The sequence below is a fragment of the Epinephelus moara genome, chromosome 10, assembly GCF_006386435.1.
Source record: "Epinephelus moara isolate mb chromosome 10, YSFRI_EMoa_1.0, whole genome shotgun sequence".
NCBI classification, from domain to species: Eukaryota; Metazoa; Chordata; class Actinopteri; order Perciformes; family Serranidae; genus Epinephelus; species Epinephelus moara.
Genome location: NC_065515.1, coordinates 6,043,071 through 6,110,069, shown reverse-complemented (window position 1 = coordinate 6,110,069; position 66,999 = coordinate 6,043,071). Strand labels below are relative to the sequence as shown.

Here is a 66,999-nt window from a genome sequence, read left to right as displayed (position 1 = left end):
AACATATTTGGATTTCATGTCACAACTCAAACAGGAACAAAAGATAATATTTCTCTCCTCATTCACTGCCATTCATATTTTTTCCGATCTAAGGTCCCATGAGCTTCACCGGAAGGGGCGTGACTTCGGCACTCTATCCCATGTACACAAGTCCAAAAGTAAAGGAGCAAATTGGAGAGTGGAAATAAAAAGGACTAAAAATGAGGGATAAGAGTTTAAGAGTGCTCAAAAGCTTTGGAGTAAAAGTGGGTCTTAAGTCTAGCCTTAAAAGTGTCCACAGATGGGGAATCCTTAATGGAGAGAGGTAGGCTGTTCCAAAGTTTGGGTGCAGCCACAGCGAATGCACGATCCCCTTTGCCCTTTAGCCTCGATCGAGGCACAGCCAGAAGCTGCTGGTTTGAAGATGTGAGTGCTCTGGAATTTAACTTTATTCTGAGCTGAAAGGAATACTCTATCAATATTTTATTATAAACTGAGTATCTGTGGGTTGAAGCGATAAGCCCGGTTTCCATCCATATGTAGCACAAATTTAAACAGAATTTTTAGAAAATAGACAAAGAAAATGTGAATTTATGCACTTTGGGAGTCGGCTCACTGCAATACACAGTAGGGGGCACTAATCTTCCAGTACAGAAAAAGGGGGTGCAACGAGATGGGAAGGAAACAATGGATGTATAATAATGGAGAGCACACTGGACCACAGAAACAGAGAGTTTTTAACATCTAATATGACAGCTATATGCTCGTGGAGGAGTCCTGCTAACAGTCCTGTGTGCGGACATGAGCTGTTAAAAGCCACCCAGAGATGAGGAAGCGAGCTTGCAGTGGCCTATGCAACGACAGTAAGTCATTACTGTAAGTCATCATTTATTCACTGAATCTGTTTCCATTGCACTTGGACACATTTATCTTTAATCGGTACATTTACATTCTACTACCACAAGTGCAAAAATGCCTATACACCTATAGATTTCTAATGGTTTCGGGATAGCGATGCCAGACTGATCCAGACTAACACGCCTCGCAATACTGGAGGGATTGCCATGAAATTTTATTCCGACGTTCAGAAGATGAAGCCTGTTGACTTTGGTGATCCTCTTACTTTTCATCTAGCGCCACCATCTGGTCAAAAATTTAATCTGCCCAATACTTTTAAAACCAACGACATCAGCCTCTGCTGTTCTTTGCGTTTTGTGCTAATTAGCAAATGTTAGCATGCTGGCACATTAAACTAAGATACTGAACACAGTTAACATTATAAATGCTAAACATAAAAATGTTAGCATTATCACTGTGAGCAAGTTAGCATGCTGACACTAACACTTTTTTTTATTTAACCTCAATGTAACCAGGAAGTCCCATTGAGATTGAAAATCTCTTTTACAAGAGAGACCCTGGCCGAGGTAACAGCCAATCAAAACACATTTAAAATGCAGCAAATACAACATATAATACAAAAATCCACAATAAAACAAAAACAACTATTCAAACACAGTTGCCTCTCAAGAAAACAAGCACATGTCTCTGTCACCACATTCTTTATGATGCCCTTAAATTCATTCATTCATTAAATGCAGCTCAGCTGTGCTTACCCTTAGCACAGTCTGGCTGAGCTGCACCAAACTAGGCGCTGAAGACATTTCTCCCTTTTGTGCTGAAACAATTAGTTGATCAGTTGACTAGACGACTGACAGAAAATTAATCCATAAGTATTTGATATCTGGTTAATTGTTAACTCCTCCAATGTGAAGATTGGCTACTTCTTTGTGTTTTATCTCATTGTAAATAGAATATCTTTGGTTTTTGAGCTGCTGCTTTCGAAGACTAGATAAATGTTAGCTGTAGCCCTGCCTCATTTGAGTAATCATGGGATAAAAATAGGTGTCACCTCTATTAATACCATAACTGTGACAGACATACAGTGCATAGAAGTGTAACGCTTTAAATTAAATGATATCTGTCCTCTTCTGTTTATAATGAATCATGAGTTGTATTTATTAAACTGGAAATTTCAGCTTAGCTGAGTGAATCCGTTAGCGTCATAGTTTAGATTGCATTACAGTCTGTCCACTCAACAAGCATGAAAAGGCAGCCAGTGATCTGTGGCAGTTCATGCCTATACATCACTTGTGATGCTGCACAGTGGCAGAGAAAAGCTTTCCTTTTAATCAGAGCGGCGCTACCTTGCTGATTGTTAATCATTCAAATCCACCACACTATGAAGAGTGTTTAAAAAGTCACACCCCTCGCATTCAAAGAGCATACTAAATGAGCCGTTTGCTTTAATTATTAATTGGCATTATTGTCAAACAGAAAATAATAGAGTGGAGGTGGTGGGGGAGGAAGGGAGGATAAAGTCAGATATCAGTAAATAAATAACACTGCTGGCATTTGGAAAATATTAAATTGCTTCTATAAAGCGCTGTATTGCAGAACAATATATCAACACGAGGAGAGGGGACTTTAAACATTAAGATGAACGGCAGTAAGCGGAGACTGTCAGGAAGAAGAAGTAGGGGAGAGGTAGAATGTAGAGAAAAGCAGTATATGTCTCAAAGCGTTAGACGCATTCTGCAGTGATTTTACTGTCTATTGAAGCAGAAAGCACTGAACTTTAAGATGAAATATTAATAGCATGGAACAGGGAAAAGCTTGGATAAGAAAAAGCGGACATGATCTTTCACTCTTCTACGTCAAGGCACAGTCCATTTTGAACCTCAGGGACCCAACGGGAGTGTTTATATGAATGTTAATGTCAGTCATCTCTGGCAAGGGTTATGTTACTCAGGCTGATGGTAAAAACAGTCATTATGAAAAGTGCATAGAATAAAAGACGGATACCGGACTGACAAGCTGTTTAACTACTTTAGAGCTTATCTTGAACCTGTCAAGACAACGAGGACCCAAAGGAGGCAAAAAATATCAGACTCCTGTCACAAATGCCATTACAAGATGTTTCATCATTTTAATCTTTACTCGCACACACACATATTCCACAGCTGCAGAGATTGAACGCAGCCGACAGTTGTGATCTGATAACAGCAGCGCTTACTCCTTCTGAAGTGAGGGGGGTTGTCGTTGACATCGCTCAGCTTCACAGTGATGGTGGTAGTCCCTGATAATCCGCCCAGATGCCCGCCCATGTCTTTGGCCTGGAGGACGACCAGATATTCATCCCGTGTCTCTCTGTCCATGTCAGGTACAGCTGTCCGCAGGACGCCTGGTGGACAGCAGAGCCAGGACATGCAGCAAAAAATCACAGTGGCAACAGATTTCACAGCGACACAACGTCTCTGGAAATCACCATCAAAGCGAGTCAGATGCATACATGTTTGAATTAGGACATTGAAAAACATATGACTCCGGGCCACTTCTGCTTCTGAGCACATTGTGTAAAATGTGAGTTCAAATGTTCTTATTCAAATTGGACATATGGTCGCAAAGATACAACATATGATATCTGAGCGGGCCGCCGGGATTTACTGTATAAAGCGTAATCATCAGCTGGAGAGGCATTTAATGGTAAACAGCTTTGAGAGGATGTGTGGTACATATGATCAGACCTGTCTGAGGATCCACAGAGAAATAGTCCTGGCCCTGAGTGATGGCATACACCAGCCGGGCGCTGTTTCCATATGTTGGATCATCAGCATCTCTGGCTGTGACTGTGATTATGGACGTGCCTGTGAAAGAGACGAGGCGACAAAGGCGACAGGTCAAAGTGCTGTTTAAAGTAGTTAAAGCTGGTGGCTGGATCGTAAGCTTAAAAATGATACTCCACCCAAAATCTATCTTGTGAATATCAAGTACTTACATCTGCAGGATTAAAAGGATAATCCACTTCCTCTGCTGTCTATCCGTGCGGCGCAGTATGTTAAAACATTCATCTTTTAGATAAAATACGATTAAAGGCCGTGTTTTCATGTTGAACAATTGCCCTCCTTGAATCTCTGGAGCCGTGCCAGACGCTGTGTGTTTAGCTCCATGTTGGCAGAAGTAGGATTGTTTGTAAGATACTGAAAATGTTTGGACAGCGGGGGAGTCAATAATGCTGCAAGAGTAGGCTGAGAGATGCAACAATTAGGAGATCAATTGATCTGCTGATTGACAGAAGATTAATCTGCACCTGTTTTGAACCAATTAAGTGTTTAAGCCCTTTTTCAAACAAAGCTGTGACGCTTTTCTTTGTCATATAGAATAGTTTTTAAAAAAAAAAAAAAAAAAAAAAAGCAATCTGTATACATCTTCCTGGACTCCTCGACATTGTGATGGGCATTTGTCATAATTTTCTAACACTGTACAAACAAAACAATCATTTTTACCATTACAGATTATTCAATAGACATAATCATTTGTTGCAGTCTTTTGTAGGTTGAGACATTTCTATGGATTTTTGTCAAATTACTTTAGTCATTATTTAGTTGGTCCATTACTTCAGTCTCGACTGAAATATCTCAACGACTACTAGATAGATTGCCTCTAAATTTTGTACAGATATTCATGGTGCACAGATAAAGAGTCCAAATGACTTTGGTGATCCCTGACCTTTCCTCTTGTGCCACCATTAGGGTTTCAATAAAATATTTTGACAACTATGAGCTGGATTATCATGAAATATGGTACGAATCATTACAACCTAAGAGATCCTCTGATTTTTCATCTAGCACCATCATCAGGTCAAAGTTCGTTCAATACTTTGGTTCATGACCATGTGTTTAGTGCTAATTAGCAAATGTTAGCATGCTGACACGTTAAAGTAAGATAGTGAACATGGAAAATATTACACCTGCGAAACAACAGTATTTTAGTATTGTTACTGTGAGCGTGTTATGTTGACATTAACATTGAGCTCAATGCACAACAGCCTCAAAGAGTTGCTAGCATGGCTGTCGACTCTGTCCATGTCTGAAATCGCTCCCTATTTTCTATGTTGCTGTTGCACTATATTCACCATCCGCCATTTTGTCTAAGGCAAACACCCTCAAAAATTCGACACTGACCAAGAAATGTTGTGTCTGTTTGGTGACTTTCTGCTAGCCAAATGATGAGTGCGATATCACAGTCATAAAAATTAAAAATATTCAACTGTATAAAAATAATGTACGCAGTCATAACCCATGACATAACCCATCGGTCTGCAGACTCCATTTTAAAGCCTCAAGTTAACCCCTGGGAACAGTGCAAGGCTCTACAGCCAATCTGACAGTGGCCAAACTGGGGAATTACAACTTTCAAGTTCGTAATGTGATGCTACTGTGCCCTGAAAGACTTATTAGCATCACAGCATCTGCAAAATAACTCATTTCATCCATCTGGTCTGATAACTTTTTTAAAGTCTGGAAGAAACGCGCTATTAAATAATTTCATCCGAATTCAAGTTAGCTGCGGGCTAAACTGGAAGTTAGCCACTTGGTCGACAGAAGACTCTGGTGCACCTATGGGTCTAACAATATAGAAGTTCTGGGTAATTTTATACCCCAACATTTGAACTTTTTGGGCTTTATGCACCACTGAACAACTTTCATAGCCTCCTGTATCCAGTTCTGTTTATACATCCATCATGCTCGAGTTGGGCCGTCACCATTTTGGACTTTTGGAGCCAGAAGTGACCACATTTGAGGATGTAGCTGTGGTGGAGGAAGGGTGGATCTGACTCTCAGACGATGGTGATACCATGCAGAAAGTTTGCCACATTCTTAAATATGTGCAGCTTTTAGCCTTAAAATTTCAAGGGTGAGGTTTACAAAAATTCACTCCCTACAGTTATGGTGAACGGGGAAATTAGCAATAGAGACCAAAACTGTTTTTGTACCAGGCTGCAAACATGTTCTTTTCAGAAGTTAAGTTGGTCATTTTAACATGGTAGTCTTTAAGAATTGACTCACTTTTGGAGCCAGCCTCAAATGGCCCTTCAAGGTACTGCAGTTTTTGGCACTCTGACGTTGGCTTCATTTTTCAGCCCTGAAAGTTGTTGCTTGATCTCAGTCTACTTCTCAGTGTAAACTTCTGAGTGTTGCACACAGCCTTTGACTTGTTTTGCTGAGAAAACTCATCACCATTGGAATCCATTGCAAGCTGAATAAATTCAAGCTGAGAGCAGCTGCTGCTCCACATGAAGACTTTTACAGCCACACTTCAAGAGATTTTGGGTGGAGCGTCACTTTAGTGTTGTTTTAGCACTGTACCTATGTTGGCCATCTCTGGCACCATGGCAACATAGGGTTCATCAAGGAAAACAGGCGGGTTGTCATTGATGTCCTGAACTCTGATGATGAACTCAGATGAGGGCTCCAGGGCTCGGCCGGTCTGACGATCTGTAGCTGTTGCGATGAGGCGGTACTGGTCTTTCTCCTCGCGGTCTAAAGACTTGGTGACATGTATGTTGCCTGTGTTGCCGTCAATAACGAACACAGAGCCCACCCCCTCCCCCTCCAACATATACTTAGTGCGTCCGTCTCCTTTGTCCATATCTGTGTGCAGCTGGAAAATAAAACCATACAGAGTAAATTACTGTTCCACCTGGAGGCAACACTGCTTTCACACATGGTGCACTGATGATGCAGGTATTGCCCATTAACGCTCATCTATCTGTCTGGCAAGTACTGCAAACAGGACTGTGTGAAATGGGTGATTTATGTTAAGACGGGATGTGCTCAGTGAATCTGAAATGAATGGCACCAGGTGTGGAAGATACATATGGGACCAGAATGAGTGCTGATGCGCTCAGCTAATTAACTCACTGGACCAAAGATGCCATTGGGGGTTTGTTGAGGGCAGAGCCGCATCGATGTGGACCGTGGCCCTGCGAATGTCCTACATGTATGTACACAGATGTATTCTGCAGTATCCATCTGTAAATCTTTCTGTCACTTCTATCCATCTGTCCCTTCCTTCCCCTTCTTGTAAATCCATCTGCCTGACTTCCCTGTACCTTTTAAGCTACCTCTTTTTCCAGTCCTTGTGTCTCTCTCTTTTCATCAAGTTACCTCGGCTACACAGAATGCCCATCTGCTCACATTTCTCATTCCCCCCTCCCTCTCTCTTCCCCTCTCTGTCGGACTGTTTTGCTCCCTGGTGCAGAGTACTCGTTCGGTATTTCATGGCAGAGAGGATATTAGTGTGAGCTAGATAGGTAAAAGGCCAAACACACAGAAATAGAAAGCTAAAGAGATTACTCAGCCTTCATCACACTGAGCTTTCTGACCAGGAACCTTCACATCTCTCTACCCTTAAGGCGCATCTGCACATGTTCATAATCCACAAGGCTTACTCACAACCTCTGCTGCGGACCTCAGATACTCATGAGAACTAAAAGCCTCAAATTTTAAAATTCAGCCACAGCCATGACTGTTTACAAATTTCCCCAGCAATTTATAATCATTTTTGCAGGGCATTAATTTTGTTACACGAAAATGTGTTTGTGAAAAAGAGGATTTTAATTGCCTGCCTAATGTAGTGCAGAATTAGTCAAATGATTTGTGTGTTTAAGACAGATGCCCACATCAAAGTATTTGTATATTCCAGCATAATGCATGTCAACATATGTTCACGCAAGTGCAGCTCACACAGACTGCACGGCTAGCAGGCAGGAGAAAATATAAGATTAGAGTACATTCTGTGTGTGTGGTGTGTGTCTTGGAGGATAAAGTTGGGGATTATAGAAACTCGTGATAGCATACCCTACAAATTGCTAGATAAGGGACTCAGGGTTTCTTATTCATCCCTACACCCACATCCCTCTCCCTCCTTTCTTCCTTAAAGCTAGCTTCGATTTTGATCCCACACTTCACCACGAGAGACATCTTTGTCAGAGTCTGTGCCTATCGTGCTCCCCTGTTCTTTGCCCCCCTCCCTCCCCTCCTCTCTCCATCCTCCCTTTCTATCCAGCCCTCCTCTCCTCACTGTCTAATTGCTGGCTCAGTCCTGCTGTGCTTCAGTCAGCATGAAAAAACACTCTCACTGTGGGGAAGAAATTTATCCGCCCCGTACAAACAAAGCTGGAAAAAGAGGAAATTGTCTCTTCCAATTCCTTTGTCACTTTTTCTCCTACTCTGTAATCTGAATTTTTCCCCCCTCCTCTCACTCATGCAGTACATCCACCTCCGGGTTTAAATCTGCCTCACGCTGCTTCCTTTGGCAGCCAAATTCTTCCTCCGTTGCACGGGTTGAGGCACCTGTGATCTCAACAGTTGATAAGTCACCTCAAACCACACACTGGTGATGGGTTTGAAATGATCGCCTCTCTATTTTTGGCAAACAAACTGAGCTGCCTGTGAGAGAAACGCTTCCAGCCCCCCTCGCAATGCGGTGATGCTTTATTACATGAATATCAACATCAACACTGCTTGCAGAGGAATGAGCAGTCTCGTATGTCTACTGATTGCTTTAACACCCTTCCCTGACTATATCAATAACAACCAGAGAGGAAGATTAAACATTTATGAGGTGTATACTGCACTGGTAAGAATCCAATCTAGACTGTCACTATAAAGTATACTGCTAGCTACAAAGTGGCTGGCAGCATTCCCTGTTAGCGTTACAGCTGATATAATCCTACCCTGAGTATACTGTAGCTGCCAGCAGCTGCATTAGTGTGAAGCGCCTGACTGTGAAATGCTACAAGTAAACCCCAGGGATCTGAATGGTTCAGGTGTGCTGTGGATTAAATCATCTCAGACACTTTACGTGTTGCGACACCGACAGCAGTTGAAGGTTGCTAGTGTGGCGACTGTAAAACTCAAGTTCTGACACGACGAGTGGAGGGGACGGCTGCACAGCAGTTATGTGGAGTTATATTTGTGCGACATGATGAGACATTTTATGAGCTTTTTCAAGTATGTACTTTATATTTTGTAAAGAAATTATGATCAGGAAATAAGAAACTAAAGAAAATAAATCCTGGTCGTCAATAAATGTCTTGGCACGCAACAGTTAAATTATCTTATTTGCCTTTTCTCACTGTCCCTGACCTGTAGACACTTATTTAAAGTGCTTGTCTTGCTCTGAACATCTCTGTTCAGAGCAAGACAAGCCTGCCAGCTCACTCAACTTGTTCAGACGGGAGACAAAGTGAGTTTGAGAGGCAGCACAATTGCACCCAAAGTCAATGAAGATTAAAGTAAACGCAAATTCGAGGAAGCGTCGGCGTGAGTTGAAAATGTTTCAACTAGTGTAAAAAAGATTGTGCTCCTGTCCTGGGGCTTTGTGAATCTACTTTATGAACATACAGAGACGACAGGAAAAAGGAGAGAAACTGGAGGCAAATCAGCAGAGTTTCTGCTGAGTTCAGTCGGAAGCTGACCTTAACACAAACACACAGACACACTCCCACACAGCAGCTAGCTTACGGCTAATGTCTGTGCAGTTGGTACATGGGCCGTTTGGGGTGAATTAACACAAATGATTGAGCGGTCAAATTCATGAGAAAAACACGAGCCGAAAATTTGCTCTCTTTCCTTACAGCGAGCCACAATCCAAGCTCATCAGAAAACTAAAGTCGGTCATTTCTTAATGTCTGTTAGTAGTATTAGCCGTTATTAGAGGAATAAGGAAGCAAGCATAGTTTTGATTACAAGCAAATTTCTGTCTCATTTTCCAAATAGTCTCTGATCAATAACCAAGGTCCATCATCTCCACGATCACACTCAAATAGGGCAGCGGTTGCCCGCTCCATTGCCAGCAGGTCCATAAAGTCTTCCAGCCAGGCATCGACATTAAAACAGTTTGACTTTCTATGTTTCCAGTTTATCAGTACTATTCGTTTGACTGACAGGAAGGCTAACGCAACAATTCGCTGTTTAAGAGTTGATTGTACATTATCTATTCTCTTCCCCAGCAGGCAACTTAGAGGACATTCAGGTATCTGTAGGTCAAGAATGGACCTCAGTTGAGCAATGACATTTTTCCAAAAATTCCTCACTGGGAGGCAATACCACAGCAGGTGGGTTAACGTCCCTGCCTCTCCACAACCATGCCAACACAAGTGGGAAAGGGAGGGGTCCATTTTGTTCAGTTTGTGTGGTGTAATATAAGCTCTATGCAAAACTTTAAATTGGATGGTTTTATATCTCACACATTTAGAAGATGCAGTTGTGTTTCTCAAAATGGATTCCCACTGAGCATTTGTCATAGCGACACCTAAGTCCTTCTCCCATTGATGTTTTATGTGGCATAGGCTGTCAGGAGAGGCCAGGGATAACAACTTATACAAAACAGAAACCACTCTCCTCCCCGTGGCAATTTTCCTGAACTTATTGTCTAAATCACTATTGCAACCAGTGTTGACATTTTTNTCTCTTCGGTCAACTTCCAGTTTCATTCTTGTTCATTGTTCATATAGGCCCATGAAATCTAGCATTGTAGGCCAAGTAGTATGTATAAACATCCGGGACACCCAATCCCCCACTTGTCCTAGGTCTCGACATTTTTTTGTGACTAATTCTTGGCGGCTTATCCTTCCACAAGAAACCTGTGAGCAAATTATTAATTTCTTTAAACCAATAACCAACCTTGGTTATTGATCAGAGACTATTTGGAAAATGAGCATGTATAAATCAACTGCAACCCCCCCATGAATTTTGCTTTGTTTTGTCTGGCAAGTGTTTTTTTTTTTTTGTATTGTACACAAAAGGATGTGGTTTTGTCGTGGTCTTTTTGTAATAATTATGTGAGTGTTGGCTGTTGTATGTATCTGTTTGGAAAAGAAAAAAGATTGTCAATTAAAAAAAAAAAAAAAAAAATTCTGTCTCATTGATTTTAGCGTGAAACCGCCACATCAAATTCCATTCTCAAATGTGACACTTTAAAGTTTCTTTAAATATTTATCAGTTAGGCTGCTTTTCCAAATATTCATCAGTTACTCTTTGAATCCACATAAACCCCTCTTCACATCAGCATAAATTAAATCGACTGCACAGCACTTGTTTAAAAAGAAAAAGTGCCACTTTTCAAGCTGGTTCACCCATTACTCCACTTCTTTACTTCTTCCAAAACAAATGCCAGGAGTTGAGTTTTCATTACAACTAAATTGTGACTGGTGTTTACCGCATGCCAAATTAATCAGAGCACAAGAGGCCAAATTGCCTCTTAAGTTACCATATGACAAGTAATGTAGCATTTGAGTCCGGCACAGTGCTCACTGAATAAAAATGCACCACCGGGGCGACATTATCATCATTTCCAGCAAACTTCATGCAGAATAATGAGAGCACAACAGCATCACCGATATGTTTAACTGAATATCCTCTGGTCCAGCTACAAACACGAAAACACAGAATCCATCAGCACATGAGCGTGTCGTTCACTCGTGAGCCTGTTTGTAACCAGTACCGACAACGTTATCTGTGATTCACCTTCAACTGACTTGTCTGTTTAAATAACAGACACTCAACTGTTATTACCGACAAAAACATGTGGTCAAATGCATCTCAGACCAACATAGCAAGTGATGTGAGTGATTGGATCACAATTTGTCTTGGTGGTTATTTAGACGTGTAACACCAGGTCTAAACAGGCTCAAAAGGACCCATTAAGTATGTTTATGTTTCAAGCTGTCTATTTAGTATAGGTATGATATCATAAATTCACAGCGATCCCGACAGCTCGTTTAAAGACACAGTGTCTGAATACAGACTGTGTGCATTAGTAGATGGAACACTGTGATACTTTCACAGTATTTCTTCACCTACACCTGCTTTATTTCTAAACAGATATGGAAACCTGACTTTTCCCAATACAGGACCTTTAAAGGAACTTCATTAATAACTGCACTGCCTTGGCGGTGACAGCTGTGGCTCAGGAGGTAAAAGAAGGTTGTCTATCAAGTGTAAGGTCGGTGGTTTGATTCCTGGTCCTTGCAGTCTACCTGCTGAAGTGTCCTTGGGCAAGATACTAAACCCCAAATTGATTGCGTGGGAATATTTATCACATGAGCAGGTGGCACCTTGTGTGGTAGCCTTGGCCAACAGTGCGTGAATGGGTGTTTGAGAAGTCAAACTGCGCTGTGTAGAGGAAGTTAATTTACCATCTGCATAGCTGTCAACTAGCTTAGTTTGCCACTGCATGTATGGTGGAGGTTAGCTAACAACCTACCAATACAGCTGGGCTGCAAGCTAACAGACTAACTCAAGAACAGACTAACACACCAACAAATGGAATTTAATAACAAGGTACGTATCTAAACTGTATCAACTATAAACTGCTAACTCCACTAGCAACACAGTCATTCTGAAATGACCTACTCCCATATTAAGATTGTCTGTAACTGTTGCACACTGTAACACGTTTTCCCCACAGACCACCATCACAAAACAGACATCTGTAAAGCTGTTGACTGGACTTGTGAAACTGCAAAGTCAAAACTTCTATAGACCAGATCAGCACATACGAAACATCAAGGCTGTGCCATAATATATCTTTTGGGGGATTTGGATTATAATTTTGACCAGTTTGTATTCATGTAGTTCTTGTTAAACATGTGTACTAATTACTGTGTGACCTGGCCTGAACATGAGCGTTTCAATACCTTAATAAATTAAGGTTGATCGCCATCACGTCCCTTCAGTCTGCCCCCGTCCATGTGGATGGATGACCCAACACTGTGGCTGGATATTGATTACGCAGACATCTGTACATATAATGTATCAGCAGGTATCATTAGACTAAGTGTTAGCCAACTGTTCGATAGGCTGAGATTACATGCTGCGATGTATGACTACTGCAGCAGCCTACCACTTTAGGTAATATTGGCGATCCATCAGGAGTAACTTTCACCAGCATCATTTTGCAACTGACCACACTGACAGTGAATATGCCTGCATCTTATGGGTCCTAAATCTCAGTGTGAAAGCCGTGGTTCACCTGCTACACAGCAGCTCTTTATTATTTTCCTGTTAGTCTGTAGCCCTTTTTAGATAGGAATTGTGCAAATTTGCAGGAAAGCCCAATCAGTCTTTTTTCAGCATTGGCAGTATAAAAACAAAATCGGAGTGCAGCAAAATGCCGCCTACCTACTTTTGTTTATACAGAATGTGCCTTTTTCGGGGCAATGGGGGGCGTGAGCAAGTAATAAAACGTGTAGCTCAGAAGGTGACGTAAACAGTGACGTGGGAGGGAAGCCGTGGCTGGTCAGTCCTTCGGTGATTCTCTGGTAAGTCGGCCCGTTCTTCACCGCCCCCGTCATCTGACAGTTAATGGCCTTTTCGTTTGCGAGGGCAAGGAGGGCGCACAATTCCTTGTCTCCTCAGTTGCACATCTTTACAGTGTCTGTCAGGTTTGCGTTTCCCTCTTGCTACTAGCTGCTCGCTAATTCCTGCTATCAGCTGTTTCCTTTTTATCCACCGCCAGTGGGTCGCACGTACGGCGTCATCAACAGCTCCTCCCACAAGTCTTCAACAGCCCCTCACGTTGTGGAAGGCCACCTCGGTCAGTTTAAACTAAAAGGGTTCCACCAATATGACTACCCTACGAGGTGGAAAATTGGGCACCTCGGATCATCTCGCCAATCCGGCTCTGTGTGTATAAACGCTTGCAGCTTGCCGGCAAAATGGCCCAACATTCGCGGAAAATCTGGTAGTATAAAAAGGGGCTTGTGTAACAGCTTGTTTTGGTGACGCCATGATGCCGGTCTGGTCTATGGGACAAGGGGCAACGTGTGGGTGGGGCCAGTAGGACACATTAAAGCAAAAAGCAGTCCACATTATAAAGACATGAAATCTTTTTAAAAAACAATCATGTGTAACACAAGGAAACTGCCAGCTGGAACTGAAATTTCAATTTCAGTTTTCAGCAGAGGTGTTACATCTCTGCACTGCTGAAAAGAGAGGAAACCAAATCACAGTGAAAAGCTGACTCATTAAGTCAAGTTAAGTTTAGTCATGCCAATATTGGCCAACTGATTTTTACAGGGTTTAAAGAGTAGAGTGAGGTAGGAATAAACTTCATTGTGGGGTGGGACATCATTCAAGGAGAGGAAAGGAGAGGGAGAGCATGCTGCGATCGACGCTGAGGGGTCAGAATGAACAAAACAAGAAAAGAAAAAGTTCAGCAATTTTATGATTCTGAGCAATTTAATTATAATGAATTTGGTTAAAATGTGAGACAGAGGAATGTGGATCATTTAAATTTCAAGGACTTTATCAGCACTTTCTTAAAAAAGGACCTATTTTCAAGGTATTTCAGTACCTGATTTTTTCCCTCAAAATGTAAGCACTTCAAGAACCTTGTCTGAACCCTGTCTGTGGGCCCATAGATGTGGTAGACCTGGGTCATTTTACACCTGGAAATCAAACTCTTTTGACTTCCTGCACCATTGAGCACCTTTCACATGAACGTGCCTCCAACACTGTATCCAGCTCTCAGATAGCAAATTGAGAAGCAGCCAGAGGCCAGAAAAAGTTTTTAGCTTATGCACTAGGCAAGCAATTTCCATTCAAGTGGTGCCATCTTTGATACCAGTATCCAGTCCTCATTATACATCCATGGAGTATGCAGAGAAAACCAGGTAGCGCACTGAGAGTAGAGATGTTGAGAGCGAGACAGACAGTGTGAGCGAGAGTCCAAGGGTTTGTGAGCACACAGAGCAGCAAAATGGAGAAGGGAAATGAGTCAAACTGAGTGAAAGAGGTTATCATTGTTCGCTTATGTGGATAATGGCGCACGACTAAGTGAAAAAATGTGGTGAGCACAGAATGGATTGTCTGCTCAAATCAAATTATTCTTTCTCTGCAAAATATTTCATTCGGCTCTTGTTCTGAAGCACAGTAACAACTTCACACAATGAGAAACAGGTTATTCACAGGATGATTTCACAGCTTACCCGCCCAATGAGCACAGGCTCAGGCCCTCTGTACTCCTCGATCACAAAGAACTGGTTCCACAGCCAGCTCCTCCGGCGGCGAGAGCGAGGCTCGGACCGCCCGTCTTCAGTCTCCGTGACCCATTTAGAGTGGCCCCGTGTTCTCTGGGGCAGAACGTCACCGACACCTGTCTCTAAATGGAGTTCAGGCTGGAGAGTGTGCTCCTCGTCTGAACTCGGCACTTGACTGAGAACATTAATTACACCTTCAGCTTCTCCATTAGTCAAATTGCTTCTTTTCTCGTGGTTCAGAGTGAGTTCAGGGATATGTTTGGCAGCAGAATTGGGATGTTTAAGTACGGCTGTTTGCCTTGCTATATTGTCCTTAAAGTCCAAATCATTAGGTTTTCTGTCATTTAGTCTAAGAGCCACATTTGGCAGCGTTCTTACATCATCCTCTTCAGTCTGACGCTGGCTTCCCAATTCTTTGAAACTCACAGTTAAGTTATCAGTGGACTCTGGCTGAGGTAAAACTTGTTGTCTTCTGCTTGATATCACCTGCAAATCCTGATCTTCCTCTGATAAACCAACAGCCGCTGAAATGCTTCCCCCGTTCCAGACTAAAAGAAAAAGAAGCACTGTGTGTGCTGCCATTGCTAAGTTTAACTGTGTGTTTCAAAGAATAACCGATGAATGGCTGATCAGAAGCACGTTTGCATGATGATCCATCTTGTGTTGTTACACCGTGCGTCTCCTCCTGTCTTCAGGTTTCTTCTCCCCAGAGTGAGTCTTCTTCGCCTTCTCTTCTCACATTTCCCCATGCAGTACACATGCTGCACAGGATCACCTGAGAAGAACACATAATTAGTGTGATCTTCATGGAATTCATTATAACGGGGGAAGCGTTTCAAGATATTGAAGTAGAAAGACAAAGAAAAGTTGACATTTTACTTGTTATCTAGCAAATATTTTGAGAGAAATTTGTAGATCATTTTTTTCCTAGTGTTTGCTGAACAGCTCTGTTTGCTAATCTGAGCTCCCTGCCAGCTGCTGTAAAAATAGCTGTGAGTTTTGCACAGTAACTATGAACATTACGGTCTGATAAGAAATTACCTAAAAAGGAGAATTCCCTTTATACCAGATGCTGTTATTCATATTATTCTCATTGCTGTTGGGACAGCTCTTGTGTGTGAATGCTGTTATTGATCACTCAGGCATTCTCCGAGAGTTAAACGCGGTCTTAAAATTTTTCAATTAATTTGGAGCCCGAGGGGCCTGGCGATGAGGTGGAGCTCAGGTACTTTACTGTCCCTTGTCACACACAATTGCCCGGACATCAGGTGATTGATGTCATCCCTAAAGATGGTGTCCCCATGCCTCAATGCCCAGTAGTGAAAGAAGTTCCCCTTAAGAGATTAATTAGACTCATAAATAATTTAATCAATGACTTGTCCTCATTTCCCAAAAGTTTAATGATCTGCGTTTCGTTAGTATTTGAGTCAGATCCCGGCCATTGATCTTTGAAACTTGATGTACTGAGAAGTGTCAGCAGCTTAACAAGACGGTGGAACGGCAGTTTTTCCATCCACGTTCTACCTGCATCCATCACTCTGCCTCACCATGCACTGCAATGAATGTAGATTTTCTGACATCTGTTTTCCACCTTTATGCACACATGGAGGCGAGCGTTATCACTGGGGTTGCAGAGGGTCAGAAAATTTACAGGGAGGGGGATACACATTAAAAAAAGCAGTAACAGGTCTTTTGGCATGTTCCGGTTTAAAGTATTCCCAATTAACTGAACTGTAGAAAGTTCATTCCCATGTTCCCCAGCTCTTTAGCCCCTTAATAAATCACATAAGACTCTTTACATCCATCTGTCTAATGGTTTAACAGATCTACAAAAATATTTATACTATCTTGTTATTAACTAACACTGTCGGGCTATCTTGGCAGTTAAAACTGCAAAAGCACGAAGGGAAATGGACGTTGTAAAAGCAGTTTGAATGGTATAAATCAGTTCAGCCACAATGGAGATGTCAAAGTCTAAAGTCAAGAAAACTGTCTTGCCTGCAAATCTGAGGGCGTAGATTTCAAGGAGTTTAACATCAGTCGGCTATAAGCTGTAGGTGGGCGAGTTCTGAACATTTGACCTAAGAAAAGAAACACTGCTAAGAACATAAAACCATTTCAAAGGTCTCCTTAATGCTTCATATTAAGGGTATATTGAACTGGGGAACACAGGCACACTCCCATTGTAACCATGCACTGCCTTCAGAAGCGCACTCTTCTGTCACATGCACAGATAAGCATCCCATTAAATAAGAATCCAGTAAAATTATAACCATGCACAGAGCATTCTCCCATCACATGTGCAGCCCACACAAGGTTACTGCACTATCTGAGCCAAAGTTTTGATTATATTACTGGAGTGAATATATATTAAATTTTTTATGATATTTCAGTCAACCAGTGGATGGTAGCCTAAAGCAAAGTACACTTACAAATGCAAAACTTTTGATTTTGCTCCATTTTCTACAGATTCAAGTTAAGGATTTAAGACTTTTTAGGCACACACAAGACTTACTTTGTTAAAATGCGTGATAGTAAGCATTTCTCCTACACCACTTGGTGTGGCACAGCAACATGCTGATTAAACATCATTGGTACACAGGCGTGCATTGGCATGGTTACAGTTAGAGGCCATTCTCAAATTTGCAGTTTGATCTTTAAAAAAAAAAGAAGACATTTATTAGGATTTCACATTACTAGCACTACAGAAATGCATTTTTTGCTCCAAAGAATCAGTCAGTATATGGTGACTGATCAGGTTGTTGATTGTGCTCTTTGGAGTGTTAGACCACTCTTCTTAATTGGCTATGTGAAGTTGCAGGACACTGGCAGGAAGTGGAACATGTTGTCGTACATTCTGATCCAGCACATCCTGAACATCCTCAACAGGTGACATGTCTGGTGAGTCTGCAGGTCATGCAGGAACTGGGATGTTTTCGGCTTCAAGGAACTGTGTGTAGGTCTTTACAACACGGGGTCATGAATTATCGTGCCGCAACATGAGATCACAGCGGCAGACGAATGGTGTCTAAGGATCTCTTCACATTATCTTTGTGCACTTAAATTCAATAAAATGCATCTGTGTTCACTGTTCGTGGCTGATGCCAGTCCATACTATAGGGCTCCATACTTGGGGCGGCAGTAGCTCAGTCCATAGGGACTTGGGTTGGGAACCGGAGGGTCGCCTGTTCAAGTCCCCGTCCGGACCAAAAATATGGAGCATGGACTGGTAGCTGGAGAGGTGCCAGTTCACAAGCAAGGCACCGAACCCCCCAACCGCTCGGAGCGCCCGTCATGGGCAGCCCACTCTGACATCTCTCCACTTAGTGCATGTATAGGTCCAGTTTGTGCATGTGTGTGTTCGGACCTGTGTGTTAATGACAACAGAGTGAAAAATTGAATTTCCCCTCGGGGATTAATAAAGTATATATATAAAAAAATAAATAAATAAATAACCGCACCACCACCATCATAGGGCACTGTTCATAATATTGCCACTGGCAAACTCGACCAGTTGCCTACTCAACACCACAGCAACAACACTCAAGTGCCACAGGTGCAAAGGTGAGCAGCTGCCCACTTCAGTTAGTCAGAACGATGAACTGCAGTCGGGTCAAGACCCTGCTGAGGACAATGAGCTTACAAACAAGCTTCTCCGAGACAGTTTCTGCAGAAACTGGAGCAACAGTTGGTTTGTGCACAAACCAATCATGGTCTCAGATGATGTTGCAGGTGAAAACGCTGGATGCTGATTTCCTGACCTGGTGTGGTTAACCATGGTGGTCTGAGGTACTGCCAAATTCACAGAAACAACTCTGGAGATGACTCATGGTAAAAATGAAATAAACATTCAGTTAACAGGCGACCACTCTGATGGATATCCCTGCAGTCAGCATGCAAATGGCACACTCCTTAAGAATTTATGACATCTGTGGCATTGTGTTGTGAAATGAAACTGTATATTTGAAAGTGGCCTTTTATTGCAATAGGCCACACCTGTCAGTTGGATGGATTATCATGGAAAAGGAGAGGTGCTCGCTTACATGATTTAAACAAACTTGCAACCGACATTTGAGAGAACTATTGAGAGAATAAAATAAGTCTCAGATCTTGAAATTAAATCTGTTAAAAAAGGGAGCAAAAATGAAAGTGTTGCACTTAAAGTTTTGTTCAGAATAACTTAACATCTCATTATTTTTTGCTTGCTAATCATGTGGGATGTAGCTTGACTCACTGAGCATGCTAACTGAGGATTTTAAAGGTCCAGTGTGAAGGATTTAGGAGGATGTATCGGCAGAAATGGAGTATAATATTATAAGTATGTTTTCTTCAGTGTAGAATTTCCTAAAAATAAGGATCATAATGTTTATATTACCTTAGAATGAACTGTAGACATAGAGAACAGTTCCTCGTCTACTGAAGTCGTCATGTTACACTGCTATTCTACAGTAGCCCAAAACAGACAAACAAACACTGGCTCTAGATAGGGACATTCGTGTTTTCGCTGTGGCCACCTTAGTTAGCAGCCCTTCCATTACGAGAACGAAGGAAAAGCACAGACTGCACACATTCACAGGTGCTGGGCTAGCGGCCCATCTCCGACATACCAACTACTTGGAACTACTTTATTCAGTGATTCTACCAGTTTTAATCACCTGGTCTGTTTGTTTTAGAGAGGAGGAGACCTCTGCGGATAATTTGGGTCACAGTAAAAACCTCCTGAACAATTAAAACACTAAAGGAATCCTAACAGAGAGAAGGTTCAGCTGTTTGCAATCAGCAATCGTCACTGCTAGATGGCACTAAATCTCCCCAAATCTTACACACTGCTCCTTAATTATCCTTTAGTCAACTTCCTAGCCAGCTAACATAACACACAACTCATTTCACACTGTATATATTTGGCAAATTATAGATTTACTTGGCAAATTAATGGATTATATCTGCTTGTGATTTAGCAAATTGTTTGTTTCTATCAGCTTATGACAGCCTGAGCAATCAACCCCTATATTCTCTTGTTATTCCCGTTATTTCTCATTAATTTCCCTAAATTCCCACAGCAAGTTTTCACCTTCCCAGAATTCTGCCTTCCCTGTTTGGACAAACTGTCCCCAATAAACCGGTCATAAGTCTGGTGTGTGTCCCCTTAGGTAACCTAAGTCATACCCCCCCACCCACACACAGAGTGCATGAGTCATAGGTACACAGGGATGTGGTCTTCAAACAAATTTAAATAAAGTTTTCATGAATACATCTCTCTTTTGAACAGATTGAAGAGTGAAATATTCAGGCTTTGAAAATCCTCAAAAGCTAAAGAGATTTTCCTGCACGGCCTGTGAAGCTATGCAAATGATCAATATTGTGGCTAAAGAACATAAATGACATAATGCATGCTCATAAACCTCTGGCCTTGTCTGTGATCTGACTAAACAATCGTACACTGAAACATGTGCTTTGATTAATTTAGATGCAAATAAGCACCAACTGGGCCTTAAGCACAAGCCTTTGATGGCACTGTATAATATGAACCATAACATTTTCTGATATACCCAAATTGATATGCTTCATATGAAAGGAAGGACACATGAAAATGAAACCAATGTTCCTTTACACTCCAGATACTGACCTATTTTCCAAAGTCATTAAGTAATTTCTTCTCTATTTACATCAGTTCTTCTTAAAAGGAAATTCATCCTTGAATTGTTTTCAAATTTTACACACCAATTATTAAACATACAGTATGTAATGCTTTATGTTCACCATCTGCATCTGTTTCCCGTCGTCTTAAATTGAGCAAAATACAAGAAGTGTCTCCTCCAAAACACTTTTGTCTTCCTCAGCTATTGTGCATTAGCATAGACTGAGCTCACAGCTTACATTTCTCTCTTCTAGCTTTGCTCCAAAACCACGTTGCCAGCAGAACATGTCATTCATTGTTGTTTGAAGTCTTTAGAGTATGAGCGCGCATGAGATATGTGTGAAATGTAAGGCAGGGATAGAGGATGAAAGTGTGAGGACGATTTGCTGTTGCCGGCTCAGAATGGAATGATGAGTGGTGACATAGCTCTAAATTGCAAATCGCTGTTTCAGTCTCACTTCACTCTGCATCGAGTCGCTTCACTGCAACAAGGCTATTTCATTTTTATTAAAAATAGCCTGTGCATGTCAGGCCTTTTACATAGGGAAAAATGGGCGATGGAGGTAGAGAGGGGGTGGTGGTGGCGGTGGTGGTAGAAGTGCACTGGGAGGGAGAGAGGGAGGGAGGGGGGACAGCCCGGCTGCCTTTAACGACCAAGACACGGACAGATTCTGTTCCATTTAAACATCACTGGCTTTCTCTCCTCCTGCCATTCGTCTTAATGCTTATAGACCTCTCATCCATTCTCGCTGCCTCGCTCCTGCTCAGTGCACACATGGAAATCTCTTAAGTCTTTCCAAATCAGACCGTTGAGGAGAGGCCCACTGTACTCAGCACATCAGTCACCTCATTATAGTCAAAGCTTGACACAGCTTAACCTTAAGTGATACCATGGCGTAAGAGCTGTGCTGAGCAAGTGTTTAGCCGTGTCCTTATTTGTGATATGAAAATGCTTCAGTGCATGGGCACACATTTTGGGGGGATGCAGGGGACACATCCCTATTAATATTTAGAACATGTGCATCTTCCACTCCAACCAATGAAAACTGAAGTGTAGCAGAGGACTTTCTCTTTTCTTTGACAAAATAAAAGACATTTAGGGACTGTTCGTTATTTACGAGAGGGAAGAGGGTGGTGCAAAACAGGGGAGGCATTTCAAAAAAAAAAAGTAAGCTTTTTATTTGGCTTAGGAGAGGGAATTCAACTTTAAATGATTGTATTTTGTAGGGCTGCCCCTTAGAAGTCAGAGATTTGAATCATCAGTGGGAGAGTCTTTAGTCGACTGAGACTGCTTCAAGTCGAGCAGTCGTTCATTTTTTGCTAGTCAGTGGGCTCTGCAGTGTACTTCTGTAGACATTTTGGTCCCTAGATTTTGCTGCGGCATGATTGCTTTTGACTTTCAAGCTGCTCTTTGGTACAGACAGCTGCGGACGTGATGCAGAAGCACAGAGGGGGAGAAACTTTCCATTGTAAGGCTCCGAGATAACGTTGGCTTCTCTCTTCTGCCTGAAGTGGTGAATTTACAGCTCACAGATACTTAGTACGACACAGTCTCTGGCTTTTGTTTGATATCTAGTGTTGGCAAAAAATCCCTCATTAGCACCGTTAGCTTGTTTACTATATTACATGACTATTGTGTCATGCTGAACATCCCACTAAAGGCCAAGACACACCGGCGGCGTCATTTGACGCGAGTCAAGTGCCGCCTCCAACACACACAAAAAGTGTCGCGCTACGGGGCGTCAACTGGATTTCTATTGCACACTCCAGTCCGCTAGGCTGGGAAGTACAAAATAGCGCTTTTTCAAGGGCGGCGACGCTGGAAAAACAGGACAATAACGTAAAGTGCCGCGGTGCGGCACGTCGACGTGCGTCGAGCCACTGCCGGTGTGGGTTTGTAAACAGACAAAAATGGGGGTGGCTGTTTTGACGTGCGTCATACGCCGCTGGTGTGTTTTGGCCTTTAGCCCCATTCAAACTTTACAACTTTACATCTGACTCAGCTGACATAATTCTAAGTTGTCTTAGTATTTTGTATTTTTTTTTAAATACCCTCAGAACCCCAAAACCCACAAGTGGGTTTGAAAGGCATGTTTTCTTTTAAAAATTGCAAAAATAAAACAATTCATCATCAACAGAAACTGTGAGAACAGAAATTATTGTTCATTTTCCATAACCGCTTATTCTGGTGGGGGTCGCGGGGGGCTGGAGCCTATCCCTGCTGACATTGGGCAAGAGGCAGGGTACACCCAGGACAACCATTCACACTCACATTCGCACCTACGGACAATTTAGTCACCAATTAACCTAACCTGTGTGGGAGGCTCTGGAGAACCCAGAGAAAACCCATACTAACACGGGAAGAACATGCAAACATTGTAAGCTCCCCCACCACGAGTTCGAAACAAGAACCCTGTTGCTGTGAGGTGACCATGCTAACCACTGCACCACAGTGCCACCCACAGTTTTTCAAGTTCATGAACACATCACGTGCGACAACCGCTTCCATCAAGAAAGATAATCAAATCTAAGCTTTAGACAGTGATATTTCATCACAATCACTTTAAAAAATGTGTTAGTTTGCACTAACCAGATCCTGTAAATACATAAATAAATAAATAAATAAATAAATAAATTTAAACAATTCAGATTTTGTTTTCAACTTTTAGCTTTCAATCAACACAGTGGAAGTTTTTAAAATCTGATCCCAACCACCATGCCAGGTTACTGACATCCTGGCTGCTTTTGGAAAACAGTCATTATATGCACGTTGCTAATTGGGGCTGTGATGTATGTGTGCTTATCAAATGTTGTTGGTTTGTGTGTGGCTGTAACACACCCATTTTCTGCTGAAGTGCATACAGCTCGTGTGATAATGCAATTTGCATTTTTGCTTAAGAAATCTCCCTCTGTGCTGCTCCATTGTTGCATTGGCTCCAATACCTACACTGGATGTGAATGAAAAAATATGAGTGTTAATGGTGGAGGGTGGGTCATGCATTTTCCCCCAGTCCCTCAGGGAGGCTTGAGGAAAAATATTTGTAGCTGCGAGGAGGGTCAAGATAAAAGAAAACACCTCAGCCACCCCCGATAAGTAAAGAACAGTCCCTTACATTGCAGATTGATGCAGAAAAGGCTCAAATCAGTGCATAATAATGAACCAAACTCAGTGTTTGATGCTTGAAAATTTCTAATAGAGTCCTCCCCCCAATACTGAAACATAATCTATGCCCTTGGTTTCTGTGGTTAATGTGTGTATCTCTGTGTGTGTGTGTGTGTGTGTGTGTGTGTGTGAGAGAGAGAGCAGTTGTAGATGATAATTTCCTCTTTGACATTACATTATGATGTAAACACAGAGGAACATTACATTTCTCAAAGCACATGATGCCTCGTTGCAGCCTCTCTTTGGTAACACAAACCCACGCACACGCACACATGCACACACACATCTGGACTGCTTATTAGCATATCTAGTACAGATACACTATAAACAGCCCGGAGCGTGACCTTGTCTTGTTAGAGGAAGCCAGAGGAATGACCTACTTGATGCATGTTAATGTGATTTACACACTTGGGCTAACTATTATAATGAATGCGGCGTCCCAAAAATACTGCTGTCGGCAAACTGAGATCCAGCGACCACATCATATTAGCGTCCCCGCGTGAAGGTGCGCGCGGCAGGTGAGCACGGCGCGCACTAAATTAAAGAAGAAAAAACGAGCGCGCGCGCACAATCGCAAACGATACCTCGCCAGAAAATGAGAGGGGAAGCACAGCGTTATCCGAAACCATCTGTTAAAGCTTGGCGCTCGTTTGCGTTTCCAAACCTTTCCTCCGAGCCAGCCAGTGTATTATTGCACATGGGCACATCTGCTCGCGGCACCCAAAGCTTTGTGCTTGTGTTTATTCAGGAACCAAACTGACAGTCAAACAGTTGGAAACCGCCTCACCTCACCGCTGCTCTCAGCTCCCCCCAAAATATGAGAAATTACAAGAGAGCCGAGGAGTGGAAACTTGTCACGTCTGTGTAGGCGTAAGTGGCTTCACTTCAATAAACTACTGAATCGTGAAGATAAAAAAGTGCTTTAGCAGAGTCGGAGCTTACCGTGTGTTTGCAGCGCTGCTCCGGTGCTTCTCTGGTTTAACGGAGCTGAAATGATCCAACGTGGGAAAGGATGCCGAGGTTCATCTGAGCTCAACGTGAGGTCTGTCCACTTAGCCCAGTCTCTCTCTTTCTCTGTGTCTCCCTCCCTCTCTCTCTCCGCTCTGAGTCTCTGCCTCTATCTCTCCTTCCCTCTCTCCATTAGTTTTGAACTATCTCACAGAGACCACAGTCACCCTAAAAGCCTACTATTTTTGAGGATACACAGTGACCACAGTACCACACAGACACAGCCTGTACCCACACTGACACATTACCATTTCAGCTTGGTTCAGTTTGCTCTGCTAAATGTCCAGCGTGTAGGATTTAGGGAAAAAATATATCTACAGAAATGAGAAATAAAATAATGAATGTGTTTTTAGTGTAAAATCACCTGAAAAAAACAAACAAACAAACAAAAAAACTATTGTGTTTTTGTTACCTTTGAATGAGCTGTTTTATCTACATAGGGAGAGGGTCCTCGTCCATGGAGTCTGCTATGTTGCACCACCATGTCTCTATAGTAGCATAGAATAGACAAATCAAACACATGCACGGAGAAGTTTAGCTACGGCTATAGCTTGAATATGCCATTTTATTTGAGTGCTTTCCTTACCCAGTATACAAGCACGAGAGGGGAATCGATTTATTGGTCGAAGTATCCAAATCTGACCACACTACGATAGGTGGCGATATGGACCTTTTGCCGCTTGACCTATTGCATCACAGACCAAACAACTGACAAACTAGTTAGCTAGCGGCAAACTGGTACCATGGTGGACAACTATAAAGCTCTGTACATTTCATACGTGCTGTACACTCTTTAAGCTGACACAGCATGAACTGGATCTCTTCGTCCGTCCCAAAAGTCGCGGTTCTGGATGTAGATTTCAAAATGTTGTTTTCTGATTCTTCTTCTGTTATGCATTTAATGCTGTTCGACTTTGAGGTCAAGGCTGAGGACAGAAACTTTGGTGCATGCGCAGATAATTTAACTCCTAATCACATTATCTGGGTGTGTTAGTTCGACTTTGAGGAATTCCATTTCGTATGATTACAGTCGGACTAACATGTCAACATGTATTTTAAAAGTCAAGTTTTAGTTGGACTAATGTCATGTGACTGACTGGCTCTAGATGGGGCCATTTGCATCTTCTTGTTGGCCACCACAGTTAGCACGTGCAGCCCCTTTGCCCCCGAGCAGGCCCTCAGGAAGTGCGCCTGGCTTTGAAGCCAATTTTTGTGGTGGCCAAACAGTACTACTGCAATTTCTCAGGTCTGTCACGTAAGAAGAGCCACAACATTGAATCATTTTACCATTCAAGTTAGCAGAGCTCTGAACCGGAAGCAGTTAGCTCGACCAACGGAAGTATTTAGTGCGCTTGCTGTATGGGCCCAAAGATGCGGAAGCAACTCTGATCATCTGGGTAACTTCATATTGTCAAAATAGAGCTTCTTTAGCTTCATGCACCACTGAGCAACTTTCATAGGAATAAATGGGGACCCGCCGCCAATGCTGTATCCAAGTCTCTTTATACATCCATGGCAATGATTTTTTTTAACGTGAAACCGCTTTATTCAGTGTTTTTACCAGTTTAAATCACCAGGTCTGTTTGTTTATCTGCGGATAATTCAACTCCTGGTACCCCCCCCTGGGAACATCTAGATAAGTTAAGTTAAGTTATCAGAGAAAAAAGGTGAACACACATTTGCAGGTGCTAGGATAGCGAAATAGCATTGCGGATACACTAATCTGTAATGTGAAACTGCTTTATTCAGTGTTGTTACTCTTTTAAATCCACTTTCTTTGGAGAGGAGGAGACGTCTGCAAATAATATGGCTCCTGGTAAACACCTCCTGAACAATAAACACTACCAATAATGACACCTCACTTCAGTCACGACGTGCATGAAACAGTAACAGTAACATCAACATTTGCGCTGGAACTGAAAATGTGGAAACAAAAAATAAATCCTCTAAAATATGTCAGTGATTGCATGGAATGGAGCCGAATGTTTTTGGGAAACAGGCCAATCTGTGAGTGCTAGTCAATCAAACATCATCAGCTATCATTGCTAAGTTACTTGCAGTTAATTAGCCACACATTCAACAAGCAACCAACAATGCGCACAAGAATTTTAATGGCCTTGTTCACTTGTATCTGAGCAAATGAGTTGAATCGTGGAAGATGGTGCTCATGACTGTTTATATCATGTTATATTTGTCAGATAGCTACATGAAATCTAAAGTTTCAATCTTTCATGTTGTGCTGCATGTGTCATCTTTAATATTAAAACTGTAGTGTACCAAAGTAGTTTAACTGCATTTTAACTACTGTCAAAAATGCTCATCAAAATAAAACTTCTTTCAAAAGCGCCCTGGGCACAGTTTGTCCACCCCGATGTTGGCTCCATGGCTACGACCTTACTTCAAAATCATAGCTTGAGTGTCTAATTACCACATTTATGATCATACTTTTCTGGACAACATGCAAATCGTTTAAACCCCTTTAATATTTTCTGGTTTAGCTGTAGCATTCCCTTGAAGCAATCCAGTGTTTTGTAATCTGCTTAAGTATAGCCAGTCTGCATAATCATCCTCAGTACGTTTGCATTTTCCCAGTTGTTCCACTCAGAAGCTGGACCAGAAAATTGGTACTCAAGGATGCATTAAAAGATTACATTTCACCAATAGTGTTCTCCCACTGGCTAGAAACATGTCTCAAATGTATGACTGTAATTACCCCCTCCCCCCTTCTTCTTCCCACTCTGATAGGATATTTTCTCCAGTGAGTTGAATGGATTGTTCATGATGCGTTTTTCTTGGAAATTAATGATCAATTTAATATACAGTGCATTTCTGTAATTCAGCCTCCCATTAAGTCTTGGCTTTAAGCTGATTTTTATGAGTCATTTCGATTCTTTGTCAGTCTCAGACAATACAATCTAAATTTGTACTTACTAATCCAAATTTCAAGGATGAATGTTCAAAACAACATCATTTCATACTTGTCTAGATTTGGATGCCCAAGATCTAAATATTACACCCAATTTATGTGTTTGGAAAGTACAGATGAGATTTTAGGTAATATATTTTTACATTTTGACGCATCTTATCCCATACCTCCTGGAATAGAATATGTTTGTTTCTCACCCACTTGTTTTGGATATTTTTAATTTGGGAAAAGCAGGGAGGCTTTGAGCCTCTCAATCCTGTGAAAAGTGATCATTCAGTGCAGTCTTGCCTTTCACATCGATGTTTCTTGATCACTTTTGATTTCTGTCTCCTGACTGAAAAAACAAGATTGACTTTAAACAAGTGGTGGTGAGACAAGTGTTGACTGATATGACTAGAAAGCAAACTTGCAACCTTAAGGTCACTCCTCAGATCCCTTGTACCCAGCTGGATACGGAGGTTTGTCAATGTCAAAACTACTGCGCAAGCACAAAACAAAGCCAAGCCATAATCAATCTGCTAGTCATGATTTGAGAGCACGCAGGGACAGATTTACAATTGCAAAACATGCTCTGAGCTCCGACTGTGCGAGGGGGCTGTCAAACAATTTTTTGGCAAATTTCTAGCTGTTAGGGTCATATGCTTCCAACATACTTTTAGGCGAATGAAAAAAACTAAGCAGATGTACTGATGTAGCTCAGAAGGCAGGGTCTGTGACATTTCTTGGTCAAATCCAGTGGAGTTTGTTCTGCTCTCGGCTGGAGTTTGCATGCGAGGAGAGGAAACTGCCAAATGGAACAAAAAGCTTTGAAGAGGGCAAGCAAAGAAAGCCTTAACGCTCACTGAGTCACAGCTCTTCCTGCAGCCCCAAAACTTTGATTACCATCACAGAACTTACTCTGCACTCCCAAGTCTGCTTAAATCCGGACTACTAAATCATTTCTTTTTTTGTTTTTCACTCGCTCAATAATTCTGTCATTAATGAACTTCCAAAGATGAAAATTATGGATGAGGTTGGGGAGGCAGGGAGGCTTTCCCCTCTTACTCCCGCAGCTGCAGTCAATCAGACAGTAGTACTAGTGTAGGTCTGAGAAGACACTCAACTCTCTGATGCTACACTGGAGATGTGCTGAGCATCATCACGCAACCCTGCCTGTAATTTATTTAGTACAGTGGATAATACATAGATGCACACATTAGCCTTTAAAAGCTCAGTCATATATGGAGTTTTGCAAAAACATAAGCTCATTTAGAACGACAACCTTCGGCTCCATATCCTCATAAAATGGTTCTTATTAGGGTAACATTAAGATTTTACTGATACTACGACTCTTATTGATACTATTTTTTTAACTACTGAATATTTTCTATAAAATATATTAATATAAAAAAATGAATTCAGACCAGGATTAGCACTGAATATTTTAAATAAAACTAAATGTTGTTTCTACAGCAGCAACAGTAATGTTTACAACAGCAAAGTCACTCTATAAATAAAACTCCTGACATCACAATACTGAGTGAAGTTTAATTTTCATCAGTCAGTATTTGTTATTCCTCCTGTCCTCTGTCCTTCTCTCATGCTGATGTGATTCACAATCTGCAGACACCACTGATAGAGGGAGGAGGGGCTGTTTGTCTCAGCCAGCTGCTATGTTTAAAAGAATTTGCCCATTTTTAAGATAAGTGGCAAACTAAGATAGTTAAACACAGGCAGCTTTTAATTTTGCTTGTTTGTAACAATGTGTTACGAGTTGAGTTGTGCTTGTGTAAAACAAAGTCAGCAGTGGTAGATGAGAGACTGCAGACAGAGTAGACTGATATATCACTTTCTACATGTTTATGCTTGTTGAACATGTGTATGGATAAAGTGCTGGCTTTTTACTTGTGAAGGTTTTATTGCACTTACATACAGTAACACGTGCAGTTGTCGTCAACAAGTAATCAAGGTATCATCACTTTCTGTCCACTCTTTGGCGGCCTCTTTGCTCTGCTGTTCACTGACTTTACCTCATGTTGCATTTGTTTGTGTGTGGGTGTATAAATGGCGGATCTCAGTCCCTACACTGAGAGCAGGTGAGAGAATGCAGCCAGATAATAAATTCAATCAGAACGTTAAAAAGTACACATTAAAGATATAATAAAGTCGGAGCTTATCAATACTACGGTCTTGATAATTTAGCCCTGGGGCCCCTTTAATACCAATACCCATATGTAGTTGTTATGATATCCTACAAAAATGCACACTCAACAGTTAATATATCATTATAGTACAAATTAGCGCCACAAAAATAACATTACGTACTTACCGTAAATCTACGCACTTAAAGTAAAGTAACAGAGGTTAGGTTTAGGCAAGTTAAGTTTCTGTGGTTAGGTTTAGGAAATGAAACATGGTGATAAAGTTCACTCAAAGTTTACAGTCACCTTGAGAAAGTCCTGGGGGAAAGTCCTGTGCTTTGTGACCTATCCACGACTCCAACCTGCCTCTTACAGGACTCTTCTTCACTCCCCTTGATGCGTTGCTCATGTGGTCACAGCCTTCCCAAATAAGTGAGTTATACTGGTTCTGATTATATGGGATATGTATGAATTTTGGTGCATTACTTTTTGCAGAAAAGCATACTAAAAGTGCATGAGAACAGCCTCAACTATTTGTAATGTCATAGCATAATTCATATGCTGTAAAGCTTCCTCCCATACGGTAAAATGCTTCACCTTTGGAAACTTTCAACTCCATACTTCAGCTGTCTTCACTGAAGTTTAAAAAGGCAGGGCTGGACAGTGAGAACGAGGATTAACAGCTCTATACCTTTTGCCCTAATATCCCCTGCAGATTCGTTGTCACTACTAGTATGCTTAATTTACTACCACAGTGCTCAAACAGAATGAACAGGCAAGTTCAGCAAAATTGCATTTATTCATTAATTTATTTAAGTGTCAGAGAAACTTCAGACGAGTTCTGACAGCAGACACAAATCAGTTTTCAACCACCCGTTATTGCTACAGCTAAATTAGCCTCCTTATACAGACTCCAGACATCTAGATTTTTTGGCCGCTCACTGCGGTCCTTTTCTCTGCCTCTCTCTGTGATTCAAACACATGCAGGAGTAGGTTGTAATTATCTCACATAGTTGGAATGATTCATAATGTTTTAACGTCCAAATCAAAATGCCAAGCAGCAGTGTGCTGTTAGAATACATATCATCAGCGCAAACAAAACATCAGCTGTTTATTAGAGGGAACGATATGCATGCCCAAATCACTTGAGAAATAGCCTGGAGGATGCAACTGCCTGTCCTGTTCATTAATTCAGTATCTGCTGCAAAGATGCCATCATGTCTCTCCAAAATACTCCCCGATGTTTGCCTTTCTTTTCTCATGCCATTTTTGTTTGTTTCATGTCTTTACTCAGACAAAGTCATATCCCGTCTCTCCCTTCTCTCTTGTCTTTCTTTTTCTCTGTAATATTCCTCTTTTAAATCCTCCCTGCTCCTGCGAGTCCATCCTTTGGAGGAGATGTGATAGATGTCTACACAGTTTCCTGAGTATGCGTCCCTGTGTGTGGCTCGGTACACAGCCTCTCTGGCTATTGATGTGGCCTCGTCCACTGTCAGTCCCCATTGAACCCCTTGGTCTAAAATCGAGTAGGCGTAGGGTGATCCCGAGCCCACAGAGAAGAGCGTTCCCTGCAGGCGAGTGCCATCACTGCACACATAGACCAGACTGGGTCCAGAGAGACTCACTTTCTTTGTTGCAGAAAGCTGTTGACCAAGAACAGCTGAAGAAGAGCTCTGATTCTTTGTCTCAGCCAGAGACACCTTTTCCAGGCTGGCATCTATAGACTCTGCAGGATCAGTCATTTGACTCTTTGTTGTTTCTCTACGACTGCTGAGATCACATCCCTGGTCATGGTACGCATCTACCTCTCCTCCGTCCCACCCACACAACGTGGCAGCCACACACAGCTCAGTTCCCTTAAACGGATGAAGCATGTGGGAGAGCAATTTGGCAGCTCCTCTTGTGGACAACCGTCGGCCGTGGCGGAGTTGATAGAGCCGCAGTTCGCGAGACAGAATCCGTTTCCAAAGGGCACAATCGGCTGACGTACCCGAAGTAGTACCCACCAAGTGACTGTGAATGGGCAGGATCTTCTGGGAGGCTGGGCACGCCACGAGCCCAGAGCAACTGGAACGAGTGTCTGCTGCAGCCAGCACACCACCCTGAAACATGAAAGCCAGGGTGGTGGTGCCGTGAGCCATGGGAAAAGGCAGCGGGACCGACTGAGAGGAGGCCAAAGGAAGGCTTGTGGGCCAGGAGAGCGATGGTGAGATTGAGTCTTGAGCTGAGAAGGTGCCGGAGCTTTGGACGGTGCTGATTTGCCCAAACTGTATCGGACTTTCATCCAGGTATTCTGCAACAGGTATGTAAAAATTAAACAGACTTGTACTGCTGCTAAAGGGCAAACCAGTCACATAGTTACAGCCAGTCTTCTTTCCAAAAGGCACTGAAGAACATTCGGTGGTTATACTGTCCAGAAAGAAGTCCTGGAAATTGCACAGGTCCTGTAAAGCCATTGAGCAGGATAATTTCTCTTTCAAATAGCACTCTCGAATCAGGTTCGATAAAAAATATTCGTATCAGCTGTCCACAAAGGTTTGCATGTCATCAGGAGTTGTAGACTGTCGGTTTTAGCAGCAGTCCGCCTTTATATAGAGCACAAGATCACGTTCATTTATGTGTGGTCAGCTAAAACAACCCATCAGCAACAGTTACCAAATCCTCATTCACTTGACTTTGAAGCATCCACAGTCACTAGCCCATGGGTAATTAATTTTGGCTGCTATGTCAGGTTGTTTTTTTCAGATCAGATTTCTTCAAAGTCCTGTGTGGGCGTAGGCCAAAGAGGACGCAGGGTGATGGCAAGGCCTTGGCTCGAGCATATCAAATTAAGTTAGACTCTGAGCTTTGATACAGCACTCCCATGAAAAGTTCCCAAATAAAATCAGGAAGGAAATGAATCAAACAACATTTGTGTTACACAGCAGAGTCAATCCTGTCAAGCCGCTTAGGTAGTGTAGCCCTTTAAAGGCAACATTCAAATTTCTGAACTGGAGACACCAGAATATCAGGTCATGCTGCATCAATAAGGGTGTATACTCACACCTGACACCTACTTGCTTTCAACCAAGTGACTTCACCCAACATGTCTTGACACATTACTATTTCTGTTTGTCGAATAGATCAACCATGAACTCAAGGACTACGTGTTTGTTTTTATGTTTTAATTAATCTTAGATTTTTAAAAAAAACAACAACCTCAAAATGAAGGTTTTAACCTCCATCTTTTGTGGATATTTCTTCACTGCTGCTATTATAATGGTAAGGAACTCTTAAACTTTACTGCTATCACAGTGATAATCCTGATATGAGCTGTTTGATGTGAAACAGTGGCATGCCCAGACATTTTTCATAGGGGTGGCCAGATGGGGTAACTGATAATCTTGCACCAAAACCAAAAGCCATAACTGAATTGCAGAAATGCTATAATGCTGCTGAGGTGCACAGGCCAGTTGGAAACTGTGTTGATATGAGAGTTAGGGAATCATATACTGATATTCTTTGGTTTGTTATTTTACAGTTAATATTACCAATTATCTGATGTGATGGTGCAGATAACATTTTGAGTTCCACAACAATCCTGTTTTAATGTGTTTTGTATCTATACATGATAGGTGATTTATTGTTTTTCCAATAGACTGTCTTTTTCTGCGAAAAGAAAAATACACAGCTTTAATTTGAAGGAGTACATTGATTATACAAAACATTTACTGGGAACAAGCCCTCTCAAGTTTTTGGAGGACTTGTGGGTACCAATAGAACCCATTTTCTTGCACATATCTTGAAGTGAGAGTTTAAGGTACCCCTTTGAAAATGGCCATGCCAGTTGTTCACTCACAGAAATGTTACCTTTACCTTTAGCTTTAACCACTCTCTTACACCCCTTTTCCACCAAAATTAGAGTGTGTATGTGTTTTTTTAAACACAGCAAAACCCAATAAAATAGGCTATAGACTTCTTTGCCATAGCTAGTAGACCACAGCAGTGTACATGGCTCTGCAGCAGACAAGCATAACTGTTTTTATTTCTTTTCTGCTGTGTCACATTCGACATCAGATTAGTACACAGTAGGACACAGCATGGAAGCCAGTGAAAATGTTACTGTGGTTATTCTTTATCTCTTACTTATTCATTCTCACTTCTACACTTGGTGAAGACTAACTTGGAACAATGTCTAAATGCTGCCTGGGTGCAGATGGATGGCATTTTGTTGTGGCATGTCATTGCATCTCACTGGTAAAGGGGCTAAAATGAGCGTGTCCACCCAGGTGTTGTATTTCCATCACTGCCAATTTAAGCCGGAGCTGATAAATACCTATGACCCAGGTGTGAATGCCTATTGTAACCTTTCCCATTACATTAAAAAGCCAGATGTTTGCAGGTGTTAATGTTTTTTCTGTGCTGTGGGAAAGGAGCTATAGTGTTGTTTTGCAGCTGTCAGCAGGTGGCAATTTTCAGGAAAAACAAGCTAAAAAAACACTTTATCCTGCCTGCTCAGCACCAAACAGCAGACAGACACAGTCAGCAATAGGGTTAGACCATATATTGATATTATATCCACATCATATGAGACTAGGTATTGTCTTAGATTTTGGGTATCGTAGTATTTTAAGTGTTGCCTTTTATGGTTTTAAAAGCTGCATTACAGTAAAGTGATGCCATTTTCTGAACTTTGCAAACTGCTCTAGCTGTTCTGTTATTTGCTTTTACCCACTTAGTCATTATTACCACATCACTGACAGTTATTTATCCTAAACCTTACTGTGTAAATATAATGTGAAAGAACCAACAGTCAACCCTACAATATTGTTGCAATACTGACATCAAAGTATTTAGTCAAAAATATTGTGACATGTGATTTTCCCCATAACACCCAGCCTTAGTTAAGACACTAACTGGTGAACATGGTTGAACATTGAGCTGCTTAAGAACCAGATATATCCCTTCACCTTAAACAGAGCTAACAGACTTGCATTTGCCAGATGGCCACAAACACAGCTCCAAATTAATGGTGATGTTGCCTCCGCTCTGCTGGAAGTGTAAATAAGAAACTCCTTGATAACAAGTTCACCAGATGAGTTTAAAAGGTGGTGATGAGCCCTGTTCAGGACTGTCTCATTCACTGTATGAGAGAACGCGGCAAAGTCATGACATGTCAGTGTTTTGTTCACAGCTTGTTTCCACTGCCTCGAGTGGCCAAAGGGAGCGTGTTCTAAAAAATATGTCCTCTGGCAACTTGTTACCTGCAATTTGTCTGAGTGGAAAAAGACTGCATGATAGCCTGTTTGTATGTACATCACTTAATTGTATTTACTCATCTCTCACTTCACCCAGGGACACTGTGTGTTACAAGCCATTTCAACCTCCTCATCCCAGACTGGTGAGAGCCCGCCTGACAATTTCATAGGGTTTGACTCAGCCCCTGACAAAGTGGCAGACGGCTCAGTGGTCCGTGTGCAGTATCGTTGCTCCAAGCCATGTCGGCTCGCACTGGAGGTGGTGGTGTCCACATTAAGGAAGACAGATTTAGTGGTCTTCAGAAGGAAATGGATCAGCAGCACAACCCGAGTCTACAAGATCCACCAGGTGCCGCTCAGATTGCCTCCATCCATTTTATATCAACATGACTTTTTCAACAGGCACATTTTGGACGCCCAGAATGTGACAGTTCGTGCTTGGGTAGACCATCTTAATGATGGCAGGGAACCCAGGACATACCAGGGCTCCATGTTGAGGATTTATAAAACACTGCAGACAGAGCCACTCTCAGAGCGTCCAACTAAACCTCCCACTGAGTGCCCTTCATGGTCAGCTCATCTGAGGTGGCAGATGACCAGAAACAGAACTCATAATTGTCCACATGAGTCAGGTCAGATCCTCTATCTTTATTAACTTTTAACAATAACATGAAAATACTGTTTCAGTATGTAATCTTTTGCTGTTTTACTTGTGCATAGACGTAATTGATATGCTGAAGTTCCCCCTGGCAAGTCCTGGTGAGCACTTTGGAGTGGTCCGCAGGTTCCAGCCTTTTAGGAACAGAGCCCTGGAGAGCGCCCGTCTTCATGCTGTGACACAGCCCAGGTTGTACTTAAAATTCACCCAATAACTTCTCATTTAGTACAGTTTAGTTGAAGTTTATTCTGTATGAAGTTCAACTGCACAGCAGGAATATAATCTCCAGCAGGGTCTCCAAATGTTGCATTAAATAGCTCACAAAGCTAAAACACATATCATGAGCAAAACTAGAAAGGTGCACTCAGTAGAGTTCAGGTCTCCGCCAAATGGCCACGTTCCAGCTGCCCGAGCTGATTGCGGACACTCTTGTAATTCAAGCTGACACATTTCAGAAGATAAAATAAAATGATGACAGTAAATGCATTTTTAATAAGTAAAACACAGCCACAAACGGACAGAACAAAAACAACAGAATTGTCCCTCCCAGTTCCCTAAAAGTCAAAATGGCTGTGAGGATAACGAAAATGGTGATTTATTTATCTCCTATTATGCTTAACTTTAGTGGATCATAACATCAGGTATGGAATTAATCTTCGGATGTTCCGATTCAAAATAAGACTAAACCTTTCTGTGGATGTCAGTTTTCGAGCCATGACGAAAACAAAATTGTGTCCTGCAACAGACCGTATGGCTTGTTGTTTTTAGCTGAGAAGATTTCAGTAAAACTTGCAGCCCCTACTGGCCGGTTAAGAGGAGTGAAGAGGCTGGAGCCAAGCTCAGCTGACATTGGGTGAAAAGGGGGGTACATAGAGGCAGACACACCCACAGGCAATCTAAAGTCAGTCCTTGTGGGAAGACCCCAGAGTACCTGGAGAAAACCCACGCTGACACAGGGGAACAGTCAGCGACGATGTAAAACAGTCAATCAAACAGGTTTTTCACCCATGGACCTTTTTAGACATTTTGTCTTGTCATAGGAAATGCACAGGTGAAATTGCTAACATCAACAATGGCTTGATTCCATTAAGTTTCCCAGTAATTTATGCTCAATGTCAGATACACATACAGAGACAGACGGAGCCTTCTGTCCATACTCTGCATTCATTTCGTCTGTATTTGTGCACATTTTCTGAGAGCTTACGGATACAGATGAAACTGAGCAGTGCCACAGGAAATTGTGGGGGCACTGTAGCATAGTTCAAGTGAGATATGACAATAGGAGACGATGAAGAACTTTAAATAATGATGGAACAAATCACTAATATGGTGAAAAGAATTCTCCGTCCGCATGTCATGATTTATTTAATGCCCCCACAGACCACTGCCTTCTACAATGCTGCCTCTGTGAAAATGTACTTTATTACAACCTCCTGCACCGTCGCCTCGTTTGTGTGAAACTTTTGACTCTGCCCTTAAGTGCCATCTATCTGCTGTATTCATGCCATCAGAGAGGGCACATGGAAGTATGAGGGCAGTGACATTCACAACATCTGAAACGGACGCATCTGTTTTTGTACGTTAAGGGAGTATAAATGAGCCTTAAGCTGTTCCAGTAAGCCAGCACGGACAATACCAGGGCCTCCTCTAAGTGGACTGCAGCTGTCATTAATGTTATTGAATACACCTGTGCTTTTCCTACTGTGACATGTCAAAATGTCTGTTGTGAGAAAGGTCTGTTGTGATTCAACGCAACCATGAGAGGTCCTTGAGCATACAATCATATATGTGCACACAAAATATTAGGGCTGGCGCCGAATTTTCCTAGTTGACCAATAGTCGTCATTTAGGGCCATTAGTCGACTAGTTGCCCGCATGTTTATGATATTAATTTAATTATTGAATTATATATTTTGGTGGTTTGAGTTGAAGGTGTGAGAAAGAATAGTATCAGTAACATTGTTAACACTGTGCTACATTACAGAGAAATACAAAACCGTACTAATGAACCAGTGAGGATGAGTTTTCATATCACCTTGGGTTCGTCCTTCACCTTCTCAAAATGATCGCACACTTTCGATTTCCTGCCCAAAATGTTATTAACTAGCCTGTGGAATAACCGCAGGTACCAGCCCTGGAAATTAACGTGACACCTGTGTGACTGCTGAGCATGGACACTTCCTGTGTCTGTCCTTTCAAATTAAATTTACCCAGGAACCGATCCTGTCAACCTCCAAAATAAGGGGTCCGAGGGAAGGAGAAGCCAGGTGTTGCTACATATTGGTATTAAGTTTTATTTTCACATCTATTTATCAGAGCTGGCGATCGGGGACAAGGTTTATCTAACATTAGCAACCCATTATTAGCTGTTTGATAATGTAGTCAGGCCAAAGGCTCATGTTATCTATTACTGTTACATTTTTAACGTTGTAGAGAGCGATGAGCAGAGTCGAAGGTGAGCAGTTGTGCTCGAGCTGCAGGCGAGCGGATGGTGGAAAATGGAGATAGAGGTGGGGACCAATCTGCATATTCATAGATCCACGCATACAAAATGCAGCGAAGGTGTAGAGTTACATCTAAACCATTTTAAGGCATAAAGGGTTTTTTTTCCATGGGAAAAAAACTTTTACATATGTTACTCTGAAGAACAGAGATGAATCTGTAGGGTTTTAATCAGTGACAGAGGAGCAGTTTTAAGAATATATATTTATCTATATCTTTAGATGTTAAATACTATACATGTGTACAATAAAACCAAATAAACCAGCACATATGGCCTCAGATGTACAGTATAATATCAGTAGTTTGTGTTGATATCAGCAGATTGACAGGCCACAGGTCACTGATTGTTTCCTTTTCAGTGCTGTCAGCTGTTATAACACACTCTACTTTTAGTTTTACTTCACTGTCATTACAAATGACTTAACAAGCTTCATGAAGCCTCTTCAGCAGAGCATATGAGCTTTTTATTTACGGTCGATGAAAGACAGCGAGGTCAGTCATTTCTAACAGATAGCAAGGCGTTTTAAACTCAACTTTGCGCTTCAGTAGCCGAAGAAATGATTTGTCAAATCATGTGTTGCTTGGTTTTCAGCGTCACCTTATCTGTGTGGATCTACCTGCTGAAATGGTGTCACGAGAAGCTCTGTGGGATCATCCATCATGTCGATAGGAAAAATACGTACGACTCGGTTCTGATGCAGCTTACAGACACAGGTGGGTCACAGCAGCTCGTGGGTACACCTGATACCAGTTTAGGGGATTAGACTGTGGTATCATGAGATGATTGTGAGTGATGGTGTGTGTTTTGTGAGACTGCAGAACAGACTGTGTTATGTATTAATAAAGAGCTCTGGATCTCCTGTGGTGAAATATATGACTGTCATATATGCCTGTCATATCTCCCGTGTAGGGGACGTCATAATTCAGGCACGTGCGACAACAGGAAAAGATGAAGCTTTCCGAGTCAGTGCGGCATTGCCCCAGTGGAAATGGATTAGATTAGACTGCTACATACAGGACTCAAAGGTATAAAACCTCAGTGTGTGTCTCCTCTGGGTGGTGGGATAAGAAATAGAAATTAAAGTACAGCTCGGGGCAACATCTTATAGCCTTCCTTTCTCTTCTGTTTGGTTTGGTGCCCTTGCTCTGCGATGTTTGATTTCCTTTTGGAACAGCTGTAAGATCCTGAGAGATGGTTCCTTTCCAGCTGGGAAACTCCAGGCGATTGCAGTGTGTACTGCAATTTGGAGTCGTTCACAGCTGAGTAGGTTATTTTTTCTGTTTCTGTGTGTTGTGAGCTCATGTATTATTGTGTCTGACTTTCAGGTGCTGCTGGATGTAACATGGGATGAACACACTCACAGACATCCATATAAGTAAGACCAGTTATTGATTTAAAGATGCTTAATGTCAGTTTGATTTAATCGTTGTGAAATAAACAACTCTTGCACTTATAAAGCACCTGTTTGTCCAGTTACTGCAGTAGAACAGGACTAGCTCAAACCTTAGTATTTCACTCGGATGGGTGTGGTTTTGCAGGATGTAGAAGTGCATGCTTCGGTGAGCTCTGTAATCATCTCAGCCCCGTGCTCTGAGTGCATGTTAATATTTATTTGCATAGATGTAGATTTTGGGGGGACGCAGGGGACTTGTCCAAGGCTTCATGTCTGACACGTCTAGGGAACCAATCCTGTCAACTTGAGCAATGAAGGGTATAGGAGGAGAAGCCAGGCATGGGCGTAGATTGTTTTGTGGGTGGGGAGAGAGGGGACACAGGGGACACGTCTCCCTCAATATTTAGAGTGTGTGCATTTGTCCCCCTCCAAAAGACTTTTATTTTGGAAACATTAAAGACATCTACTCCATAAATTAATGCAGAAAAGGCAAAAAAAAAATTGGTGCATTAAATTCACCACCATGCAGGAAATTCAGTATTAACTTAAAATTAAGTTGGACTGAGTGGCAAAGTTGGGCTAGTTTTATTTCTAAAGCTTGTAAAATCAGGCAAACTAGACTGAATAATACACACTTCAAGTATGAAGGCATATGGAGTAAACTATTCATGTTTTCCTGTAATTTGTATATTTGGTCTCACACCTGTATACATGAAAACTGAAAGCCTGTTTGGGCATCTATTGGTGTAAGATACTACATTGATATAAATATAAAGACCCCCATCTGAGTAGATTTTTGTTATTCAAATAAACATTTTAGCACTATTTCGTTGTATATATTTTCCAGTATAATGTTGTGACGGTTGACTGTGGAGATTTTTTTCAGTAGTCAGGTAAAAGTTAGTTTTGCTCGCTTATCCACAAAGTGACAATACGACACAATGTGTGCCGATGTGCATCCAACACCCAATGCTCTGTTACCTCTTCTCAACCACAGGCAGCTCTTATGCACTATTTGTATGTTTTCCTAAGACAAGTTACAAACCCAAATTTGAACATATCCCACGTAATCATGAGCCAGTAAATCGTGCATAACCCACATATTTTGGAAGGCTGTGATCACGGGACCAAGTGATTGAGTCATTTTAAGGTATGTCGTCCTAAACCTAACCTCTGTACGTTCATTTATAGGGTGCCAATTTGTGGGCTATCACACGAACCGCTGTATGAGGACACACTGTTGACCAACATGGAACGGGTTGCGATTCTGTTCTCGCTCCTAATTTTGCACCATTTGGAGCATTTCGACCAAAAATAAATCGGTCTGGAACCGGAAAAAGTTGGCTCCCAGCTGGAACCCAAATATAGCAGGTTTTTCTTAACTTGAAGTGCAAATGGTATTAACATAGGTGGGCATACTGTTTACCTTCATTGTGCATTGTGCAACGCCCTTCGTTGATGATGGATCCTTGATTACAATGGTTCCACTCAAAACTGGTGAAAACACGGGCTGGTTTGCTAAATAGCACTAAATTTCCAAGAACCCTGAACAGAACCGGTTCAAGAGCCACAGCTAATTTGGTGCAAAAGGGGTATAAGTGACGCAGGACCATAAACTGTATACGTAAAAAGTTGGACAACATGACAGAACATGAAGCCAAAACATCTTAATCAACCCCTGGTTGCTGGTTGCAGTATAGGTCATAAATCTCACTCCCTCTGTGTTAGCAGAAGGGACATGGGCAAAACTAAAAAACCAAAGTACACGTCACATAAATTTTCCCAAAGATTGTTTCAGTCATTTTAGATAGTTCTTATCACCCTGGCCTACGTTCAGGTGTTGAATGTTTCTGATAATATTTACAGCTGTGTGTAGCAATTGATATGCTTGCAATCAATGGTGCTGTTCGGTAGCAGACATGGCCACAGCAAAGATGTGTAAAGCTAACAGTGAGGGCCGGCACTTTCAGGAGCAGTGGAAAGTTGAACACTTTCAAAGAAGGATGTTGCATTTGTCTTATTTGCACAGGATTTTTTTTTGAAAGGCAGCTGGCCCTGGGTATTTTCACATTATCTGTCAGGCCCCCATTCAAAAAAGTTCGGACACCCCTGGATTATATTATTCTCGTAGGCCACCCATGGGGTTGCAGCGATATACTTATTTCAAGGTATACCGTGATATAAAAGTTGAAGGTTATCATACCGTGTACATTTGCTTATCTACGATATTGAAAAAAAAAAAAAAAAAAAAGCAACTGGACCGAGATTCTCAGTTCAGTTCAGTTAAATTAAAATTCCATTAAATTCTGTATACCGTGAAACTGCAAACTTTTCTGAGACCATGATCATTCTGTGAAATTCTTACACTGCTGCAACCCTAACTACCAAAAGCAATAATTTATATAATAAAAAAATTGATTTGTGGCTTCCATGTGACGACACAATATTGCCACAAAAAAAAAAAAAAAAAGTCCCCCACCCCTTGAACTGCAGACTCTGGCTGCAAATGACATCACCAGTACGAGATGGCAGCGGCCTTATCCAGGATATTTTGGCTTCATTTCTGTACAGTTGGAGTAAGTGGACACGCGTTGTCCATCTTTACATACAGTCTATGCCCAGGAAGACGTTGCGCTAGACTTTTTCGTCGCCGGTCATTTTGACTGACAGGGCCATAAAAATCCGGTCATAATCTATTTTTACCGGTCATTTTAATTTTCATTTTTAAATGATAATAAAGATAATCAAAGACATTTAGTTTTCATTCGTTCGTTTTTAATAAATCCAACAAGCAAGTTATAAAGTGTGCATTAATAAGGACATGAACGAAAAGATGAACAGACATCCACACACTCGTGCCATTAGGCTTCGCCCTGGACACGCCGGACGGCACTAACGCGTCACTAACGCGTCCAGTGTATCCAGGGCGTTATGTAGTTTTGCCTGTAGGCTCGGTGACACAAAATTAAAATTGTAATGAAGTGATTATGGTATTGAAAAATGTGTTCGGTTATGCACTGTTGTGTTATTTTAAATTATAATCACGGTATTTTCTCCTCACGTTCCTCAGTGCGTGCTGTTATTTTATTTTGAAAATTGGCGGATTCTCTCGTCTTTTCTGTGTCCGACTTCCTGTTTGGTATGATCCGCTCGATCCAGCTTGACAGAAGTGCTCGCGGCTCCCGTGAAAAATAGACCAGACGCCAAACTGAAGCGCTGCCTCCGTGGGCGCTCCACTCTGCTCAGCAGCCTGTGTGGACAGTCAGATAGGTTAACATGGGCGCTGACTGAAAACTGCCTCCGCTGCTGGGCGCCGTGTTTCGGTTCCGCGTCCGGTGTGTCCAGGGCGTTATGTCAACAACGCTACATGAAGCAGATGAATGACTTTTTCTCTGCAGTGTGAAAATGGCAGTCACTTAAACCACTGACTGTGCACTCCGCCGCCAAGTGGACAGGGGTAGTAATTGCAACCGGTCAAAATGACCGACGGCCTTCAGATTTTCCGGTCATTGTTGTAAAAAAACGGTCAATGACCGAGAATATCCTGTTAACGCGACCCCTGTGCCCAGGACTTAAGGGAAATAGCAGGTGTTTAGGGAGTCCCACAATAGAACAGGGATGACTGCTATGTGAATAACGATCATGACAACTGGTTTGAGCAGTGTTCAATATCTTACAGATTTCAAAACAGTATCCATTATAATGACACTGATGGATACTTTGTGATCGGTGGAAGCAAGTACATGCCAGGCATCCGTGGGTATTTTGGACCTGTCAAATACTACCGTTTTGGAACAACGAAGGTAAAGTGCCCATTTCCCAATCATTAAGTCAATGATGTGATGTTTAATAATTACTGTGCTAAAATATGCTGTTATCCATGTCACAGGTAAAAAATCAACTTCACCCCGCGTCAACACTGCAGGCGCTGGATAAGACTCATCAGGACTGTCAGGAAATGAAAGCACTCACAAGAGCCTTTCTCCAAGATGTAACTAAGAGTCACCTCCTTTCACCAGTCAACACAGGTGAAATATTATGTTGACAAATCCTTTAAAGCAGCCATTCTACAGGGATCATCCTTATATAGATCTCATATACAGGGTGTCAATACAACAACTGCACACCTATTAAGTGTGGGAAGACTTCTGTGGACAGGTTGCTGTATATTTTTTTTTCCAGGTGTCTGTACACCTCACTTCATAAGACTGTGGGGTCAGTCCGAAGAGGAAATCTGCACACAAACATGGATCTGGGAAAAACAACCTAGATACAGCACTCTTTTTCAGTTCTTGCGGACAAAAGAGGAGGAAATCAGAACAGGTGTCATAGATCGTTTGACCACAAAAGTCATATGTAACTCATTATTCACAATACTGACAATTTTCTGTATCATTTATTGTAGGATCTCTGGCCATGAAGGACCTCAGGAATGCTTTGTTTAAGCAGGCAGTTGATACCATGCTCTCTGTAGATCAGACACAACAGAAAATCACATTCAAATCAACAGCACTACTCCCTGTGGCCTCCTGCTTTGGAAATCACAAAGCGTCTCTCTTGTTGGCTGCTATCCACCTCTCTGGCTTGGGGCACTCAGTCGATCAACAACAGGTAGAGTCGCTGCCTTCCTTGTGCCTTAATTGCTACTTTATCACATGTAACATCACTTCGGTAATGATGACTGATAATATTGACTCCTGTGTTCTTCAGGGCCATGTCTATAGTTTGATTGGTGCAGTGGGCGATAACCGTTTTGCCCTGATGCATGCTGGGTACAAGCACACACAAGGAATTGATGGGTTTCCAAAGGACTTGGACATGGCTTACAGCTATTACTCCAATGCTGGGGTACAGACCAACACTGATAGTTACAGAATACATGAAAATGAGGTAAACATCTGACATTAATATTATATAATGCTAGCATTGCTGGCAATATGGGTCTGTCGGACAGTCCTCTACTTTGGTCTGGACTGAAATGTCTCAACAACTATCTTGGTGGCAAATGTAGCTGGACCGTTCATTAGGAGCACCAGTGGAATATATACACTGTTCAGTTATTTATAGCAGCACACTGTCAGAGCACAGGGCATTCTCTGGGCACAGATGGAGCAGCAGAACAGCAGGCATATTGAAAATGAAACTTTACTTTTCATTCTGCTTGGTCTAAAAGTTTGCATTCACTCACAGTAGCCACTCCTCTCATCCATTCATCTGATCTGATCAATCAGATCTGATCAATCAGATCAATTATCCACCTCGGAAGTCACTGCTGCTGAGGGGGAAAAAAAGAACTCATGGAGTGCTCCGCCTGCACTGCATTCACGACAGATAAAAACCTCCAAATTTAGAGATGGAGCACAGGATTACACAAAGGGACACACAGGCAGTTAAAGGGGTGCTGTATAAGTATAAGTATACATTAAGTCAAAGTAAGTACAAGAGAACAAAATGAGAAAAATAAGTAAACGAGAAACCGTCTTTTAAAGATTATACAATACGCAACTTACAACGAATGTGCCCCTTCCCCTCTTCCTACCCCTCAACTTCCAATGCCCTTACACAGACGACAACCATTTAAAATTAATTTTGATCCTAACAATACATTGAAAAAATTAAGGGATTGCATCTTACACGTTTGTGGCGCTATCGCGTTGACAATATCTGTCCACAGACAGACATATAAACACCTTGCAAAATACTCAGAACAGGTTCTGTGGTAGCTCCTGTTAATAAAGGTGTCACCAGGACCACATTTTACAATGATGACACACACAGACTCACAGGGTGAAAACATCACCAGCCATTGTGGTGACTGATAAACATAAAAATCAATACATAACAGGGGTCATCGATTATGAAAATATGTCGATTTGTAAAACATGCGTCGGTGCGTCACAATTAGGGCTGCAACGATTAATCGACTAATCGATGACTAATCAACTATTAAAATAATCGGTAACTATTTTAGTAATCGACTAATCGGTTTGAGTCATTTTTCATAGAAAAGTACTATAAAAGTACCCCAAAATACTCTTATTGCAGCTTCTTATGTTGAAATTTTGGCAGCTTTACACACTCTCCCATGACGGTGAACTAAAACCCTTTGGTGTGAGTACGAAACAAGAAACAAGACATTAGATGACATAATTTTGAGGTTTGGGAGAAACAGACCGACATTTTTCAACATTTTTCGATAAAATGATTAGTCGACTAATCGAAGAAATAATCGACAGATTAATCGACAATGAAAATAATCGTTAGTTGCAGCCCTAGTCACAATTAAGTAGGCTACACCTGATAAAAGCATGGATTCCTCCAGATAACAGGCTGCAGCTGAAAACTTCGCCTACAAAGTGAAAATGTCGTCTCACAGGTGTGCAACTGCAGCACACAGACACCCAAAGTAAAGGCATCCCAGAGCGCTATGTCAAGACAAAAGCAGAAAGCACTGTCCTGTTTACTTTTTGTCCCGACCCAAGCCTGACATATCAGGATTATCAACACACGGAACATGAATCTGTTAGTAGAAGTCATTAGACTTTATGCACTGCTGCTAATGATACCGCATGTATCATCTAACATTGTTATTAGGCTGTTTCATATTTTCTGCTTACTTTAACGAGCATGCACGAGTGAGATAACAGCTTAAACTAACATTACAGACTGTTGTTACAGTCTAGTGTTGCACGGTATACCGGCACTAAAATAGTACCGTGGTACTAGAGTATTCCAAACGGTACTATACTGCATTTGGAAAATACCGGTACTTTTTAAATTGATTCAATTCATTGATTTATTTAATTCATTTATGCACACAAACGCCTTCCTTGTTCCTATTGGAGCACATATTGCGCAAGTGGTGTGTATGACAGCACCTGTATCAACATTCGCAGCTGGCGCACGTGAAAAAAGACAAGAGAAAGTCTGCCTCGCAAAGGGAGACAACACAAGACAACACCAACTTGGTGGAACATTTGAGTTACCAAACCGTGACGTCAGTACCGAGGTACTTACCGAACCATGATTTTTTGGTACCATTACACCCCTACTATTTATTGTTCTAAAGGTTTGTAGCCAAAAGGACTTTTCCTTAGGAAAAGTACCGAAGAGTATCGAAAAGTATCGAAATTCATATTGGTATTGGTACCGAAACAAAGATTTTGGTATCGTGACAACACTATTACAGTCTGTGATTTCTGTTACGGTCTGTAAATAGTTTCATTTATTTCCCACGCCGATGCAAAGATACATTTGCCAGTGATGAAATAAATACATGTCATGAGCATTTTAAGTTTTAAGTCAAGTACTTAAGAAAAAATACTGATTCTCCACTTCAAAGAAAGGACTGCTGTGATCTACGGTGATTGAATTAATGTATGTGTTACAGCAATTTATGGTCCAGTACTTTCTGATCAGGTGTCTGACACATAGGTCCAATTATTATTATTACTACTACTATTATTAATAGTCATAATATCATCATTACGCAACAGTGTTAGACAGTGTGATACAAGTTTTTCTTGTTATTTAAGTGATATATTAATCAAGTAATAAAAAAAGAATCTTTAGAATAATCTTTAAGTTTGTCATTAGATTGGTTGACTAATCGAAAAATAACGTTAGATTCATCAATAAAATGGTTAGGTGCGCCCTAATTTCACGATAACATCAAAGTGGAATCCACATGTTGAAAATATATGAACAAATGTACAGTATGTGTAAGGATAATAAGTAAATCCATAAGTCTTTCAAACACATCCACTTGCACATAGACACTCAAATGCAAGTCATACACATACGCACAAACAGTGCACATGTGTAAAAAATACATGACAGCAATGTTAAACAGGGATTGTCTCCAAAATATGATTAATAGTGCATCTGCTGATGGAGCCCAGGAGAATAGATGGGTCTTAAATCTTAATTTAAAAATGTGAATGCGTTAGCTGTCCTGATGAATAGAAGGAGAGCAAACCAAAGATAAGGCACCTGCTATGAGAAACTTCAGACTGATTTCCTGTTTATTCCTGGGATATTTAAATAAGATGCATCAAACAAATAGAGGTTCATAGAAGACAACAGAGAGGCTTTACTGTCTGCTCCAGCTTGAACAGGCAGCCAATGCAGCGAGAAAACAATTGCAGTGAAGTCTAAATAGGAAAGTTCTATCTGCTGTTTTCTGACCAACTTAAAAACTGTCTGAGTGGAAGACAGCACAATAATCCATCCAGATTTAATCTTAATTAAAGGCCCTGAAACGTTTTTTGAATCAGCCTCGTATTATAAGAGATAGGGTCCTACATGAGCACAAAGTAGTCTCCCAAAGTTTAGAATGGTTTTATTTATTTCAATTGAAAGATATCAGTCTGTGCTGTTTTGTCTGAGCTCTCCTGACTGGTCTGAAGTGGGCAGAGCTCTGTTAAAAAAAGTGATGTCATGTACTTCTGAGCCCTGATCAGGATATAGCAGGCATTTGAATTGTGGGGTTGTTTGCTTATGTTGCCAGTACTGTCAATCAAATCTGATTGAATGACACCCTCACAGTCCTGATTAGTTCTCAGTGTTGAACTATATATCAATAATACCAAACTCGAGCTTTAATTGTTGTATATTGACCCAGTTTTCAAGGCAATTAATTAAATTATATTTTCAGAAATTAAAGGAACAGTGTGTAAGATTTAGTGGGATTTAGTGGCATCTGGTGGGAACTGCACATTGCAACCAGCTGATAACTTAAAGTACAGGCCCCAGTTGCACAAAACACCTTAAGTTTTCTACTCAAGTATGACACTTAAGGCTTAATTTTTAATTAGCTAAGGGACTTGCACAATTGCAAAGAATCACTTAAAAGGTTTCCTTAGTTAAGGCAAAACGGTAACTCATTTACTGCGTTGAAAGAGATTTCACAGTGGTAAAAGTTTCCATGGAGATTGTTTGTTTGCTTGGACTCAGGTTTGTGACGCCTGTTATCATCTCAGATATTGGCTTTTTGTTAGATAGTGAAAAAATGGCAGACGAAAAAAAAGACCAGAAAACTGGAATATTGGTCAGAGGACGAAAAGATTAAACTTCTGGAGGAATACAATCACAGAAAGCACAAACTACAAAGTAAATTTGATTCCAAATACCAGAAAACAAAAATGATTGTAGGAAGAAACTGCAACAAAAATTAATTCAGTCAAATCTAAAGTGCAACCATTTCTTCTGGTTGCAGAACACACACAGGATGTGTTAGTTTTTTCATTTATCACCATAAACTCGGCCATGTTGCAGTTAAGATAGAGTCAGAGGTACCTCAAGTTTTTTGTTTGTTTGTTTTTTACCTTGCCCTGGTTGCTAAGATCTTAGAGGAACGGTCTAGGGATTCCTTAAGTATAAGACCAAGACACGGAGAAAACCATAAATACTCAAGTGAAAATTTTAGGGAAACTTTAAGTTGAAGGCTTGAGGGTGTTTTGTGCAACCAATATTATTTTGAGGAAACCTTAACAAGGAATTAAAAAAAATCTTAACTGAACGTATTTTGTGCAAACAGTCCCAGATGCTAAGGTTTTTACCGGGAGCCGAATTACTGCAGAGGCCTTCTCTCCAAAACACACAGACCCGGTAATTTAAACAGGTAAAAACGTTGAATGAAGCAGGTTCACGTTTTAAAAAATAAGTGTTTTTCCGGCGCTCTTGTCGCAGAGGGGCAAAAACGCAAATGGCTCCATCTAGAGCCACTGTTTGGTTTGTCCATTCTGGCCTACTGTAGAAACATGGCGTCATGGTGAGCTCCGCGAACTAGGATCTGCTCCCCATGTAGATAAAAATGGCTCATTCGAAGGTAATGAAAACATTATATTTTATTTTCAGGTGATTACACACTAAAGAAAACATACTTATATTCCATTTCTGCCAATACATCCCCCTAAATCCTACACACTGGCCCTTTAATCCATGCAAATGCACCACTTGTATTAGAACTACTTACTACTGCTGCTTTTATAAATACTACTCTAACAGATTACTATATGGATTTCTCTCTTAAAGCAGGGCACACTTGAACAGATCTATCTAAACAATCCAGAGGACCTACAGAGCCTCACAAATGAGACAAGTGACTTCTTTCAGTATCTGAAATACCAAGCAGAGAAAGGAGACATACATTCTCAGGTATGTTTGGGTTACTTTAATACTTCCGTTATGATTGGCAGACACAGTCCATGCTCAGAGCAAGCCAATAAAAACTCTCTTATTATGTTTAGAAACGCCTGGGGACATTGCTTTACTGGGGACATCACGGAGTCTCAAAAGACATAGCGAGTGCGGTGAAGTGGTTTGAAAGAAGCGCTATGCAGATGAAGGATCCTTCAGCGATGTATGACTACTCCATCCTACTAATGAAGGTTCTGTAAGATTATAAAGACTCACCCTATTTTATGATTAAATTGGACAATGGATATTTTGTGTGTCTGTGTTGTGACAGTTATTGATTCACTGATTGATGCTGATTCCTCCAGGGCCACGGAGTGAAAAGAAACTACACCCGAGGTTTTAAGCTGCTGAAGAAAGCTGCAGAGATGGTACGTGTGTACTCGTGGTAATCAATCTGTGTTTACAGTATGTGCCTTCACTATACCTCTGTCTGTTTCCCTGCTTCAGGGCTCAATTAACGCCCTGAATGCTTTAGGCTGGTACCATGGGATGATACTGAACGACCACATCAATGCAGTGAAATACTTTGAGAAAGCAGCGCTAAATGGGAGCGAGGATGGCATGTATAACCTGGGGATTTATCATCTCATTGGGATGAACCCACACCACCCGTGGAGGAATGAGGTTCAAGTCACACACCTTGTCAAAAGTCATACTCAACAAAAATTTAAAACACATCACTTTTCTTTTTGCTCCCGTTTTTTAGAGTTTGGGTTAAAAATCTAACACCAAACCAAGTGTTGCATCAGCTGTTCGGGTGGCTGGTCTCAGATGATCTTGCAGGTGAAGTTGCTGGATGTCGAGGTCCTGAGCTGGTGTGGTTACCTATGTGTTTTTGTGAGGGCATTCGGATGTACTGCTAATTCAAGGAAGCAATTTTGGAGATGTCTTATGGTCGTGAAATGAACATTCAGTTCATGGGCATCAGCTCTGGTGGTCAGTCCTGAAGTCAGCATGCCAGTGGTGTGCTCCCTGAAAACCTGGGACATCTGTGACATAGTGTTGTGTGATAAAACTGCACATTTTAGAGTGGCCTTTAACTGTGACCATCCCTAAGCACGGCTGTGTAGCGATGATGCTGTTTAATCAGCATTTGATATGGCACACCTGTCAGGTGGATGGATTATTTACGCTCACTAACACGGATTTTAACATATTAAAGACCAAAGTTTGAGAGTAATGTATCCATTGATTGCATAAAAACAGTCTTTAACTTAGGCCTGTGAAAAATGGGAGCAAAAACAGAAGTGTTCAAATTTTTGTTCAGTGTAGTTTCATCATTGATCTGTTGCGATCAATAAGCTGATATACTGTATTTTCTGTATGATCCACAGACGGCTGCGTTCAAGCTGTTTTTGAATGCGTCTGTGCTTGGTCATATCTCTGCATCGGTGGAGGCTGCTTGGTACCTTTCGACAGGAAGCCTGGAAGGGGTGTCTCAGGATGTGGAAAAGGCTGTGATGTAAGAGGCTTTCATTAGCTTGGTGAAGAAAGCTTTGTTATGGGCTGTTGCACTGTAGCCTGCAGCTCAGTGGCATCTAATTTCAATGACAGTGGCTAATTCAAGGTCAGAACCTCGTATTTGCATATCTAAAAATAAGAGTCACTGTCACTGCATTATTGTCTGGCACAGAGAGACTCGTTGTTCCTCTGGTATCTTATGAATTTAAAGAAGCTCCTGCTGCAGCTGTAGAGACGGGTTTTATTTTTTTTTTTTAGAATGACCTCAACAAATCAGGAACTATTTTTAGATCATGTTAAAATATTTTCCGTTTATGTGGAGAAAATGATATTCCATAATTCATCACCCATGCTTTACCCTCTGTGCAGAATGCTAAAAAAGGTCTGTGAACAGAACGGACACCTTGGATTTATGGTCAGAGACGCTCTCCAGGCCTACCTCCAGGGCTCTTGGTAGGGACATTAATTTCAATTACTTTGCAATTGTCCTCATTTAATCATTTTCTCTGGTCCTTACCATTTGTCTCTGCTTCTTCACATTTGTTTTATTGTGTTGCAAACAGGCGGGGAGCGTTTGTGAAGTATGTTTTGGCAGCTGAAACCGGTCTGGGTTTGGCCCAGAGCAATGTGGCGCACCTGTGTGAGGTAGGAGGCTGTTACTCTGGCTTTTAACCCTTTGTGTCCGTCAAGACAGCTATATAACAGCACAAATCTGAAATCGATGCCTCATAATTAGAGTTTTGGAGGTAGCTGATGAACAAATTGCACATAATTCCACTCACGTACTAAAATGAGAAAACCAAGCCGCAGGGAAATTGTCAGTGGTTGATAACATAACCTTCATCATTGCTCTGCCCTCTCTCACCCCGCGCTCACTCTCCCAAATGTAGGAGCTGAATCTCGGCGATGATTGTCAGTGGAGATATAATAACTACTCTATATTAAACTATGATCCCCATCCATCCGGTGAGTTCCTCTCATTTCATTTTTCTTTAACCTCTCCCTCCTTCTGTCAATCTGGTCAATAAACACCAAGTATTTATCTTCTTTTATAGCTCTGCTGAAAATGGGAGACCACTACCTCCGATCCTCCGGCAGGCGAGAAGACTCATTATCCCTGCTTGGTCAGGCCATATCGATGTATGGCAGAGCAGCTCGAGCAGGCAGCCCTCAGGTGACAGATTTACTTGAGCTGTAATCTCATCACCCTATGATAAACTTAATTAAACTTTCACGGGCTCAGGCCCACCGCAATAAAAACAACAAACAGCATTATACAGTGTTGTTGTTGTTATTTGAAAAATTTCTCTGTGAATAACCCATCAGCTCCTGTTCTGATCTTTTTTCACCCAAACTCACAGGGAATGTACAGCTTGGTCGTTTTGGTGCGACAGGGATACGTTCTGCCACTGAGAGTCCGCGGCTGGTTTGATGTGTCACATTATGATGAGCGGGACGTCGTGGTGGAGAAGATCTTAATAAGGTGAATAAATAATAAATAAGCAAATAAATTCATGAGCTGCCACAGCAATGAATAATGACCATGAATCTAATTTAGGTGATCTAAGGCTGTTTATAATACAGCACCTGAGAGTGATGACATTTGTGAGATAATGTGCTTCTACAGTTACTTTAACTTATTCGCTTTCTTGCCAAGAGTGAAGAGAAGATCGGTAACATACACTTGTGTATGTACGGCAGTCATAAAGGCAGCAGCTCTTTAGCTTAGCTTAGCACAAACAGGTGGAACAGGCTGCTGGTTTTGTCGTCTGTTTTTCATATCACTTGTTAATTATCGAGCGATACTGGGAATCCACGTTACAAGTGACACATAAGCAAGACGTGAGCAGTGCATAAGCATACTGTTGTCCAATCCACACTGAGAGGTTGTGTCGCCTCCTAACACTGGATGCTTGATGGCCGTGCCACTTGGCATGTGGGCTGTCTGCTACCATATTTCAAACTGGATGGCGGCTAGTCTGGAAACTTTCTCTTATTTTACAAAAATAGTTCACTGAAATTTGCTTCTGAAAACATCGGTGGCCAGAAATAAGCCATGCAGTTGCTGAATCTATCTTAATTTTAAATTGAAAATTGTTAGTTTAGAAGTTTTTTTGCTTGTTTCCAAAGGTGGCAAGTTACACTGGGTGCCCCTTATTAGCATAAAGTAGCCTAAATTCAACTTTAAACAAATCAGGAGCGGACGTCCTGTCTTTTAAAATGCAACTTGGTGCTACCAGAATGCATTGCACGGCTGCTGACAAAGACAATGAATGGGAGGTGTGGAGATTATAGATACTGTGGACACATACCATGACTCTGTCTTCTGTAAACATGTCAGCCGTCTGTCAGCAGCAGCTCGTGGGGAGCTGAGGAGACAGCACTAACCTGTCTTCACCACACTGATTGATGGCAGAAATTTACTGAACCAAAACAGTTTTCATGTCGGCTCCATGGGGAGACATCAACAGTGTTCTTATGTATTGACTCATTGGTTTTATTCCCCGCCCACTGTAGCGAGTGAAGGTAATCTGCCTGTAGTGAAACAGGCTAGCTCACACACAGACTGGGAGCTTTGACCATTTAATGTAGATAGAGTTTTAATAAGTTCATAACAAATATACAGCGGGATATTTGTATGATTGAAACAGCTGTCTATGCAGATTACACGTCACCAAATGTGACGACAATAGATTTAAAGCATAAAAACACGAGAGAATCAGTGTGGTTTGATAGATTTAAATAAAATGGAAGCATATCTGTGCCATGAGACGTCGAAAAAAAAACTATTTTAGAAAGCTTTCATTGCGGACTGGCCATTAGAGGTACTAGTAAGTGGAATTTGTTACCTGTTTTCCCGTGTGACCAGTCTTTATGCTAAGCTAAGCTACAGTACCTGGAAGCTTTATATTTTACCGTACAGACATGGAAGTCGTATCAATCTTCTACCTCTTTGCAAGAAAGTATTTCCCAGAAGGTCAAAATTCTTGAGGGCAAAGTCAATGTTAGCTGTTGTTATTGCTAAACACATCTGCTCGTGCACTTCCTGCTATTACTCACTGACATCATTTTAGTCATGTGCTCTATTATTGCTGTTTTTCTTCTAAGAGAAATATGAAGGCTCAATATCACTGTTATTGTGTGTAATACAGTTTCCATTGTTTATCTCCTAAGATGTGTGGAGACTGAGGAAGGAGAAGCATTGACGCCCTGTTCTTTAGCTCTGCTCAGAGTCCAGATGGGAAAAGCCTTGAGGAGAATGACTCAGAACGGTGCACAGCTCCTCTTGGTAGGCATAAGGCAATCAGTTCATACTGTGTGTAGTAAGAGAAAAACACACCACAAGCTGCACTCCTACACTTTATCATCGTCCTTTGATAATCTGATCTACCTTTAATTATTGAATATGGGAAAATGCTAATTGGACCTTCGTCATGAATAAGACATTAAAGACAATATAGAGTGCTATTTTGGGGGAGAAAATGTGATAATTTATTTAAACCACTTTTCTCATTTCTCTATAGGCATACGCATCTTTTCTTTCTGTCATTGTCATTATTGTCACAGTGCCACTGCAGAGCTGTCTTGGTAAGTAATTGTTTCCTTCCCAGCTGCACCTACTTGCACCTATCTGCCACAAGATGGTGCAATTTCCCCACATATTAGTTTGCTGCCTCGTGCTCAGCTTTGCACATCAAAGATCATCTGTGTTAGTTTGCCATGATCCTCACCTGCTTTCATCCCCCTCATCTGCAAATAAACACAGAACAAAGGCAGCGAGTGTTTGCACTGAGAGCAAGGGAATCATCCAACAGCCAAGATGGCGTCAACTTGAACAGAGAGCAAGACAGCACCACAGGAGGAACCTACGGAGCAGCGGGGAATCTATGGCTTACCATCCTGAATGGTGAACAGCGGCTACGGCAGACCTGTGATTGGGCTGTGACTCTGACGGGCGTGTGCCTGTGTGCTTTCTGGACCACACTCCTCTATCATCTCTTATGACATACAATACCCAGCACAGTGATCCAATAGCCACAGCAAAAGCCCCAGACACTACATATTGTAAGAGCATACATTTAGAGGATGAGTTACAGCACTATTCATGTGACACATTTGTGTTCTGGAGACAGGTGACTCATTTTAAGTTATAACACGGGAAGGAGAGAAGTGCTGATCAGCGTGCTGCTTTATCAGAGTGGTGATAGTGTTTCCTCAGTAACCATATGTCAATTGTTTTGTTTGCGGAAAATAAAATACTTATCATGCAGTTTATTTAATTAATGCTGAGTCTGACCTGCAGTTTATATTGTCTCTGGGATGTGGCGCCAAGAAAGCAGAGTGAAGCTTCTGTTATGCAACATGTAGTAAAACATATTTCAACACTGACTTGCTTTGGATTATTCAGTCAATTCTTTCATTATGAAATTGATTCATTTCTGTCATAGCACTGTAAAAACAGACAGATGCATTTCAAGGTCTAGTGTGTAGAACTCTGGGGGATTTAGTGGCATCTAGCGATGATAATTGCAGATTGCAACCAGTTGAAACTTTTCCTAGTTAGAAATCCTCCAGTGTTCATTGTTTAGGAGGTTTATCCACAGAGGGCTCTTCCTCCCATAAACAAACAGACCAGAGGTCTCATTTATAAACATTGCATACTCACAAATCAAGGCCTGAAAGAGGCGTACGCCACTTCCCACACAAAAGTTGTGATCTATAAAAACAGACTTGATGGGGAAAACTTTGACCCATGTTTATAAACATTTTGGAGACAGGAAACTGGCGAAGCAGGTGTTGAGGTGGAAGCCTGATTGTAGAAATTGTTGAGTATTTTTTGGCGCACGCCATTTTTGGCTTTTGTGCGTACTGTACGTACATTTTTAGTAAAGATCCTATGCTTTTTTTTGAGACCCCAGGTGATTTAAACCAGTATGAACACTAAATAAAGTTTCATTTTACAAATCAGTGTTTCTTCACCTTGTTCGACGGCCTGCATGTCCAGCACCTGCAAATGTGTGCTCAGCTATTTTCTCTGATAACTTAATATATCCATCCATCCATTCATTTTCATCCACTTATCAGGGGCCGCATCCCGGGGGCAGCAGGCCAAGCAAAGCACCCCAGACATCCCTCTCCCCAGCAACGCTTTCCAGCTCGTCCTGGGGGACCCCCAGGCGTTCCCAGGCCAGATGAGATATGTAATCCCTCCCCTGGGTCTGCCCTGGAGCCTCCTACTATTGGGACGTGCCCAGTGGTAGGGCATGACTTAATGTATGCTCACCTTATTTCTGATCCATACATTCAGGGTTATACTGCACTGTCCACAGAGGTTTTCTCTTCAACACAAACAGAACTGGTGATTTAAACCAGTTGAAACACTGAATTATGTAGTTTCATGTTTAAAATTAGTGTTTCCCCAACGCTGTCTGGTTAAAGATGGGCCGCTAACCTAGCACTTGCTAATCTGTGCTCTTCTTTTTTCTCTGACAACCTGAGATCCATACATTCAGGAGGCTTTTACTGATGGCTGAATTATCTGCAAAGGTCTCTTCCTCTACAAGTCTATTCGACCAGGTGATTTAAACCAGTAAAAACACTGAATTAAGGAGTTTTACATTTTACAGTGTTTTTCCAATGCTGCTTGTCACAGAGGGGCTTTTAACGACAGAAATATGGTGGTGCAACCTGGTGAGAAAACATACTTATATCATATTCCATTTCTGCCATTAAATCCTTTACAAGCACGAAGGCTCAGCCACAGCCTCTGTGATGAATGTGTTGGAAGATGTTGTACCGGAAGCCATGTTCTAATAGGTCAGCCATTAAGGCTTGTTCCTGGCCCTATCAGAGACATGTTGATGATAAGTGTCTCACCGGAGACCGGACATGCAGTAACAACATGCAGGGGCACTTTAACATTTTGTCCAAGGCCAGAGCAATGGAATTTCAGAAGTTATTGATCTTGTCTGGGCAGGTGCCTCTGGTCGATACCAAAGATAAGACAATATCAGTTTTAGCCATCGCTATGGGAGACGACAACAAGAAAAGTTTGACCTGAAAGGATAAGTCACTATAGCAAAGGAAGACACCTCAAACAAACTTTAAAAGGCCTTGCTGGGGCATTAGTCAAAAAGTAATGCTCCTCCGTGGGGCTGTTGTTACTGTGTTCATGAAGATAATGGGCAATATCCTTTGAGGGATTTTGTTTCTATGGCCGCTCACAAATATGAGGAATAGGCAGTATTACTCAGTTCTTAACAGTTATTTACAGCTCTGGGCGACTTGTGATGATGTGCAGTTTATAGCAGCGAGTGTTGTCATGGAGCTGTCATTACTTAAATAAGGAGTTTCACAGTGTAAACAGCACCATGTGGAGCTCCTCCAGTTTAGAGTCAAGTCTGTATATAATTTGGTGATGGCATAATGATCTCTTCCTTCTTCTATCTCTGTCCTTGATGTTGTCTGTCTCTTTCCTTAAAGGGACAGGTCACCAAAACAAAAACACTGTATACTGTTACACATGTACACTGCAGTAATATTTAAGATGTTTCTGCACTTTATTTCAAAGTATTTATAGCAGCATTGCTATTAGTTAGTATTGCTTTACACTGAATCTCAACTGTGAAAAGGAAATTTTAGACCCCAAAATCTGGGTTTGAAAAAGCAACTCTGGCACTAAAATGTTTGAGGTATATCAAAAAAAAAAGAAGAAAATTAACAATGTAGGAAGAAAGGGCGTAGGTTTTGTATATCATTGGGAGTTAACAGTTACTGCACTCAAATTCAAAATACTGCCGCAAGTCGTGTCCGCCCCCCCTCCCCTACAGATTCGATGCTGCTGGACAGTGGCAAGCTAGAGACTGATTTCTTTGCCCACGGGCGGCCGCATCCTTGATCTTCGGTTTTCCAGCGGATGGTTCGAGCAAGTCCGGCTTCTTTGCTGCTAACGCTGCTGCTGGGATACAGCTGAGGAGAAGCCGGCTGCTAATGCTATGTAGCGGGACACTGCTAATGCTGCTTGCCGTGCTGCTGTAGCTCAGTCGTAACTGTAACTGATGCTGAGACTCTACTGACTGTGTGACTGGTAGACGGCGGTGGGTGGTGCAACAGGCCAAAACACAAATCCAAAACATAAACATGATTTGCGGACCGTAAATTTTTTTTTAAAATGCGAATATTCTGGCTGTGCTATTGTTGTCAGTGAGATCAGTATGTTATATGAACATTATTCCTTAGTCTCTGTGACATATTAGGAGGATTTTACGACTATTTGCTTTAGATTTCTTACATACAGTATAGCTCCTTTAAAAGGAATAGTTGGTTATTTTTGGGAAAAACGTATTTGCTTACTAGCAGAAATTTCAAAGAGAGAATCAACACAAGTCTCAGGTTTGTACCATAGACTGTAAAAAAAAAAAAAAAAAAAAAAAGGCCACCGTGATGTTACCCACTGGTTTGTGGAACGCCATTTTGAAGCTTCAAGCTCGGCATTTAGGGGGTCAGCATCTTGGTTTTTTTTAATTTTGAATAATTGGAAGAGAGGGGGGAGCTGTGGAGGAGCACGGGGTGGATCTGACTCATAGCAGTGTTTCCCACAGAATTAAAGTCTATTTGTGGTGGTACGTGATCTCTCTAGATTCAAATGCTCCTGCAGGTCCGTAAACACAGCACAGGTGGAGCTCAGCAGCACTTTGTGAGTCGCAGGGTGGATAATTAATCTCTCAATCTATTCAGAGCTCATCAAATCAGATCGATGGAGAGGAGTAGCTGCTGCGGAAGCGTGTTAGACCCAGTTTAGGCCCAGGAGAATGACCAGCTAAAATTCACCCCCTTAGAGTTGTAAAGAATGTTAGAATTAAGAGACCAAAAGGGTTTTTTGTAGCAGTTAATTTCTGCTGTTAAGTCGGACATTTTAACATGAGTGTCTATGGGGATCGACGGGCTTCTGGAGCCAGCCCCCAGTGGCCATGAGAGGAACTGCAGTTTTTGGCACTTCCACGTTTGCCTAATTTTTCAACCCCACAGGCTGTCATTCAGTTTGTACACTTGAAATAAAGCTTAGCTTAGCATAAATACTGGACACAAGTGGAAACAGCTAGCCTGGGCAGGTCGTAGGTGGATTTTGTAACCTTTGGCTGTTTCCCCTGTTTCCAGCGATAAGCTAAGCTAACCAGCTGCTAGTGGTCGCTTCAAATTTACTGCACAGATAGGACTCTAACTCTCACTAAGTAGGTAAGCTACTGTTCGCTGTGGTTATGATTGCTAAACACATCTATGCTGGACCATGACTTCTGCTCTTGCACCTTTTGCTGTTACTCATTGACATCTTCCTTATCGTTTCGCTGCTAAATTAAATTGATTTACCGACCATAAAAAACATTCCATGAGGATTCTGAGTCAAGTCACACGTCGATTTGTGGCTCAAAATCCAGTTATCCCTAACTGTGAAATTCCAGACCTGGATCACCACCAAGATCCACGCATGAGCTAATCTGCATGGAAAATCTAATACTGTGTGTCATAACTTTTTGAATAGCCAGCTGATCAACGTTCTTTCCATTGATTCGAGTTGCACACAATAAAACTGTCGCTACCTGAAGTTGGCAGAATTTATTCAAGCCGTATTAAATGATGTGGTGGGCTGTCTTGATTTACATTTGACTGATTAATGAGTTGATAACACGTTGATTTATCTGACCTTGAATAGTTGCAGTATACTGTTCTTCACTTCATGGCACTTTGACCGCTATTATTACACTGACAGAATTTCTCAACTCATTTACAGTTTTCACACTGCTCATTCTTTTCAAGCTGAAGTAAACTCTCAATGAACCCTCCGGGATATTTGATTAACACGGAGGGACAAAAAACCGTTTACAGGCAGACATTCTTGTGCAGAAAAAAAGGGAATATTTGATATGGCATGTGCACAACTGTCACTGAAACACAATCATGTTAGTACTATTAATTTTCCACAAGTGCAATTTTAATTACTGAACAGAACATGTGAATCAAAGAGTCTGATGATGCTATGTGTGACCATCTAATTAAAATTTCACAACTTCTCAAATGGCTGCTCTAACATGCAATTAAATCCGGCACCCCACTGGCATTCCACTGAAATTCCTGCGCTGTGACATGAGTGCCTTTTCATGTGTCCACTCAAACAGAAATAACACACATGGCTGCCTGTAGCCTGACACTTGAACTTGAAGTTGTGTGTGGTTTTATACCTCAGCTACACCTCAGTAAGGCTTCTGAGGTCCTGAAGTGACATGACCATCTAGCGCTACACGCCATAGATTATAACATGGCTATAAATAGCGTGTATCCCCATTCAACCTCAGCTGGACTTTGGCAACATCTCAATCTGTATTAACCTGGTGAGCAATACCCCTAGCCGAGGTGATAAAAGGAAAAAAAAACTAAACCATAAATACAAGCAGCTACTGATGTAACACTACTCTCCCTCCCACATAATGAGGCCTGTCTATTTCATAATTAGCTCAAGTGAGCACCACATCCTGCTGCAGGCTTCATTTGATCATAGAACGGTTTCAGAAACAAAGAAACCAGCCAAAGTGTTTTTTGGCATGGTCACACTAATGATCAGTGCTGAAATAGACCATCTTTGATGTAATAAGCCCTATTTGATTCTATCAAAGGGAAGCTTTGGGTTTTTTTTAAAACCTGGACTCTATTTTCCCATGTTTTGTGTCAAAGTGACTAATGGGAACAACAATTTTTTAAAGTGGTCCAGTTTTGTGCGAGAACGCTGCAGCCAGCATGCAACAATGTCACCATTTGGGGCAATAACGCACGTCATGTACGTCTACTAAAAGCACCCATTTTTGGCACAGACAGGCTCAGATTATTATATATAAGTGTCTGACAACATTATGGAAAAGATCCGATGGAGAAATAAAACATTAACTTTTCACTTGATCCGGTCTGTTTTAATATCGTCTTCCTGTCCTCTCTACTCACGAGACTTCTCCTTGAGCGAAACTTGGGTAGACACAATAACAAACAGTTCGGATCAAAGAAAAGGGAAAGAAATGCATTTTACTTCTTTATCAGACACTTAGAATAACAAGCACTTCTACTGGACAGAGTAGCTTAGTTAGCTGGTGGCAAGTAGGGATGTTCCTGGCGACTAATTTCCCTGTCGACTAAACAAAGATTTTAATCAAGACTTGTTGACGTCATCATGCACACGCCAACAACTCGCCGCAACATCAGTGCCCCTGTTAAAGGGGAACTAATGTTTTTTTCAACCTGGGCCCTATTTACCGATCTACTTTTGTCTAAATGAGTGATAGGATGTTCAATATTTGACATTTCTCCAGTACGAAGCTAGGGCTGACCTGCCTGCAGCCCGTGAGCGCGTGCTATATTAAATAATAGGGCACTCAGACAGCGTCAAACAACGTCAAAATATGTCCACTAAAAGTGCATTTTTTTCACACAGATAGGCTCGGATTGTTAGTATAATTATCTGACAACATAACGGAAAGGAGAAATGAACGTCTGTGTTTACCTTTAGCTGGATTCGGACATGTTCCTCTGCCTGTTGAAATTTTAGTATGTGCTACCGAAGTAACACTGCTCCCTCTCTCTCCTCGTCCGCTCTTCAATTTCAATGAGCTCTGCATCCGTGTACATCCGTGTACTCCATGTTCAGATAAATACGGTCCATCCAGATCCAGTTGGTCAAAATCGGGTAAAAATTCGGACATGTTTTATTGTGACAAGTCAAAACACTCACTCAGAGAGTGAAAGTCTGGCTCTGAAATCTCACGTCTCGCGGGATTTGGGTCGTTGCAGGAAGTTACCGCTGGACTGACCTTACAAACGTGAGGAGTTACTCTGTTTGGAGTAGTCATGGCTGAATTTTTACCCGATTTTGCTCTGTTTGGAGTAGTCATGGCTGAATTTTTACCCGATTTTGACCAGCTGGATCTGGATGAGCCATCTGAATTTGATGACCGCCTGAATTTATTTGAACACGGAGTACACGGACGTACACGGATGCAGAACTCATTGAAACTGAAGAGTGGATGAGGAGAGAGAGGGAGTAGCAACAGGCAGAGGAACATGTCCGAATCCAGCTAAAGGTAAACACAGACATTCATTTCTCCTTCGCGTTATGTTGTCAGATAATTATACTAACAATCCGAGCATATCTGTGTGAAAAAAATGCACTTTTAGTGGGCGTATTTTGACGTTGTTTGACGCTGTCTGAGTGCCCTATTATTTAATATAGCGCTCGCTCACGGGCTGCAGGCAGGTCAGCCCTAGATAGTAGATAGTAAGTGATGCCATTACCAGACCAGAAATAGAAGATCCTCCCATAACCTACGGGTGTGGTGTTTAGAGCCACTTGGTGATGTTAGTGATCGTATATAAAGATGGATGATGCCTCTCCACTTATCGCCACTGTACAGAGGTGAAGCTTAAATATTCCAGATACGGCCGCTGCCATCTTGCTTGCTTTTAGTTTTTTTAGTTTGGCCATGTCCCATCCACTACCATGGAGAGGGCGGGCTTTATGGCTTTTTTTCACTTTTGGTGAGCTGTCATGTTGTTTCATCTTTATATACAGTCTATGGTGGCACTTAGTACATTAGTGACAGCCATTTAGCTTGTGTTTATATGACTGGCATTTAACAGAGATGTTAATTCATGTATTCATTAGACTGAAAGAACTCAGAGAGCTCGCTGGATGTAGCAATCTTGCCGCCAGCACAGACTGTAGTCTGGTTGCAATTCTATCTATCTAGTTATATATACACACACACATATATATATACACATACACACAGCTCCCAACAGGCCCTTATTATCAGCAGACCAGAGGGCGAGGGCCCTGGTGGTCGGAGGCTGCCGGTCACAGGGATGAATTTTAAAAATATAAAATATGTGTGTGGATGTTGCATTTGAATTTCAGTGAATGAACGACAGCAAAATGTGAAATAAGTCAGGAATGTTATCGGGGTCTCTGCTGCACTGCGGAACAAGCTTTTTTTTTACACAGTATAAACTTTTTTTTAAAAATGATACAGACCCAGAACCCTGACTGACTGAGGTCAGAACACCACTTAGACTAAAAATGTCACCAGCTAATACAAGTACTGCATGTCCTGATGCACTGCGCTCAGCTTCAGACTGAGTGCATCTGGGTTTATACGGGAAGCCTCCAGGGGAAAGCATGTGTCACCACCCACATCGCTAAAAGTAAGCTACACTTTGTCACAGTAACTCATACACCAGAGAGGGATTTTGTCCACACTGAATAAAAGTTGTAATGCTTTCATTGCAAGTACTGGCAGTGTGTTCAGCAGTTTGCTTACTTGGGATTATAGAAAGTATTTGGGGGAAGGCAACCAGCCAGGAAGAGTTGTTCTTCTCGGATTCAGTAGGAGGCTGTTATTAACTGGACCCAGTACGTACCACTGCAGAGCTGGTACGTATTCAGACGTTGTTGTTCTCACAGTTTTGTTTTGATCATGGTGTCATGTTGACCTGCAGACACTGCACCTACAGGGTTTGGTAAAGAAAGAATCATGTAGCTTTGTTGGTTGGTAGGTTGTCTGTTTTCAACAGTCAGCCTCCATTCATTTCAAATTTCTGCTCTATTATACAACACCATTTCACACTTCTAGGTCAAACAAAATCAAAATGAACATACTGAGAACGAAGACCTGATTGTGTCCAACCACAGTCACTGTATGTCCTCACTTGACGGTTGTCTGCTGTGGACCTTCACCTGTCAGCAACCAGTAATTACACACTAGCCCGCCTGGTGCTGTAAAACCATCAGTGCCACCGTTAATAATCAGATTACGTTGGCCCCCCAATAGACTGGTGGCGATGTGGCCAAGTGAAGACACACTGTGTCACCTTAAAGACACTTGGACCTGCACGTTCACACACATGCAGATGTAACAAATCCATTTATCTTTTGGACATGACTTATAACACTTACTATGATGTGTTTGACTTGTTGATTCACATCTCTTTATCATCTCTTTATCAATCTTACAGTTTAAAGATTCGGTAGGATTTAGGAGGATATGTTGGCAAACATGGAACATGGTATAATAGATATGTTTTCTTTAGTGTATAATCAACTGAAAATAAGAATTGCTGTGTTTTCGTTATCTCAGAATGAGTCGTATATATCTACATAGGGAATGGGTCCTCATCCACAGAGTCCGCCACGTTGCATCGTCATGTTTCTACTAGGGATGGGTCACGATTTTCAAATTTTCGAATAGTCGTTTTATTTTGAAAAATCGATTTTTTAATGCGACTATTACTATTCGCCGTCTTATTTCCCCCTTTATTTGACATGCAATTCAGCTCCTAACCGCACGAGGGCAGTATAGGATTGCTACAGCGGTGTGAGATGGGCTACCAGCTAGTTTGATGCTCTTCTACAAACAGGAGAAACATGCAGAGACTACTACAGTCATCAAAATAAACGAAAATGAGGTGCACTGCAAACTCTGTGAGGCAAAGCTTGCGTATCACAAGTCTACAACAAGTATGCACAGTCATTTGAGAGCGAGGCACACAGGAGGCGGTGAGGGACCGTACAGCCGGGCTCGGCGGCGCAACACGTCTGCAGCACGAGTCCCGTAGCAGCTCGCCCCCCCGTTAATCAATTACAGCGGCTGCACCGGCAACGGGAGCAGCGCGACAACCCCCGTCTGTCGCGTGACAACTCTCTATTTTACGCGGCTCTTCTATTTTTGTCGCGGCGATTATTTGAAAAATCGTCGAATAGTTGCCATGATTTTCGAATAGCGTTTTTGCTTGTGCTGCCCATCCCTAGTTTCTACAGTAGCCCACATTGGACAAACCAAACACTGGCCCCACATAGGGCCATTTGTGTTTTTGTGTTGGACACCGTAATGTCAGTAAAACACTAATTTTTTTAATGTGAAACTGCTTCACTCAGGGTTTTACTGGTTGAAATCACTGGGTCCATTTATTTTGAAGAGGAAGAGAGCTCTGCAGATAATTCAGCTCCCGGTAAAAACCTCCTGAACGATGAACACTCAGGGTTTTCACACATTCATTTATTTGTGGCAGCCCGCCACGATTAAAACATCTGCTGCTATATTCTGATTTTCTATCTCTAGAGCTGGACCGTTCATTGGGAGGCAGGTGCAGGCAGCGATTCTAAGCCAATAAACTTTTTGTCAAATTCAGTGAGTATCTCCTCACAGTGTGCTAGCTGTCCGTTCTGTGTGCGCGCTGGAAAACAATCAGGTGTCCATATACAGCCATGGCGGTAAAAAAAAAAAAAAAAGGTAAACGATAAACAAAGTGCTTGGAACTGAGCCACACAACACTATTCCATCCAATCAGTAACAGGAAGTGTTCTTCCTCGTGCACAGGACAGGGGAAAGGCCATGGATATATAAGGAGAAAAGCAGGGGGAGCAAGAGGAGGTAAAACTCCATAGCGCATCGTTAACAATCTTCATCCAGAACTGCTGACTCCACTTTTAATGAAGTTTGGTGACCTCGTGTAATTCCAGCAGAGCTCCACCCAACTTCAACCTGAGCAGAGGTCTGATTAAAGTGGAAACTCCTGAGCAGGTGTACAGGGCCTTTAATATATGGTCATATATCTGGTTTATTGTCCATGAGTGATCAGAATGCATTAGGTAGCATTGTTAATTATTGGTAGAGTGTTTCCTGGTACGACTGCTAAATTGTTTATGAACACTGTTAAGTGTAGCCATACTTTTATAACACAGGATAGCCTATTTAAAGACACAGAGTAATTGCTCAGGTGCAGAACAACACAGAGCTGCTACAAATGTGAGCAACAGACCACAATGCGTAGTGATCTATTCAGTCAATATTTTTATATCAAGAATGGCTCAGATACTACACGTAATGTGAAAAGGGTCTCTGATAGTGGCACACAGACAACTATCAACTTCTCGCTTACAAAGCAAAAAGCTCTGCAAAGGTTTACAGGCTGTTTTAGTGTCTTGGCGTATTTTGTTTAAGTTTACGACCCCAAACTTTTTCACTGTTATGATTCAGGCCCTGTTTAGATGACAACAGTTTCTCTAAAAATGGAAAAATCTGTCCTTTGCGTTTTAGAAAACATTCGCGTTTATATGACGACGTTATTGAAACGATCTCCGTTCACATGGAGCTGCAAAATCGAGTAAAGTAAAGCTGCAGTACCGGAGGCTGCAGTTTCAGGACTGCAGTTTTAGGACAGTTTAATTTTCCGAGCGGAGGCTGCAACCTGAAGTTTATTTCTATTTTTTTGCTATATACCCAAATACTACTTTCTTATTAAATAATAGGGGTGTAATGGTACATAAAAATCTCGGTTCGGTACGTACCTCGGTACACAAGTCACGGTTCGGTTTTTTCGGTACAGTAATGAAAAAAATAGACAACTATTAAATATCTTTTACTTATTGGTAACCTTATTAAAACATACCACCACAGCAGTTAACTCTTTTTACACAATTTTTGAATGAAACAAATATATATAAAATCCTATTTTTCACACTGTTTGAATGAAAATAGAAATATAAAAGTAAAAAATAAAATCCTGCTGTTTTTTTAACACATTTTTTGAATGAAAAATATAAATATAAATTTCTGCTTTAACAGTTTTACCAATTAAAATTAAAAAGTATAGTGCAGCTGGTCAGCTTTAAAGCCTGCTCAGATTCAGTTTTACTAGGAACTTACTTAGCTTTCCCACTTTGTTAAAGTGCAGTAAACAAAACATGCTTATATCTAAAGTGCAGCTTAAACAATTTTACTCAACTCCAATG

At 41.6% G+C, this 66,999-nt stretch overlaps 3 protein-coding genes across 4 annotated transcripts in view; 1 reads left to right on the top strand and 2 right to left on the bottom strand.

The window, feature by feature from the left end:
* Positions 1 to 15,075, bottom strand: part of LOC126396883 (cadherin-24-like) — a 26,544-nt gene extending 11,469 nt beyond the window's left edge. Inside the window, exons 1-5 of the mRNA XM_050055241.1 lie at positions 15,061 to 15,075; positions 14,816 to 14,959; positions 6,186 to 6,480; positions 3,564 to 3,683; positions 3,053 to 3,220 (exon numbers count right to left, since the gene is read on the bottom strand). Coding sequence (XP_049911198.1) covers positions 3,053 to 3,220; positions 3,564 to 3,683; positions 6,186 to 6,480; positions 14,816 to 14,959; positions 15,061 to 15,075 — 742 coding nt within the window. The remainder of the gene's footprint in view (positions 1 to 3,052; positions 3,221 to 3,563; positions 3,684 to 6,185; positions 6,481 to 14,815; positions 14,960 to 15,060) is intronic.
* Positions 15,076 to 31,007: 15,932 nt separating this feature from the next.
* LOC126396882 (proteasome subunit beta type-11-like) lies at positions 31,008 to 32,177 on the bottom strand. The gene has a single exon (XM_050055240.1). It carries the CDS (start codon positions 32,175 to 32,177, stop codon positions 31,008 to 31,010), a length of 1,170 nt encoding a protein of 389 aa, XP_049911197.1.
* Positions 32,178 to 32,845: 668 nt separating this feature from the next.
* LOC126396710 (protein sel-1 homolog 3-like) lies at positions 32,846 to 56,070 on the top strand. Of its 2 annotated transcripts, XM_050054960.1 has the most exons (24): positions 32,846 to 32,982; positions 35,056 to 35,590; positions 35,679 to 35,805; positions 38,711 to 38,832; positions 39,029 to 39,144; positions 39,445 to 39,494; positions 43,192 to 43,315; positions 43,402 to 43,540; positions 43,695 to 43,835; positions 43,918 to 44,123; positions 44,223 to 44,402; positions 49,548 to 49,670; positions 49,763 to 49,903; positions 50,018 to 50,080; positions 50,160 to 50,336; positions 51,047 to 51,174; positions 51,543 to 51,626; positions 51,737 to 51,818; positions 52,064 to 52,139; positions 52,229 to 52,347; positions 52,535 to 52,656; positions 54,348 to 54,462; positions 54,698 to 54,761; positions 54,940 to 56,069. In XM_050054960.1, exons 1-24 carry the CDS (start codon positions 32,926 to 32,928, stop codon positions 55,176 to 55,178), a joined length of 3,330 nt encoding a protein of 1,109 aa, XP_049910917.1. In that variant the 5' UTR covers positions 32,846 to 32,925; the 3' UTR covers positions 55,179 to 56,069. The 2 variants fall into 2 exon arrangements, with proteins under 2 accessions (XP_049910917.1, XP_049910918.1); XM_050054961.1 differs by lacking the exon at positions 44,223 to 44,402 and having other exon boundaries at positions 49,551 to 49,670; positions 54,940 to 56,070.
* Positions 56,071 to 66,999: the final 10,929 nt, after the last annotated feature.

Bases quoted from the DNA above. Each gene is read 5' to 3' on its own strand.
- LOC126396882 (XM_050055240.1), bottom strand. From the start codon at position 32,177: ATGGCTTTACAGGACCTGTGCAATTTCCAGGACTTCTTTCTGGACAGT.
- LOC126396710 (XM_050054960.1), top strand. From the start codon at position 32,926: ATGAAGGTTTTAACCTCCATCTTTTGTGGATATTTCTTCACTGCTGCT. The intron at 43,541-43,694 runs GTGAAATATTAT...TTTTTTTTCCAG, and splicing joins CCTTTCACCAGTCAACACAG to GTGTCTGTACACCTCACTTC. The intron at 49,904-50,017 runs GTTCTGTAAGAT...TGATTCCTCCAG, and splicing joins ACTCCATCCTACTAATGAAG to GGCCACGGAGTGAAAAGAAA.